Raw genomic sequence first — 70,426 nt, 5'->3', positions numbered from 1 at the left:
CCGTCACGGCGGTCGGCCTCTGCCTCAGCACCATGCCGGACATCCGCGCCGAAGAGGAGCGGGTAAGTGCAGGCCGGGGCAGCTGGCAGGGCACCCGGGCTGGACTGGGCAGGGCTGGGGGTGGCGGAGACGGAACCGGCCCGGGTGGTGGGGGTCAGCGGGGACCTAGGGCTGGACTCGAGTCGCGGCCTGGAGGCAGCCGGGCCAGGGGAGGGAGGGGCACCCACGGCCCGGTGGCCTTAGGCACCCCTGCCCCGTTGGTTGAAACCATGGGCCCTGGAACCACCGCACCAGCTCCGGTTCGGGGGAGAGAGCCGCTGGCACGCGGGGGCACCAGGCTGTCCACTGCTGGCAGAGGCTCCACATTCCTGCCAGTTCTGAGAACTCAGTGAGTCCGCAGGTCAGCAGCCTTCTCACCCATCCTGTCTGCCAGCCAGGCCCAGAAGCTTGGACAATTCGGAGCTAAAATGCCCGCTCTAGAGTGCTGTGCTGTAAACTCAAGTCCCGTCATCCTGGACCAGAAGAAGGGAACCTGGGAATTCTTCCAGGCGCCCAGCTCCCGCACTGGCTCTGAGCAGCTGGTGGACTTCCCGCCCCCTTGTTGACCTGAGAGGTACAGGTGGAAGTGTCCTCCACGGGTTGGGGATGGGTGTTTGTGTGCTGCACGCGCCCCGGAAGGTCTCAGATGCGTTCGGGGAGGCCGGAGTGGACGGCGTCGGGGCTGGGGTCAGGAGAGAGGAGCTGCTGCGTGTCTGACGATGTGACTGTGTTGCCCTGCAGCGTCACCTGCGTTTCCTCACGGAGTGGCGGGGGGTTCGCTGCCTGCCTGCTCTGCAGCTCCAGCTTCCAGGGGTGGGCATTGGACTTGAACACCCCCACCCCTGTCTAGGTGGAGCAGGTCAGGGCTCCCATAGCCCCTCCCCGAGAGCCCCTCCTTGTCCAGAGTCATGTCCAAGTTCAACCCGTGTGGTCAGCTCATTATTCAGAGATGCAGAGCCCGGTCCTCTGGTAACAGCTATGAGTGGGCTCCACTGGGAGCCTGGTGACCCTGACTGCAGATCAAATTTAAATGTAAATTTTAGGAAATTGGTTTCGCTTCCTTCATTGTTTGGGTGTCTGATTCCTGGGCTGTCATTTCCAGCTGTCTTAACTATACCCAGGTTTTGGATTCTGCTTCTAAAGACGTGTTTGGACTTTCTAAGTAGCAATAACTCACAATCCGAGGAGGAAACCATTTACACCAGAATCAGGGAACAGAAGTCAGGGCTGTGTCACCAGAGACTGAGCCGGCCTTGAGTCTCCTTGCCGGTCCCCACGTCAGCCACCATTCACATCCATCAGCCACCTCTTCGTCATTTCCAGAAACATCACTTCCTGCCACCCGACACTGTCTCACCAAATCAGTCCTCAGGTTAGGAAATAAGGACCCCAGTGTGGGTGAGCACGTGCTGAGTGTGTCCATGTGTTGGTGAATCCATGGACTTATACCTGTGTGCACTGCCAGATCCCGGCACACTGCACACAGTAGGTGCCAAGTCACAGTAGGTGGTGTCACTGCCACAGGAAGGAAAAGTGTTTATGTTTCATCAACACTGAGTGTGTGAGGCAAAATACACGTGAAATTCACCAGCTGAGCTGTTTTTATGCGCAGTTCAGTGGCGTTAACTACAGTCACAGGTGCACCATCCATTGCTAGAAATCGCTCGTCTTCCCAGACGGAAACTCTTCCCGCTAAACACTGACTCCGCAGCCCCCAGAACCCGCCTTGGACCTTCTGCCTCTGTGGATCTAACAACCTTAGGGACTCGTTTAAGAGGAATCATGCAGGCACCGTGTCCTCCAGGTTCACGGCGTCGTGGCAGATGTCAGACTCCTTCCTTCTTAGGGCCGAGTAGTGTCCCCTCTCCTTATGTACCCGTTATCCATCCGTGACACCTGGGTCGCTTCCCCCTCTTGCTGTTGTAACACGCGTTGCTGTGGACACGTGTGCCTGTGTCTGGTGAGTCCTGCCCTCAGGTCTGGGGCTTGTCCCAGCAGTGGGCCAGCTGGTATCTGTGATGATTCTGTGTTTATGTTTCCGGGGAGCTTCTGCTGTCTCCCCTGCTGCTGCAGCCTTGACTTACCAGGGAAGATTCCAGGCACAAAGCATTGGAGATGTAGGGCAGAGAAGAACGTGAAACCCTTCGTTATTTTCTTGATTGTTGGGTTTTTTCCCCAGTAGAATTTAGCCTGGCCTAAAATATTATCTATATGTGATCTCTGGTTTTAATTAAGTAGCTAAGTAATTGCTTTTAAAATTTCAAGTCTTCTCTTGAAGGCTCCAGAAAGCATCCTCTGAGGGGCTCAGCACCGACTGTCCCTTGAGCCTGAGTCTTCCACTAGCAAGGATGCTTCTGCGGGGCACCCACACTCTAGTGGGTGGTCCAGATCAATGCACCCAGCTTCCTCCTGGAGAAGGATCTTGGGGAGCGGGAAGTGTCCTCAGGAATCAGAGGTGGCTGGTGAGGCTCCCTTATCATCAGTCTGGGGTTGTCGCTCGTCATCTCTGGCAGCGTTAGTGTTTGATGATTATTTTTATGTGTTGGTGAAGAAAAGCATGGAGGGAGAGGAAAGATTATTATCTTCCATTATTCAGGGAATCAGAGGAAAACGGTTCCGTGGTTCCTGCTGCTGGCCCATGAGATGCCCCCTTGAGTGAGTGGGGCCCCCATGGCACTGAAGGAAGCCCCCAGTGCACAGAGACCCTGGCTTTGGGGCGGCCGGGGTGTGCCCTTTGGGCACAGGGACGTCTCACTCTGCCTTGGCCCCGGGCATGTCTCACTGTTGATGTCACGGAGTCTCTCGTGTTGCCTCGGGGCACCTTCCCCGCCCCAGGGAGGACTCTGCAGCCAGACTGCTCAGGCCGGCTGAGAGCAGTGGGCAGAGGCTGTGCGGGGCCTGTGTGCTTGTTGGGGGCTTCTGGGCAGTCTGCCCTGCTAGAGTCCAGGCTGTGGCCATCCCCGTGTCTCCTTGATGCCCGGGCAGCCCCTGTGGCCAGTGGTGGCTCTGTCAGGAATCTGCTCTCACACGTCGTAACTGAACGAGAGCTGGTCTCTGCTTTTCGTTGTTTATAGGCTGGATGATGGGAAAAGCATACTTGTGGGACGAACCTTGAAGACGCTGTGCTGAGGGAAACAAGCCAACTGTCAGGGCAGAGCCTGTGTGAGTCCACCCCCCTGAGGCGTTTGGAGTCAGCAGGCCCTTGGAGATGGAGGTGGACGGGCTGGGCGGGGGCCGGCGGGGCTCTGGGGGCCGGCGGGGCGCAGACCACCGGGGGGGGCAGCCAGGGTTCCACTGCATCGGGCGCCTCACAAGGTACCGAGGACCCTCGGCCCTCACGCTCAGCGAGAGAGCAGTGGGCCCCGGGCCAAATGGGGCCCCAGGCTTACGGGGGCGCCAGGCCGAGGGGGGCCCCAGGCCGAGGGGCATGCAGCCCCAGCCCTTGCTGCTTCCTGCCCCGCCCATTGAAATGCAGGGGGTGGGGGGTCCCCAGCTCTATGTTCCTTGCCTCGGGGTCCAGGTCAGAGCAGCTGAGGGCTGGGCTCAGCCTGGGTGCCCACCCTGCGCGACCCCCAGGCCCCTTCTCTGGCCCCCGCTGTCTGAAGCTGGCTCAGCGAGCACTGAGGCCTGCTTCTTGGGGACTCATTCAGGGTCAGGCCTTGATTCTGGCTCCGTCGTGGACCTGCGTGTGTCCCCGCTGCCACAAAACAAACCACCACCAATGGCCTCCTCAAACTGCCAGTCTCTGCCTCGTGGTCCTGCTGGGACCGGGCCTCCTGCAGGGCTGGTTCCTCCAGGGGACTCCCTCCCTTGTTCCGGGGCCCCTCAGCTGGCTCTCCTCTCCTGCCGCAGTCCCCTCCTGCCGCGGTCCCCTCCCTGCAGCCAGGAGGCTCCAGCTCCAGGGCTGACCCCTGACCTCCCTCCTGCATGTCACCATAGGAGCCCCAAGCTAGAGGGAGGCGAGCTCCCCATTCTGCTTTCTTGGGGTCTGCAGCGCCTCTGGCCTCACTCCTAGGGTGTTGGGGGCTCAGTGAAGGAGACAGAGCATGTTTCTAGCTGTTCCCCCAACACCTTGCTGTCAGGTAACACGCAGACCTCAGGTGTGCCCAGAGCACCCCATCCCTGCTGGATACTCGGTTCTGTGAGAGGTGTGTCCAGCGTGGTTAGGCGACCCCAGGAATGGGTGTGCACACTGGCGCCCACCCCGCTGGATGTCGCAGTGATCAGATGCTGAGGACAGGCCTTTGGAACCAGAGAGGCCTTTGTTCTGACAGTCGGCTCTCGGATTCCTCCCTGTGGGGCGTTGCCTGGAAACGGTGCTGGGCCTGCTGGTAGTGAGGCCCGGGTGCACACACCGGCCTGGGGAACAGCGCGTCCTCAGAGGCTGTGCTCAACCCATCACTTCCTTTTCACGGAGGCTGGTGTTTGGCTTGCAAGTCGATTTTTAACTCTAAGCTCATATGATTAAATCAAGACCCACATAATTAGTTATGGATTTCATGAGTGCAACTTCGAGCACCAAATTCACGAAGACACTTGGCAACAGCATCGGAAGCTGGCGACAGAGCTGCTGCTGCGTGTGGGCACAGACAAGCTCGTTGAGCTTAACAGCCTGAGCTGGGCTGAGGGCTTCATTGCTCCAAGCTGTCAGTCAGGGCTCCCCAGCGCACAAACAGAACCGATGCAGCGGGCTTGGAGCCTGTTCCGTGGGGCACGGGTTATGGCCCGCTGTGTTGTGAGAAAGCACGTCACTGTCTGCGCACAGGCTCAGGGGCTTTGCCTCTAATGACTCGACCTGGAGTCCCCCCAACCCCCGACTTGGACGACGTCAGGCCTTAGAGTTGATAGTGAAGTTTCTTAGACTTTGGGGGCTGCAGGATGGAATACAGGCGAGAAGGACATGAATTTTGGGTGCTGGGGGCAGAATGCTGCCATCTGAATGTCAAGTTCCCAGAATTCGCAGGCTGAATCCCAAGCCCAGTATGTCAGGATGGGGGCTTCTGGGGGTGACAGAGTCACAAAAGTTGAGCCTCGTGATTGGATTAGTCTCCTACAACAGTGACAACCCAGAGCTGCCCACCCGTTCCTCTGGAGCAGACACAGTGAGAAGGTGCTTCCGTAAACCAGGAGGCAGGGACCCACTAGACACCAGGCGTGTAGGTGCCCGGACCGCGGATGTCCAGCTCCAGGGCCGTGAGCGATGAGCTGCTCTTTCAGCGCCGACAGCAGCAGGGCTCGAGCCAGTGGCAAAGGAGCCCCTGAGCGCAGGGACCTGGGCTTTGGCCCAGCCCCTGATGGCTCGTTTCCTGTCCACGAGGGCTAAGAATGCTGTACTGGGGCCGCTGCAGCAGGGCAGGACCGTGGGGGCCTCCCACGTGCGTCAGCCGGACGCCAGGCCCCGCATCCAGGAGGCTCCAGTCCCACCCAGCAGGGGCCGTCTGTGTCCGGTTATCACACCATGCCAACGGGCTATGGTGCTCCCTGCTGCGGTCAGGCCCAAGAAGCTGAAAGGAGGAAGGGAGGATGGACCCCAGCCGGCTGCCGGCTCAGCCACCGACTCCAGAGAGGGCCCTGAGCCCCAGGACTGAGCTGGGGATAGAGGCTCCCAGGACCCTGGGCTGGACCATGGGTCTGGCCGGTTGGGTTTCTTATTTGCAAAGGTCTGATCCAGGAACCGACATGACCTGGTGGCAGATACTCCGCTGCAGGCGAAGCTGGGTCTGGGATAGGTCCAGCCCTGATCATTGTGCTCTTCTGTTAAATGAGGGGGGCCCCAGGGCTGCGAGGAAGGTGAAGCAGCAGCCCCCCCACGGGGAGTCTCGTCTGCAGCCCCCACTCTGCCCTGGCGCCCCCGCCAGCCCCTAGAACTGCAGGCCGAGCCCCAGCAGTCACCGGCCACCGCGTTGGAGGGAACACTGGCTGTTTTCATGGGGGACCCTCCTGCCAGACTCTGAAAGGCTCTGGAAACAGAGCCACATGTGCCAGGGGATAAACATGGAGCTTGGGGCATTTTCCTCCACTTTCCACGTAAATTTGGCAGAAAAAATAGGGGATTTCTGTTTTGGATTTGTGCTTTAGTCTGAGGGAAAAAAAGACTTGTGCTCAAATGCCTAGAATAGAAGCTACAAGATTTTTTTTTTTAAGACAAGTTTTTCAAGCAGTTTTAAATCCACAGCGAAATTGAGAGGAAGGTGCAGAGAGTTCCTGTGGGCCCCTGCCCCACCCTTACACAGCATCGCCCATCATCAGCCTCCCTGAGAGTGACGAATCTCCATTGGCAACTGCCCAAAGCCTATGGTTTACATTAGGGCTCCACCTCATTCTGTGGGTTTGGACACGAGTACAATGACCTGTATCCACTATAACGGTATCGCTCAGAACCATTTTCCTGCCCTGAAAACCCTCTGTGCCTCCCCGACCCCTCCCCTTCCCCAGGGCCTGGCATCGCTGATCCTTCCACTTTATCTGTAGTTTTGCCTTTTTCAGAATGTCCCATGGTTGAAATCCTTTGCAGATTAACCTCTTTCAGTTAGTAATATGCATTTAAGTTTTATCCATTTTTTCACGACTTGATAGCTTGTTTCTTTTTGGCCTTTAATAATACCCCATTGTTTGGATGTTCTGGAGTTGGTTTACCCACTGCTGACTGCAGGACCTCTTGGCTGCTTCCAGGTTTGACAGTTATGAACAGAGCTGCTATAAGCGCCTCTGTGCAGGTTTCATGTGAACATAAGTTCTTGATTCCTTTGGGTAAACACCAAGCAGTGTGGTTGCTGTGTCACTAGGTAAAATAGACTTGGTTTTTACGAAAGCACCAAACTGTCTCCCAGAGTGCCTGCCAGCGATGCTGACAGGCCCCGCTGCTCCCCTGCCACTAGCGTCTGGGCTGCTGGTACTCTGGACATGGGCCTTTCTGACAGGCGTGGTGTCTCCGTGTTGTTTTCCCTTGCATCTCCCTGACGACATGTGAGTGGGGCGTCTTTTCATGTGCTGCTTGCCATCTGCGTATCTTCTTTTCTCCCATATTTACTGAGAACCTTGGCGGGCTCTGGCAGCAAATTTCCCGGTAAATCTCAACAGGTACCCTGGAGCTTACAGCTCTCAGACTTATTCACACTGAGCCTCCAGCAATTGAAGCTCACAGTTCAGGCTTTCCTCCCAGCACTGCTTCCAGGCGGCTTTGAGTCTCGCCCCAGAAGCCTGGCTCCCTGGGTTCACCCATCTGTCACTCCAGTCTTGGGGGCAGTGGTTTGCTCTGTGCCCTCCCTTCTCTTACAGACCTGAGAAGTCTGTGTTTTTCAGTCTGTTCAGATTTTTAGTTGTTGTTTGCAGGGTGTGGCAGCTGCCAAGCCCCTGACGTGCAGAACTGGAGGCCGGTCCCAAGACTCCGCCATGATCTAGCCAAGGCTGTGGGTTCACCTTCTCTGTCACTCAAGAGGCAGACAGGTGCTGGTTAAGTTCTCAGACTTAAACGCAGACCAAGGCTCCCACCCCAGCCCCTATACAGACTGCTGAAGACCCCAAAACACGTGGTCTCCTTTCTGAGCCTGTTTTCTCATCTATAAAATGGGGCTACTTCAGAGTTGTTGAGATTAAATTGAATAATGCTTGTGAAACAGCTTTCGACAGTGCTTTGCACAGAGAATTAAGTGACAGCTTTTACCCTTTTGCACACAGGGTGCTGCAGCACACGTGGGCCGCGGGGCAGGTGGAGGCAAGGAGGCTGTGTCCAGGCACCGGCTTCTGTGGGGGACACAGTGGGTCTGCGGAGGGTAGGGGTCGGATGGGGGAAGCCAGTCCGCAGGCACAGCTGGAGAGGCAGCCGACCAGCGCTGCGTGGCTGTCCGCAGGCGCCTTGCCACACCCAGGATGCGAGCAGAGCCTGTGGCGAGGCCTCTGCCTCCCGGGTGGTGGAGGTGGCTGGCGGGGTGGCTGGGAGGCGGGGGCGGGGCAACCCCCTGGCTACCTCCCGCCCTCCCTCCTTTAGCCACAAGGAGTCCCCACGGGGTTCCCTGCACCCAAGTCTGCGCTGACCCCCTCTGGCCACTGCCCTCGGCTTCAAGAACCTTCCTGTCTCAGCTGCCTCGCTGGGGAGGCCAGGGTCCTGCTCTCCATACAACCGCCTAGATCAGGAGGGACGGTCACTTGCTCCAGATCCAGGAGGGTGGGCAGACGGGTGGACATGGCCTGAGGGGGAGGTGGTGGGGCCTGCAGGTCCCTGCAGCCCGTACCCACCTGGCCGGCCCCCAGGGCCCCCCAGGCCGCTGCGCCCACCCTCCTGGGCGGCCCTGCTGTGCAGTGACGAGGACGTGCTGGGCAGCTGGGGCTTGGGGGAGGGGGACAGGAGTCACCTTGTGTTGCAGGAGAGCTTGGGGTCCCCCTGCCCTGTGGCTGGCAGCGTGGGAGAGCTGTGAGAGCGCTGAACGTGGAGCCGATGTGGGTGGGGGTCCCGGGGCCTCTCAGGTGCCCCCGAGCCCTGACCTCCACTCTTCCCCCCTGAGGCCTGCAGCGTTTTCTTTAAAAGCCACACATTTAAGGCAGGGAGATTATCCGGCGCCGGGCAGTGGTAGGAACAGACCTGAGCATTCAGGTGACGCTAGGCTCCACCTGAAGGCAATGGCACCCCACTCCAGTGCTCTTGCCTGGAAAATCCCATGGACGGAGGAGCCTGGTGGGCTGTAGTCCATGGGGTCACTAAGAGTAGGACATGACTGAGCAACTTCACTTTCACTTTTCACTTTCATGCATTGGAGAAGGAAATGGCAACCCACTCCAGTGTTCTTGCCTGGAGAATCCCAGGGACGGGGGAGCCTGATGGGCTGCTGTCTCTGGGGTTGCACAGAGTCGGACACGACTGAAGCGACTTAGCGGCAGCAGCAGGCTCCACTGAAGCCCTAGATGGGGCTGCCCTGGTGACTCAGCTGGTAAAGAATCTGCCTGCAATGCTGGAGACCTGGGTTCAATCCCCAGGTCAGAAAGACCCCCTGGAGAAGGGAAAGGCTACCCACTCCAGTATTCTGGTCTGGAGAATCCCTTGGACAGAGGAGCCTGGCAGGCTTCAGTCCATGGGGGTCACAGACTCAGACGTGACCAAGTGACTTTTCAAGCCCTAGATATTAATTATAACATGAATGTACATTTTTAATGAGAAGACATTGCCTGCTGTAATTCATCAAATTGGCTGTTCCCAAACGAAGAGCTTGTGCTATTTATTTTACCACAAATACTAACTTATTGACACCCATGAGAAGTTTGGTGAGGGTCAGGGTCAGGGTGTCCTTGGGACACCCCTACGGTGGAAATTCCTGGGGAGGGGTGGCGCTCTGAGGAGCATGGTCAGGGGGTCCTGGAAGACTTGCTCTTCCTGATACAACCTAGAAATGAGCATCTGGAGAAGTAAACCTGGCGCGCCCGCGGGAACCAGCCACCAAAGCTCAGATCCTGCCTGGATGGTCAGCCAGGCCCCCCGCCTGCCTGGACGGCCTGTCCCTCTGCTCCCCCAGCGGCCCAAAGAACACGCCCCTCAGAGTGTCCTGGTTGTAAACACGATGCCTGCTCTTCATGGAGGCTGGGCAGGTACAAAGCTGTATGGAGAAGAAAGTGAAGATAAACTGCGAGGTGATTACCGAAGCCTGAGTGCATCTCACTACCTCTGCTCTGACCCTCTCGTGAGACTGGAGGAGAAGCGCGCAGGCGGCGTCTGCAGCCACTTGGTCCCCTAACGGTAGCAGCCAGGCAGTCCTGCCGTGTAGTTTCACATGTCCCGCCCTGCTCCCAGCCCCAGGCAGTCCTGCCCTGTAGTTTCACATGTCCTGTCCTGCTTCCAGCCCCAGGCAGTCCTGTCCTGTAGTTTCACGTGTCCCCTCCTGCTCCCAGCCCCTCCTGTCACGAGCCCTGCTGGGACGAACACTTGCTCACCCAGCTTCCACTACTCAGCCGCTCCCCTGATCAGGTCCTCAGCTGTGCCCATCTGGGGGGCTGTGCCCATCTGGGGCCTGCAAACCCATGCCCCAGGTGCTGCCCTGAGGAGGCCTTGCCATGCCTTTGTGAGCTCGAGTTCCCTGGACCCTGACCTACCAGTGCTGGGTGGCCTGGTAACAATTTGCCTGGTTCTTTAAAAAAAAAATTCACCTCCCGCTTTGTAAATTTCCATTCGATCACCCCTAGAAGCCGACATCTCACATCTTCACCTCCATTTGTACTTCCCACAGTTCCATCGCCTTCGTCCACCTGCCCTGTGTGGTCTGTTCTCAGTTCCCTATGAGCATCTCGGGATTTCTCAGTGGGAGACAAGCAGGCGGCCTCACGGGGCCCCTCACCACATCCGCCCTGTGCAGCCTTCCCTGCCCACCTGTCCCTCCATCCTTCACCCCCAGGATGTCCGTTCAGTGCTGGCCATGGCCCCGGTCCCACCCGTGAGGAGCTGTGCCCTGCCCACGTGTCTCTCATCTTGGCTGCAGGGTGGATGTGCAGACACAGTCGGCGGGGAGGGCCGTCTTCCTGGAAAATATCACCTCCCGATGAACCGAGTTAGCACTGGGCGCAGGAGCCAGGGCCCCTCCTGCCCGGGTTGTGGGAGCCGGGAATTGTCGCAGGACCAGCTGTCCAGCTTGGGAGTCTCTGCCCTTGTGGAGGAGCCATGTCTGAACCCAGGCAGCCAGGAAGGTGCGGTTAAGTCGGTGTTACCAGAGGTTCTCAGGGAAACTCATGCAGCTGTGAGATGGGGGCGCCTGCACGGACGGGTGGGGCTAAACCTAGCACAGAAGAGAGGAGAAAGCGCACCTGTGCCCTCGGCGAGAGCACAGCCACTGCTGTGGATGCACCCCAGGACCAGGGACTGAGATTGGGGAACAGATGAGGAGCAGGGGCTTCAGATTTTGTGTCCTTGTCTGTGACGCAGGAAGCATTCAGATTGGTGGTGGGGAACCGTTCTCCCCCGAGGTGGACGTCCCGCTTGCTGATCTGTGGGCGGCGCTGCTGTCACCAGCTTGCTGTCTGTGTCTGTCTCAGCTCATGCTGGTCACTTCCGCGGGGACGTTGGGGCCCTGGGCGTCTGCTCCTCAGGGCACCGAAGCGTGAGATGCTGGCGACCGCAGTTCTGTCTGATTCCTGAACCCTCGCTGGGTTCAGGCTGGTGCATCGCGCTCAGGAGGGACCATGGAGGTCGATAGGGCCAATTGGAAGACAGGCTCCTTCCAGCCAGGGCAGGCAGAGGGTGGAGGACTTCACAGCAAGGTATCTTCATTTCTCTCTGTGTTACCCCATAAAGCTAGTCCGCAGGCGGTGGACAGGAAGGTGAACTGACGGCTCTGCTTCAGTGCAGGTAATTTCAAGTGAGCGCATTCGTGACTTCTATGTAAATGACTGTTTGATCTTTTTATACAATTTGTTCTCCTAAGTGGATTTAATATTCCTTCTCCTGATTATCTATTTGCACTACGAGAGTCTTTTATTACAGATAATTGGAAAAAAATAAACCTCAACTAAGTTCAAAGGCAAGTTATTATGAATGTTAGTAAATTGAGTTAATAAATATTTTCCTTTAAGTGCTCATGGGAGGCAGAGAGGAAGTCTCACACAAAGCTGTTAATGAGCGGGTACATTAGCAAGGATGGAGCGTTCGCCCTTCTCAGCATCCTGCCACGCGCCGGTGTGTCCCCAGCTGCAGACAGTAGCTCAGACTGGCTCCTCTGCTGGACACAGGGTCCACGCTGGATCAACAGAGGGCTGTGAATCAGTGTCCAGAACACACTTGGGCAGCAAGGGGGCACATGTTTTCAGAGTCTGATTACCCTGGATAAACACAGGCAGAGTCTACCTGCCTTGGGGTCTGTGGTGAAGCGCTCCTGGCATCGGGGGCCTCATGCCGGGCAGCAGGCGTCGGCCAAGCTCGGCGCTGTCCTTGTGGTGAGCGGTCCACCCTGACCTGTCTGTCTCGTCACCCTCACACCTGGGTTTATCCTTGAGGAACAATGGCACTCAGGCTCCTTAGCAGAATGGATACCACAATTTTCGATGCTCTGAAAAGAGAACGAAGCTGGGATTGGGAGCGCGGCCAGGCCAGGCCTCTCCTGACCGCACCCAGGATGCTGGCTGCCCCACGGCCCAAGTTACTGAGGAAGCTAGTCAGGGTGCCTGCTTATTCTCCTAGAAAATTGAGGCAGCGATAGTGCCACGGGAGTGCCAGGCCATGGAGGCTGCAGTTTGGAAAACGGTTCAAAAACCACTTTGTTAGCTAGGACATGGAAGCAACCTAGACGTCCATCGGCAGATGAATGGATAAGAAAGCTGTGGTACATATACACAATGCAATATTACTCAGCTATTAAAAAGAATGCATTCGAATCAGTTCTAATGAGGTGGATGAAACTGGAGCCTATTATACAGAGTGAAGTAAGTCAGAAAGAAAAACACCAACACAGTATATTAACACATATATATGTAATTTAGGAAGATGGTAACGATGACCCTGTATGCGAGACAGCAAAAGAGACACAGATGTGAAGAACAGTCTGTTGGACTCTGTGGGAGAAAGTGAGGGTGGGATGATTTGAGAGAATAGCATTGAAACATGTATATTATCATATGTGAAATAGGTCACCAGTCCAGGTTTTCAGTGCATGAGAGGGCGCTCAGGGCCGGTGCACTGGCATGACCCTGAGGGATGGGATGGGGAGGGAGGTGGGAGGGGGGTTCAGAATGGGGGACACATGTACACCCGTGGCTGAGTCATGTCCATGTTTGGCAAAACCACTACAATATTGTAAAGTAATTAGCCTCCAATTAAAATAAAGTAATTAATTCAAAATAAAAAAGTGACTGTTTCCAGAAGGGCCTGTCCCCTGGGCTCCACCCCCACCCATGGTGGCACTTCTGGCCACCTGTCCTCCCCCGCAGGAGCCCCGAGCCTGGGAGTGGGTTTGGGGTGCAGCCACAGAAGGTGTGGGAGAAATGGCCGTGGGCTGAGCCGGCCCCAAAGCTTGAGCCAGCACCCGTGCACCCATGGGCACCTGCATGGGGAGACTGCCGCCTGCTGGTGAGGGGATCCCGCCAAGGCCCCGCCTGACCTTCTTACCTGCGAAGCCCAGAGGCTCGGCCACTGAGGGGGAGGCTCATCAGGGAAAGGCGAAGGCGGAGCCTGGAGGAGCCGGGGGCCCCAGGGCCCGCGGGGCAGGCCCATGCGTGCGCAGCTGGGTGGGTGCACCTCAGGCACTGCTCTGAGGGTGCTGGGAGACTGATGGAAACGTGGGGGAGGGAAGGACCTTGGGGGTGTAGGTTTACTGCTGACCCGATTTTGGCCAAATAGGCCAGATGTATGAAATTAGACAGGGATCAAGACCATCCCCATGGAAAAGAAATGCACAAAAGCAAAATGGCTGTCTGGGGAGGCCTTACAAATAGCTGTGAAAGAAGAGAGGTGAAAAGCAAAGGAGAAAAGGAAAGATATAAGCATCTCAATGCAGAGTTCCAAAGAATAGCAAGGAGAGATAAGAAAGCCTTCCTCAGCGATCAATGCAAAGAATTAGAGGAAAAGAACAGAATGGGAAAGACTAGAGATGTCTTCAAGAAAATTAGAGATACCAAGGGAACATTTCATGCAAAGATGGGCTCGATAAAGGACAGAAATGGTATGGACCTAACAGAAGCAGAAGATATTAAGAAGAGGTGGCAAGAATACACAGAAGAACTGTACAAAAAAGATCTTCACGACCCAGATAATTACGATGGTATGATCACTCACCTAGAGCCAGACATCCTGGAATGTGAAGTCAAGTGGGCCTTAGAAAGCATCACTACGAACAAAGCTAGTGGAGGTGATGGAATTCCAGTTGAGCTATTTCAAATCCTGAAAGATGATGCTGTGAAAGTGCTGCACTCAATATGCCAGCAAATTTGGAAAACTCAGCAGTGGCCACAGGACTGGAAAAGGTCAGTTTTAATGCCAATCCCAAAGAAAGGCAATGCCAAAGAATGCCCAAACTACCGAACAATTGCACTCATCTCACATGCTAATAAAGGAATGCTCAAAATTCCCCAAGCCAGGCTTCAGCAATACATGAGCCATGAAATTCCTGATGTCCAAGCTGGTTTTAGAAAAGGCAGAGGAACCAGAGATGAAATTGCCAACATCCGCTGGATCATGGAAAAGCAAGAGAGTTCCAGAAAACATCTATTTCTGCTTTCTTGACTATGCCAAAGCCTTTGACTGTGTGGATCACAATAAACTGTGGAAAATTCTGAGAGAGATGGGAATACCAGACCACCTGACCTGCCTCTTGAGAAATCTGTATGCAGGTCAGGAAGGAACAGTTAGAACTGGACATGGGACAACAGACTGGTTCCAAATAGGAAAAGGAGTACGTCAAGGCTGTATATTGTCACCTTGCTTATTTAACTTATATGCAGAGTACATCATGAGAAACGCTGGACTGGAAGAAACACAAGCTGGAATCAAGATTGCCGGGAGAAATATCAAGAACCTCAGATATGCAGATGACACCACCCTTATGGCAGAAAGTGAAGAGGAACTAAAAAGCCTCTTGATGAAAGTGAAAGAGGAGAGTGAAAAAGTTGGCTTAAAGCTCAACATTCAGAAAACGAAGATCATGGCATCTGGCCCCATCACTTCATGGGAAAGAGATGGGGAAACAGTGGAAACAGTGTCAGACTTTATTTTTCTGGGCTCCAAAATCACTGCAGATGGTGATTGCAGCTATGAAATTAAAAGACGCTTACTCCTTGGAAGAAAAGTTATGACTAACCTAGATAATATATTCAAAAGCAGAGACATTACTTTGCCAACTAAGGTCCATCTAGTCAAGGCTATGGTTTTCCTGTGGTCATGTATGGATGTGAGAGTTGGACTGTGAAGAAGGCTGAACACCAAAGAATTGATGCTTTTGAACTGTGGTGTTGGAGAAGACTCTTTGAGAGTCCCTTGGACTGCAAGGAGATCCAACCAGTCCATTCTGAAGGAGATCAACCCTGGGATTTCTTTGGAAGGAATGATGCTAAAGCTGAAGCTCCAGTACTTTGGCCACGTCATGAGAAGAGTTGACTCATTGGAAAAGACTCTGATGCTGGGAGGAATTGGGGGCAGGAGGAGAAGGGGATGACAGAGGATGAGATGGCTGGATGGCATCACGGACTCGATGGACGTGAGTATGAGTGAACTCCGGGAGTTGGTGATGGACAGGGAGGCCTGGCGTGCTGCGATTTATGGGGCCGCAAAGAGTTGGACACGACTGAGCAACTAAACTGAACTGAGGGTCATTTTCTAATAGTTCCCAAAATAGTTCCCTCCACTTATCCTCCTGAATGGTCCTTAAGAGAGTGGTCGGGCGCAGGGGTTCGCAGGCCACATCCACTGGATTGACCTGTCTCCGGGCAGGTTTGGGGACCAAGGGGGTTTGGGTTTGCCCACCCGAGGGGGTCCTCCGGCCTTCGTCCCTCCTCCTCCTGCACTCAGGACCACCACCCACCCAATGGGGGCTTGCGGCTGGACTTGGCCAAGAGATGATGGGGGGGCCAGGAGCCCAAGTTCAGCCCGGACGAGGGGACGTCGTGTGCGGGTGTTCCTGGGGTGTGGGTCATGGGACCCCCAAGCACCCGGTGGGCTGAGGTCATCAGACTCCAGGTGAGGATGGCGAGTCTCCCTTCCCGCTGCCTGGGCGTCTGCCCCGTCAGCCCCATGGCCCCTTCCCACCTAACTCCCGCCATGTCCCGAGGCCCGGGGCATCAGAGCTGCCCGGAGGAGCTTCGGCCTCTCAGAGCCTGGCCCCAGTGACGCCAGGTTGCCCAGAAGGGCTGAGGTGGAACGGGGCTGCGGGCCCACGGGGCCGCCGGGGTGGAAGTCTTTCATGTCATTTCATGTACTCATCTGTGGCTGTGCTGGGTCTTGGCTGCTGGGCTGGCTCTTCTCTGGTTGTGTGCTCGGGCTTCTCATCGCGGTGGCTGCTCTCGTGGAGCAGGGCTCCGGGCACCCAGGCTTTGATGGCCGTGGCGCGCTGGCTCTAGAGCGTGGGCTCAGCAGTTTGGCTCCGTTGCTTCGCCGCATGTGGGATCTTCCTGGACCAGGGATGGAACCCGTGCCTCCTGCGTTGCCAGGCAGATTCTAGATTCCCTGAGCCACGCGGGAAGCCCTAATTGTTATTTCTTAACAATAGTTCTGCTGCTACATGACTCACAGACTGCACAGTTTGCCCCTCTTGAGTGTACGATTCCGCCGTTTCTGGAGTGTGCACAAATTCTGGAGCCACCACTTCCGTCTGATTTTAGAGAATCTCCATCTCCCAGAAGACCCTGGTGGCTGGTTCACGCACTCCTCAGCCCCTCCCCACTCCTGCCAGCCCTGAGCTACCAAGGCTGTGTCTTGAATATGTCCTTGTTCTGGATCCTGAGAACAGAGCCACCCAGCATGTCTGGCGTGGCTGGGCCCTCTGCCCTGAGCTGGCTTCAGGGCTCATCCACGTTGTGGCAGCAGTCAGCGCTTCGTTTCCTCCAAGGCCCAACAGTGTCCCAGTGTGTGTGCCGCTTCCAGATTTTCAGTCCGTCCAGCAGCAGGACACCTGGGTTGTGTCCAGCTCTTGGCTGTTGCGACTCACTCGACCCTGAACATCCAAGTATAGGCTTCTGTGTTGACTTCTCCGGGCACACACCTAGGAGTGGGATGGTGGGGCTGTGTGGCCACTCCATGAGGAAGGTTTGGGGGCACATCCAGGCTCTTTTCAAGGTGGCTAGACTGCGGCACGCTCCCATCAGCAGTGCAGAGGCCTGGTTTCTCCAGCACGTGTTGTCGACTCTTACACTCTGGCTGTCCTGGTGGGGGTGAGCTAGGACCTTAGGGTGGGTTTGCCCAACATTTCCCCAGTGGTGAATGGTGCTGAGCCCCTTTTTATGTGCTTCTCAGTCACTTGTGTATCTGCTTTGGACAAAGGTCTATTCAGATCTCTTGCCTATGTTTTAAACTGGGTTGTCTTTTTTTTCCTATCATTGAATTGGAGGAATTCTGTGTTCTTGATACCAGTCCCTTATCACGTATGATGTGTACACATATTCTTCCATTCTGTGGCTTGGCTTATACTTCCCAGACACTCTGTGTTCTCCATTACTCTGCTCAGTTCAGTTCAGTCGCTCAGTCGTGTCCGACTCTTTGCGACCCCATGAACCGCGGCACGCCAGGCCTCCCTGTCCATCACCAACTCTCGGAGCCCCCCCCAAACCCATGTCCATTGAGTCGGTGATGCCATCCATCCATCTCCACCTCTATTGTCCCCTTCTCCTCCTGCCCTCAATCTTTCCCAGCATCAGGGTCTTTTCAAATGAGTTAGCTCTTCGCATCAGGTGGCCAAAGTGTTAGAGTTTCAGCTTTAACATCAGTCCCTCCAATGAACACCCAGGACTGATCTCCTTTAGGATGGAATGGTTGAATCTCCTTGCAATCCAAGGGATTCTCAAGAGGCTTCTTGAACACCACAGTTCAAAAGCATCAGTTCTTTGGTGCTCAGCCTTCTTTATAGTCCAGCTATCACATCCATACATGACTACTGGAAGACTATAGCCTTGACTAGAAAGACCTTTGTTAACAAAGTAATGTCTCTGCTTTTTAATATGCTATCTAGGTTGGTCATAACTTTCCTTCCAAGCAGTAAGCGTCTTTTAATTTCATAGCTGCAATCACCATCTGCAGTGATTTTGGAGCCCAGAAAAATAAAGTCTGACACTGTTTCCACTGTTTCCCCATCTCTTTCCCATGAAGTGATGGGACCAGACGCCATGATCTTCGTTTTCTGAATGTTGAGCTTTAAGCCAAATTTTTCACTCTCCTCTTTCATTTTCATCAAGAAACTCTTTAGTTCCTCTTCACTTTCTGCCATAAGGGTGGTGTCATCTGCATATCTGAGGTTCTTGATATTTCTCCCGGCAATCTTGATTCCAGCTTACGCTTTATCCAGCCCAGCGTTTCTCATGATGTACTCTGCATAGAAGTTAAATAAGCAAGGTGACAATATACAGCCTTGACATACTCCTTTTCGTATTTGGAACTAGTCTGTTGTTCCATGTCCAGTTCTAACTGTTCCTTCCTGACCTGCATACAGATTTCTCAAGAGGCAGGTCAGGTGGTCTGTATTCCCATCTCTCTCAGAATTTTCCACAGTTTATTGTGATCCACACAGTCAAAGCCTTTGGCATAATCAATTAACCAGAAATAGATGTTTTTCTGGAACTCTGTTGCTTTTTTGATGGTCCAGCAGATGTTGGCAATTTGATCTCTGGTTCCTCTGCCTTTGGTAAAACCAGCTTGAACATCTGGAGGTTCATGGTTCATGTATTGCTGAAGCCTGGCTTGGAGAATTTTGAGCATTACTTGACTAGCATGTGAGTGAAAGTGAAGTCACTCAGTTGTGTCCGACTCTTTGCAACCCTGTGGACTGTAGCCTACCAGGCTTCTCCATCCATGGGATTTTCTAGGCAAGAATACTGGAGTGGGTTACCATTTCCTTCTCCAGGGGATCTTCCCAACCCAAGGATTGAACCCAGGTCTCCCTCATTGGAGGCAGACGCTTTAAACCCTGAGCCACCAGGGAGCCACTAGCATGTGAGATGAGTGCAATTGTGTGGTAGTTTGAGAATTCTTTGGCATTGCCTTTCTTCGGGATTGGCATGAAAACTGACCTTTTCCAGTCCTGTGGCCACTGCTGAGTTTTCCAAATTTGCTGGCATATACTGAGTGCAGCACTTTCACAGCATTATCTTTCAGAATTTGAAACAGCTCAACTGGAATTCCATCACCTCCACTAGCTTTGTTTGTAGTGATGCTTTCTAAGGCCCACTTGACTTCACATTCCAGGATGTCTGGCTCTAGATTAGTGATCACATCATCATGATTATCTGGGTTGTGAAGATCTTTTTTGTACAGTTCTTCTGTGTATTCTTGCCACCTCTTCTTAATATCTTCTGCTTCTGTTAGGTCCATACCATTTCTGTCCTTTATTGAGCCCATCTTTGCATGAAATGTTCCCTTGGTATCTCTAATTTTCTTGAAGAGATCTCTAGTCTTTCCCATTCTGTTCTTTTCCTCTAATTCTTTGCATTGATCGCTGAGGAAGGCTTTCTTATCTCTCCTTGCTATTCTTTGGAACTCTGCATTCAGATGCTTATATCTTTCCTTTCTCCTTTGCTTTTCGCTTCCCTTCTTTTCACAGCTATTTGTAAGGCCTCCCCAGACAGACATTTTGCTTTTTTGCATTTCTTTTTCTTGGGGATTGTCTTGATCCCTGTCTCCTGTACAATGTCACAAACCTCCGTCCATATTTCATCAGGCACTCTTGTCTATCAGGTGTAGTCCCTTAAATCTATTTCTCACTTTCACTGTATAATCATAAGGGATTTGATTTAGGTCATACTGAATGGTCTAGTGGTTTCTCCCACTTTTATCAATTTAAGTCTGAATTTGGCAATAGGGAGTTCATGATCTGAGCCACAGTAAGCTCCCAGTCTTGTTTTTGCTGACTCTGTAGAGCTTCTCTGCCTTTGGCTGCAAAGAATATAATCAATCTGATTTCAGTGTTGACCATCTGGTGATGTCCATGTGTAGAGTCTTCTCTTGTGTTGTTGGAAGAGGGTGTTTGCTATGGCCAGTGCGTTCTCTTCGCAAAACTCTATTAGCCTTTTCTCTGCTTCATTCTGTACACCAAGGCCAAATTTGCCTATTTCTCCAGGTGTTTCTTGACTTCCTACTTTTGCATTCCAGTCCCCTATAATGAAAAGGACATCTTTTTGGAGTGTTAGTTCTAAAAGGTCTTGTAGGTCTTCATAGAACAGTTCAATTTCAGCTTCTTCAGCATTACTCCTCGGGGCATAGACTTGGATTACTGTGATATTGAATGGTTTGTCTTGGAAATGAACAGAGATCATTCTGTCATTTTTGAGACTGTATCCAAGTACTGCATTTTGGACTCTTGTTGACTATGATGGCTACTCCATTTTTCCAAGGGAATCCTGCCCACAGTAGTAGGTACAATGGTCATCTGAGTTCAATTTACCCATTCCAGTCTGTCTTAGTTTGCTGATTCCTAGAATGTCGATGTTCACTCTTGCCATCTCCTGTTTGACCACTTCCAATTTGCCTTGATTCATGGACCTAACATTCCAGTTTCTATGCAATATTGCTCTTTACAGCATTGTAGACCTTGCTTCTATCACCAGTCCCATCCACAGCTGGGTGTGGTTTTTGCTTTGGCTCCATCCCTTCATTCTTTCTGGAGTTATTTCTCCACTGATCTCCTGTAGCATATTGGGCACTTACCGGCCTGGGGAGTTCATCTTTCAGTGTCCTACCTTTTTGCCTTTTCATAGTGTTCATGGGGTTCTCAAGGCAAGAATACTGAAGTGGTCCTTCTCCAGTGGACCACATTCTGTCAGACCTCTCCACCATGACCCATCCGTCTTGGGTGACCCCACACTGCATGGCTTAGTTTCATTGAGTTAGACAAGCTATGGTCCGTGTGATCAGATTAGCTAGTTGTCTGTGATTGTGGTTTCAGTCTGTCTGCCCTCTGATGCCCTCTCTCAGCGCCTACCGTTTAACTTGGGTTTCTCTTACCTTGGACGTGGCGTATCTCTTCACGGCTGTAAGTGCAGCTGCTGCTCCTTACCTTGGCTGTGGGGTGGCTCCTCTCAGCTGCTAGTCTTCTAGGGCTGCTGTAACTAAATATCACAGAGGAACCAGAGATCAAATTGCCAACATCTGCTGGATCATGGAAAAAGCAAGATAGTTCCAGAAAAACATCTATTTCTGCTTTCTTGACTATGCCAAAGCCTTTGACTGTGTGGATCACAATAAACTGTGGAAAATTCTGAAAGTGATGGGAATACCAGACCACCTGACCTGCCTCTTGAGAAATCTGTATGCAGGTCAGGAAGCAACAGTTAGAACTGGACATGGAACAACAGACTGGTTCCAAATAGGAAAAGGAGTATGTCAAAGCTGTATATTGTCACCTTGCTTATTTAACTTATATGCAGAGTACATCATGAGAAATGCTGGGCTGGAAGAAGTGCAAGCTGGAATCAAGATTGCTGGGAGAAATATCAAGAACCTCAGATATGCAGATGACACCACCCTTATGGCAGAAAGTGAAGAGGAACTAAAAAGCCTCTTGATGAAAGTGAAAGAGGAGAGTGAAAAATTTGGCTTAAAGCTCAACATTCAGAAAACGAAGATCATGGCATCTGGCCCCATCACTTCATGGGAAAGAGATGGGGAAACAGTGGAAACAGTGTCAGACTCTATTTTCTGGGGCTCCAAAATAACTGCAGATGGTGATTGTAGCCATGAAATTAAAAGACACTTACTCCTTGGAAGAAAAGTTATGACCAACCTAGATGGCATATGGAAAAGCAGAGACATTATTTTGCCAGCAAAGGTCCATCTAGTCAAGGCTATGGTTTTTCCAGTGGTCACATATGGATGTGAGAGTTGGACTGTGAAGAAAGCTGAGCGCCGAAGAATTGATGCTTTTGAACTGTGGTGTTGGAGAAGACTCTTTGAGAGTCCCTTGGACTGCAAGGAGATCCAACCAGTCCATTCTGAAGATCAGCCCTGGGATTTCTTTGGAGGGAATAATGCTAAAGCTGAAACTCCAGTACTTTGGCCACCTCATGTGAAGAGTTGACACATTGGAAAAGACTCTGATGCTGGGAGGGATTAGGGGCAGGAGGAAAAGGGGACAACAGAGGATGAGATGGCTGGATGGCATCACTGACTCGATGGATGTGAGTCTGAGTGAAGTCCAGGAGTTGGTGATGGACAGGGAGGCCTGGTGTGCTGCAATTCATGGGGTCGCAAAGAGTCGGACATGACTGAGTGACTGAACTGAACTGAACTGAACTGACCATGTTACTGAACAGAAACCTGTTTTCTCACAATCAAGTCTGAGATCCCAGTGTTGACAGGTTGCTCTCTCCTGAGACCTCTCCCCTTGGCAAGTGGACAGCAGTCCTCTCCTGTGTCCTCACGTGGTCCTGCCTCTGTGTGTGTATGTCTCCTTACCTCCTCTATCAAAAGGACACCAGTCCTGTTGTTGGACCAGGGCCCACACACAACCTCATTGTAGCCTTGTTGTTCAATTGCTAAGTCATGTCCAACTGTTTGCACCCCATGGACTGCAGCACACCAGGCCAAAATATCGGAGCTTTAGCTTCAGCATCAGTCCTTCCAATGAATAATCAGGGTTGATTTCCTTTAGGATTGACTGGTTTGACTGGTTTGATCTCCTTGCTCTCCAAGGGTTCTCAAGAGTCTTCTCCAGCATCACAGTTCGAAAGCATCAATTCTTCAGTGCTCAGCCTTCTTTTTGGTCCAACTCTCACATAGGTACATGACTACTAGAAAAACCATAGCTTTGACTAGACAGACGTTTGTCGGCATGTTTAATCTATCTGTTTTATCTTGCTTGCTCCTGCTTTTGGTATTGAGAAGAGGCTGGGACCACTGGGTTTCAGCCTGAAGACCTTCCTTTAGAGTTCTATAAGGCAGTTCTCAGTGTCTGTTCTTCTGGGCTAGTCTTCATTTCGCCTTCATGCTTTGGTGACAGTGTTGCTGGATATAGGAGCCTCAGGTAGGCGGGTGTTTTCTGAGTTGTGTGAACACGGTTATCCACTGCTTCCTGCTGAGATGTTAGACTGGTGATCTCACCTGAGTGACCTCTCAGGTGACCCATCGCTGTCTCTGCTGTTCTCAAGATTCTCTCCTTATCTCCTTATCAGTATTTTTCCTGTGATGTCTCTTCCCTGGCAGAACTCAGCGAGCCTCCTGGGTGTGTGGGTCATTGCTTTTCAGCAGATCTGGGGGGTTTGCAGCCACTGTTTCTCAAACGCTCTCCTTGCTCTCCCCAAACCCGCTGGTACCTGATGCCACAGTGCTGGCCCAGCCCGTGTGTCCCAGGTTCTCGCTGGTCTCAACCTGCGTAATCGCCACCGGCAATCTCCTAGCTCTCTAACCCTTTCTTCTGGCAGTTTACTTCCACTGCTGAGCTCCTGTAGTTTTCTGAATTTTCTGTCATTGTATGCTTCAACTTCAAATTTTCCATTTGACTCTTTAAAAATTTTTCTTCACTGATATTCTCCATCTGATGCTATGAATCGGCAATCAACTTTTATTTAGTTCTGTGACCATATTTATAATGGCAGTTTTGAAGCTTTGAGTTAATCTGACATTTAGTCATTCTCATAGGCAGTTTCTGTTGCCTGATTTTTTTCTTTTTTCTGAAGTATGGGTCATACTTTACTGTTTCTTTGCCTGCCCTGTGATTTTTTTTTTTATTGAAAACTGGGCATTTTAGGTGATAAAATATCCAGGAACACTGGATATCGCCCTCCCCACTTCATGTTACTGTTCTCTGCTGTGTGTTTAATGATTGGTTGGATTATTTTAGTGAAGTCTATTTTATTTTCTTTTTGGTATCTCCCTGAGCAGCCTCCTCCATGATCTGGGACTTTTTTTTGGGGGGGGGGGTGGTCTTGGTTCAAATATCAAAGACTCTTTTTTAAATGAATTTCCATAGATTTTCTTGAACAAATGTTTCATTTGCTGTTGTCCATGGAACGGCTTCTGGAACTTTAGGTGGTTTTTTTTTTTTTTTTTGTAAACAAATTCCCCAGCTTTGCTGGGGAGCTGGTCACCTGAGCTCCGCTCACTCCCTCGCAGGAAGCCTACCTCCTAGTACTTCTTTTAAAACAACAACAACAACAAAAAAAAAAAACAACAGTAATTGGTTTTTTGTCCACAACCCTTGCCCTGCAGTGCAGTCATCTGGAGAAAGGGCAGCCCAGGAAGGATAGGCCTCCATGCCCCCAACACGAGTCCCCCTCTCCCTGCAGGGTGAGTGCTCCCCTAAGTGTCGCAGCCTGTTCGTGCTGGAGACGGTGTGCGTGGCCTGGTTCTCCTTCGAGTTCCTGCTGCGCTCGCTGCAGGCCGAGAGCAAGTGCGCCTTCCTGCGGACCCCGCTCAACATCATCGACATCCTGGCCATCCTGCCCTTCTACGTGTCGCTGCTCGTGGGCCTGGCGGCCCGGCCCGGCGTGGGAGGCAACAAGCTGCTGGAGCGTGCGGGGCTGGTGCTGCGGCTGCTGCGGGCGCTGCGCGTGCTCTACGTGATGCGCCTGGCGCGCCACTCGCTGGGGCTGCGCTCGCTCGGCCTGACCGTGCGCCGCTGCGCGCGCGAGTTTGGGCTGCTGCTGCTCTTCCTCTGCGTGGCCATGGCCCTCTTTGCGCCGCTCGTGCACCTGGCGGAGCGCGAGCTGGGTGCGCGCCGCGACTTCTCCAGCGTGCCGGCCAGCTACTGGTGGGCAGTCATCTCCATGACCACCGTGGGCTATGGCGACATGGTGCCGCGCAGCCTGCCCGGGCAGGTGGTGGCGCTGAGCAGCATCCTCAGCGGCATCCTGCTCATGGCCTTCCCAGTCACCTCCATCTTCCACACCTTCTCGCGCTCCTATTCGGAGCTCAAGGAGCAGCAGCAGCGTGCCGCCAGCCCCGAGCCCGCCCTGCGCGAGGACAGCACGCGCTCCGCCTCCGCCTCCGCCTCCGCCTCCGCCACCGCCACGGAGGACGACGGCTCGCAGAGCCCCGACGGCAACGGCTCGGCCGGGGCCTCTGCGGAGGGGCCGTGGGCACGGGCGGGGCCGACCTGACCTGCGGGGGCAGTCGGGGGCCTGGGGGCAGCACAGCGTCCTCACCCGCCTCCGCGCTCGGAGCGGCGGGACGGCTTTGGGGCCGGGCTCCTGTCGTCAGCCTGCATGTTGCTGACCCGCGCACACCAGAACTTGGCCCGGGCCTAACCCGGCCTGACTCCGGGGTCAAAGCCATCCTGTGCTTGGAGTAAAGAGTTTCACCCTAGGAGCACCACCAGCCTGTTCTGCGCTTTCCTTTTTTGTCTCCAGAGCTTTGACTCCATGGCCAACTAAAAATAAATTCCACAATCTCAGAAGTTCCAAGCCTGTAGCAAATGCCAGAAGGCCACACTTGTCCTTCAGCCTCACCCTGACCTTGCCCTGCTGATCACTGTGGGGCTCAGCGGGGTTGGGGGGCAGACTTAGGGAGCTGTGGGGAAAGGGCAGTGCCTTCCTGCTCCTGCCGTCACCCCTGGGGGCCATGCCCCTTCAGAGGGGGGCATTCCCGCCGCCTCTGTAGAGGCCACGTCCCGCCAAGTGACGGGGGCGCTTACAGCTCCAGTTCCTTTGAGGGGGGCGTTTGCCAGCCCTGACCTCTGACCTCCCTTCCATAGCCCTCACCTGCTCTCCCCTTGGAATGCCCAGCAACGCTGCAGGCCTGCATATCAGCCAGGGGCCCCACGGCCTCCCCGGGCGCCTGGCCCCCTTCCCGGGCGTGCAGCTGCTGGAAGCTGGTCGTGACCGAGCTGCTTCTTCTCCGGGGAGGGGAGGGTCTGTGCTGATGCGGCTCTTCCACCACACGCCTGCTCCTCTGGAGGAAACGACTTCCTCCTGGGCAGGGGGGCTCACCGACTGTCCCTCCAAGGGTTCGGTCAGTGGTGGGACAACCCCTGTTTGCTGCGGTGGCTCTGAGGGCCCCTAGGAGCCCTGTAGAACCAAAGCCACCGTGGGTCACAGGATAGGTGCCGTGGGCTGTGAGTGCCCTGGAGTGGCCCTGTGGATCTGAGTGGATCCCCAAGCCTCCAGGGGTTTGGAGAACCACGTGGGGACGGGGGCACACTGCTCCCCAGCACCCAGGCAGGCCACTCGCCCTGGCTTTCCTGCTCCTCCTCGCATCCCTGCTGCGACCCTCCCACACGGTCCCTCGGGCCGAGTGCTGGTGGGCCTCTGCTGGCCGTGGCAGGAACCTAGGCCACATAGGGTTGGGGCTGGGGGCAGGAACGGGCCTGGTCCCTGCCAGCCTGTGGCCCCACACTCACCCAGGAAGCCCACACCAAGACGCTCCTTGGGACGGTCTCTGTGAGTCCTGCAAGACATGATGCGCCACGGCTGCTTCCTGCCAGAGCTCTCTGGTTTGTCTGAACACGTCTGTACACGTTTAAAGAGGGTGGTCTGTGTCAGTGACACTCCAGGGACCTTCAGCAAGCAGCCCCCTACCCTCAGGGCTGCTCCTGCGCATGCTGTAGCCTCCCTGGGCCCGCACTGGCCCTCCACCGCCTCAGCTGACCCCTGGGGGCTCAGGGATCCACTCAGATCCAGAGGGCCATTCCAGGGCTGAACATACTCTACCGTCAGTGATGCGGGTCTGAAACCCCCATATCTGCTGCCAAAATAGGCCCAACTCCGGTGCCTCTTACTTCAGGGGAAAATGCCCGCCTCCCCCCCCCCGCCCCCCCACTGCCGCCAGTTTCCTCCCAGCCAGCTGGAGTCCAGGACTGGCAGCGAGTGGTGCGCGGGCTGTGGGCAGGCGGGCGGCTCTCCGAGCTGTTCACCTGCTCTCACTCTGAGTGATGCGGTCACTTGCCCAGGAGCCGGGGCAGCAGCACTGTCTCATTCCCATTTCCAAAGTGTCCCCCTTGTTGAGAAGAAGAGCTATGAAAGTGACCCTCATATATTTTTCTCACTGGGAGCCCCAAGTGAAGTTACTATTAAAAATACCTCCCTTGCCCTAGTGGACGGCTTGTCCAGGGCCTGGACACAGAGCCCTCTTGGCCCGTGCGGCACCAGGCCTGGGAAGCCGCCCGCTCTGCTCTGTCTTGGAAGGGCAGCTCCTCAGAGGAACACAGGAGCTGCTTCTGAGCTGGTTCTCTGCTCATCGGTCAAGTCACAGAGGAGGCTACAGGTAAGTTTTCAGGAACAAAGATGGGTTCCCCAAAGAGGCACCCCATATATTTTTTTGCCTTTTTAAAAAAGTATTTAAACTTTTACTGAATAATTTTTAATTAAAATAGTTATTCTGAATTAACACATTATCAGATGGGAAATAAACATCCATGCCAGAGCAGCACCCCTGCCTTGCACTACTCAGTACAGGGAATCCGGGGTCCACACTGAGACCCTGTGCTGCCCGGGGTGGCCGTGTCAACTGTCACCAGCTCAGGTCAGCTCCAACGGCCGACTTCACCCTCAGACGCTCCAGGGCTGGCGTGACTCATCGAAAAAACTTAATTCCCTTTCATATATCTTGACTGGGTGGATTTTGTTTGCCTTGCCCCCATTGTAAATGCTCTAAAACAAGCTGCTTAGTAGAAACAGATCCAACTCGATGTTCTATACAGAATTGTGCATTTTCCTTGAAATACCTCTTCTGGCCTTTATAGGAGACGCTCCCCAACCTCTTGAGACATTCCGTTGTCAAGGGAACTGTGTGAACTGATGGAGACCAGGGGGCTGCCTCCTTCAGCCTGGTCCTGCTGGCCCAGGGAGGTCACTGTCTGAGGGATCTGAGGGGCGACCCCGGTGTCACACGTCAGCACTTTCCCCCAGGGATCTGAGGGGCGGCCCCGGTGTCACAGGCCAGTCCTCTCCCCCAGGGCAGGGTGCTGGCCCAGCACTTCCCTGGGATCCCCTGAGGTGAAGGACAGATGGGCCCTTGACTCTGCCCTGGGCTGTGCTCCAACTCCACTCACGAGGCCACACTGGATCCACAGCAGTTTATTGAGCTAAAGTCACCCTGACAGGACCACGGGGCCCCCACAAGGGGCACGCACGGCACCGCCGCACCCGGTGACAGACGTCTCCTTTCATTTTAAAAAATAAACATTTTCAGAGCATTTTGCAGGCCAGAGAGCTGCACGGGATCCTCAAACATTCAGGAGCTTTTGAGGAAAATTCAGGAGGAGGAGACGGCTTCGCACGCCTTCCACCGACCACACAAACGTGGGTGCTTTGGTAGCAGCCCAGGGAACGTGGATGCCACAGGCCCTCCGCCCAGCAGGAGGGGAAGTGCCTGTGGGAAGCCTGCAGAAGTGTCTAGAACACTTGCCTGGGAGGCTGAGATGCCTGTGTAGACTGAAGAGGGCCCATGTCAGACACAGCAGACGCAGAGGGCTGCGCAGAAGGTGGGGGCAGCAGCGGGGCCTCTGCACAGCATTGAGAAGCCTGCCCCGCCGCCCCCTGCCCTGACCCACAGGTACCTCCAGGCCTGGAAGACGGACGCCTTGGGCTGTGTCTGCAAGGGCACAATTCCCAGAGGGAAGGGATGCCTGGGGCGGCCCAACCCCGGACCTGGGCCCCCAGCCTTCCTGGGTGCGCCTTGGGCCCACCAGCATCCAGGCCCTCCTCCCAACAGCCCGGGCCCACTCCAGCCACAGCCTGGCCAGACGCAATTGAGTCCACAGAAGCCTCACCAGAAGGGGCTGGTGGAGCAGCAAGGCCACCAGGGCCTGGAAAGGTGCCAACCTGGAGTGAGGAAGCCGGAGCCCTGCGTCCCACATGGCTGAGCCCGACGCTGCGGTGCATCACCCCAGCCAGCCTGAGACCGTGGGCCCCTCAGGCAGGGACCCAGGCTCCCCGGTGCTGTTTCTCACTCCCACCTCGTCTCGCCCCTCCTGAGACCCCCTGGCCTGGCTGCAAGCCCCCCCACCTGCCACATCAGGGCCCCGGGGCCCGAGACCTGGAGGTTCCCAGAGGTCCCGGGTCCCGCGGGGCACCCCAGGTTCCCCAGTTGTGTCCTGAGCTGAAGTGGAAGAGAGGCCTGCTTTCCGTTAGCTTGAGAGCGCGGCAGCCCCACCTGGGGAGACCTGCTTGTGGAGTCCTGGGCGGCAGAGCGCAGCGTTGGCCCTCAGGCCCCACCATACCCAAGAGCCAGAGGCCAGGCGAGTCCCCCACGGCCGGGCCTGTCTTGGGGCTGCGGTGCCCACTGCCCATGTGGGGCACAGGTGGCCGGGCCAGGAGCCCTGGCCCCGCGTCCTCATCCTCTGGCCACCTCAGAGGGCCTTGGCACTGGCGGGGTGGGCCGCGTGGGGGGCCGGCTTCAGAGGGTAGCGGGTGAACACGCAGGCCTGCGCTAGGATGGCCAGGTCCACCAGCACCTGCAGCAGCCCGCACACTGAGAACTGCAGGGGCGCCCCGTTCAGCAGGAAGTAGGCCGTCTTGAAGGTGTCGCCACTCGTCCACATGAGGACCATCTTGATGCTGCAGAGACACAGAAGCGGTCAGGGGTCACTGACTGGGGTCAGGGGTCATAGATCGGGGTCAGGGGACTTAACCCAGGGGTCAGTCCGGGGACATGCCAGACTCTGGCCCACCCTCCTGTCCTGGCTGTGAAGCCACCACATGCATGGCCGCAGGGACAGGAAGGCCCTCGAGCAGGAGAAGCCTCAGGTCTGTGGGGCAGAGAAGGGCGCCGCAGGGCCAAGCTCACGTGGGCTCACAGATGTCCCGTCCTGGCTGCAGGCACAGCAGGTGTGTGGCCCTCAGGTGACATGCGATGGCCTCAGGCAGGAGAGGCCCATCACACCATGTCCCACAAGGCAAGCTCGCAGCACGAGAACTGGCCTGGGGGGCAGCCCTCTGCCCCCCACACCTGCACCCAGGGCACTAAGCAGGAGACCAGGGGCCTCTTTTGGGAACTCCTGGCTCAGCCAGGCTCCTCGCTCCAAAGATAGCCTGACAGTAATCCCCTTCTGGTCATCGATGGCACGCCCAGAGTCTCAGACCAGTCCTTGGAGCAGAGAGGGGTCCCGTGTCACGGACCGCTCGTGTCTGCACACACCTCTCCACGTCTAACACCCGGCCGGCCAGGTAGCACGCGCCAGCACACTGTTTCCCTGCATAAAATGTTTAAATCAGACCCATTTCCACAGCAGGCGAACCTTATGTGGCTGATTAAGCCAGGCCACAGTTTGTGGGGGCAGCTGCCTCTCGGCTCTGAGGACCCCAGGGACAGGATGAAGGTCTGAGCCATCTATGCTGAGGGCAGGGCAGGCACTCCGTGCTCCTGAGGTGGCCCCATCCACCTGGGGCTGGGAGGCCTCTGACCCCAGGCTGGTTCTCACCAGTAAAGCCAGGCAAGGGGCCGTGACCCGTGTCCAGGGTAGTGATCCCCAAATCCCCAGCTCTGTCCACTGGAGCATCAGACGGACCACACAGAAGCAGGGCAGAAAGTGGACAGTTCCCCCAACCTGCACTCTCGAAAGCTGGAGCTTCCAGGACCCTTACTCAGGAGAATGGTTCAGGCTGAGGCTCCAAGCCCGGCCCCCATCCACCCTGCAGCCCGGCGTCTGCGTCCAAGCAGCCCTGCGACTCTTGCTGGCTTACCGTGTGGGCTCACACAGTGTTTAAAGACTTTGGTTCTTAGTTAGCTGATATAACTCTGCATTCAAACAGCAGGATCACTATACGTCACCAGTCCTTTTTCTCTGGCTGCTTTCACCATTTGAATTTGGTTTCACAGTCTGTGACAGAATGCACGTTTGGGACTTGCTGAGTATCTTAAAATCCGTACATGGATCTTGCACTAAATTTGGGAAGTTTTCAGACATCATTTCTTCAACTCTTTTGTGCCACTCTCGCCTCTCCTGGTCTCAGGTGACACAAACGTTAGACATCTTGCTGCTGTCCCTGAGTCTGTTCTTTTTTTTCCCCTATTATTTTTTTCCTGTTGTTCAGAATGGATGATTTGTATCAATCCTCAAGTTCATTAATTTGTGCTCTGTCATCTCCATTCTACTAATGAAGTATGTTTTCTGTTTAGCTACTGTATTTTTCAATTTAAAAATCTCTAGTTACTTTTCTCATAGCTTTTATTTCTCCCCTGTGATGGTCTATCTTTGCATTCATTTCAGGAGTATCTGCTATTGCTCTTTAGAGAATAGTTACACCAGTGCCTTTAAGATCTGGTAACTCCAGTCTCTGTGTCGATTCTTTGTTGTCTGTGGTCTTTTGAGAGTTGTTGAGATTTTCCTAATCTTCATGGTGAGTAATTTTGGTTAACATTCTGGAGATTTTTAACACTAAGTAAGGAGACTCTGTCTTACTGCAATCCTGTGGAGAATGTTTTTTTGTTGTTGTTCCAGCAGGAAACTGACATAGTTCAGTTCGAGCTGCACATTGTGGCTGTTATTTGGGGACTATGGCTGAATTCAGTTCAGTTTCCAAAACCACTCAGATCTGCACAGCATGGCCAGCAATCAGTGGCCAGCATGGGACTTGGGTGGCGGTCTGCCCCAAAGGTCCTGGGGGAACCCCTTTCCACGCCCTAGACAGAAAGCTTTCTGCCCTGTGCACCTTTCTGGGCTTGGGGCTGTGCAGGAGTCCAGAATGACAGATGTGGGAAAAAAAGATGCGTCCTGTCATTCATGTAATGCGTCCTCCCACAGTCCGCCCGCTCCTGTACCCAGGACTGCTCCACCCATCCGGCCCTGTCTGTAGGTGCACCCAAGGGAGACATGGGCCCGGCATGAAAAAACCCGAGGTTGGTAGTCTGGGGAGCATCCATCCTGAGTGTACTGGCCTCTGCTGACTGGTCCCTGAGGATGAGACCTACTGGACCCTGGACAGAGGCTGAGGACCGGGAGGGAGGGTGTCTTGTTGCTGTCCTCTCTTCTATGTGGCATCTTTCCCCACAAACTTGTGCCCCTCTCTCCATCTGAATTCTGTCCTTCTCTGGAGCACCAACTCAGAATTTGAGAGTGAAGTAGTAGTGTGCCAAGTGGCCTGCAGGTGACTCTACATCATGGACACGGAGGGGACTGGATGGGACCACCCACAGCGGTGTCTGGAAGGAACAGCAGGTGGGGGGGTGGGGTGGCGCACAGGGGCTGCCTGGCAGCGGCAGACCAGAGCGGCAGAGATGCTGGCCTGCCAGCGAGGCTACTCACAGCTCTCCAGCTCACAGCACTTCCATTTCAAAGGAAACCCACCCCCATAGAGCAAGCATTTCCAGGAGAAGCTCTGACAAGCAAGCCCAATTTCTGCAAACAGCTGTGAAGATGGGAAGAGAACTAACGTCGTAAATCAGTCTAGTTTCATTCTACAGTGCTAAGAGCCAAGGCACAGTCTCCCCTAGAGACACCAGAACTTAGCAGGAGACCCAAGGACCCTCCCTCCCAAAACAGACACCACGTGGTGGCCTGTGCAGTGCCCCGTTTAGAGGGGAGATGCTGAGGCACAGACAGGTTGGGTGACTCACCCAAGGACACACAGCAAATGCCTCGCAGGGTGGAAAGGCCGCAGAGGGGTGGCAGAAGGCACAGCTGAGCCCGTCCCAGCTGGTGTCTCTCTGGGCCTGAAAGCCCAGGTGCACCTTCGCCCTAGCAAGCGGAGACGTGTGGGCAACGCCAAGAGCTGGGCTCTGCCTGACATACACACACATTTTTAGGTGCCCAGATGCCTCTCCTGGCCCTGGCCCTCAGTTGGCTCTCGCCCCAGAAGCAGGAATCCGACAGCCTTTCAAGGCCCCACAACCAGCCCCGCGTGTTGAGGGCTCAGGGCAAATGTTTAATCAAACTGTTCCTCCCAGTCCAAGTACCACCCTGAGCCGCGGGAGCCCACGTGCCAGGAGTGGACACTTGACGTACAAGCTCATGTTCCGAACCCCCTGGTCACCCTGGACCCTGCCCCCTGTGGGCATGTGCACAGGCCCAGACCCCGTCTCCCCCATGGGGTCAGGTCACCTGTTACCCTCAACAGCTATCAGGTGGGCCAGCCGTGAGGCCCAATTACCACCGTCCAGCAGGCCAGGGACGTCCTAGTGTGTATCAAGGCCGGAGTGTGCCCACTGCACATGGCGGGGTCTCTAGGAAGACCCCTCCTCGACTGAGGGCTGCCAGCCCGGGGTTCGGACAGCACAGGGAGCCCAGGGCACGGAGGAGCTGTGGGAGCTGGTCTGCGCAGGTGGAGACTGTCCCCAGGCTGCATTCTTCGGCTGGGGGTGGGCAGGGTGGGTGGCTTGGGAGCCGACTCCTCTCCCGCGGCTCCTCCTCACCCTGGCCCCAGCTCCAGCGCCTGCGCCCTGTGCCTGATCCTCCCCACGAGTTTAATCCGGGATCCCGTTACTTCACTCTTGGCACCAGCTTTTTTCCTCCGAAACCGAGCAGCCCGACGACTATTCCTAAAATACTTCTCACCTCACCCTTGCCCCGGCCAGCCGTCCAGAACACCTCTCCCCAGCCAGCGCCCACGCAGCACGACCCTCACTCCTGCACTGGCCTCGCTGGCGCCCCCGTGCGTCCCTGCCGCTCCGCACTCCCACCGCCGAGCCCCGCCCACACCTCCCTCCTTCCCCGCATCCAATCGCTACCGCTACTGCTAAGTCACTTCAGTCGTGTCCGACTCTGTGCAACCCCATAGACGGAAGCCCACCAGGCTCCCCCGTCCCTGGGATTCTCCAGGCAAGAACACTGGAGTGGGTTGCCATTTCCTTTTCCAGTGCATGAAAGTGAAAAGTGAAAGTGAAGTCGCTCAGTCGTGTCCAACTCTTAGCGACCCTATGGACTGCAGCCCACCAGGCTCCTCCGTCCATGGGATTCTCCAGGCAAGAGTACTGGAGTGAGGGGCCATTGCCTTCTCCGTCCCACCCATCCAAAGCTCCCCCAAAATTCAAAGCCTACCCAGAACACAGGAGTAGGTCTCTGTGACCAAGGGTCACAAGGTTTCTTAGGTGTGACACCAAAGGCATAGCAATTAAAAAAAAAAAAATACACTTCATCAAAATTCAAATCTTTTGTGCTGCAGTGTAAAAAGATGGCCTGCAATGGAGAAGATGAATGCAAACCAATAAGAATATTTAAAGATCTCTACAAGTCAATAAGGAAAGCAATCAAATTTTTACATGGGCAAAAATCTGAAGAGACATTTCTCTAAAGAAGATACACAAACAGCCAATAATCACAGGGAAAGGTGTTTGATGTCATCAGTCATCAGGAAAATGCAAATCAAAGCCACAGGAGACCTGACTTCACACCCACACGGACGGCTATGATGAGAAGGTAACCAGTGCTGGTGAGGCTGTGCAAAGGCCAGAATCCTGCACCTCCAGCGGGAACATAAAACGGTGCGGCCGCGACTCACCAGCTCCACTCCTAAGTGTGTCCAAGACAGAGGAACACATGTCCGCGCAGAAACTGGCACACAGACAACACTGTTGTTCACAGCAACACTGCTCATGGTTGCCAAGAAGATGCCAAACCGCCCAGACGTCCACCAACTAAAGAGGAGATCAGCAGAGCTTGACCTGTGCGCACAGTGACTGTCACTCAGGAAGGATGGACACTGGCCGCTCACTGTGCATGGCCTTGGGAGCATGACGGAGAGTGAAAGCAGCAGAGAGGACCACGTGCCGTGTCATTCCATTTCTCTAACGCGTCCAGAACAGACAGAGCCGTGGAGACAGAAAGCAGATCAGTGGTTCTGAGGCCTGGCCGAGGTGGGGGCAGTGGAGAGTGATTGCCAGCGGGCACGAGACTGCTTTTCAGGTGACGAAACGCCCTAAAGTTAGACTGGCGATGGCTGCACAGCTCTGTGAATGCACTAAAATCCACTGGATGCGGAGCTTTAGATGGGTGATGGTGTGACAAGTTACTGCTCCATGAAGTTGTCTAAGTTCCAGGGCTTTGGCTGGACTCTAATTCCAGCCCTCCTCATCTCCTGACTGGCCCCTGGGTGTGCAAGTGTGGTGTGTGCTGTGGTGGAGGTGTACCTGCACACCCACATGTGCACTCTAGTGGGCATCGTGCACGGCACCTCCACTCACGATGGCAGGCTCACCACGTCAAGGACGACACAGAGGACAATGGGTGGGGGGCTGAGAGTGACGTACATGTGGCCCCAGGGAGATGCCACCCTGATTCCCAAGCAGCTGAGGCCCCAGGCTTGAGGGCAGGTCTGGAGCTGGACCAGGTGAGCACTTCCCTGATGCTGGACGCTGCTGTCAAAGCCCAGAGTGTCCTGGCTGGGACGAGTCAGCAGCCGGCCCGAACTGCTGCACCCGGAAGCGTCCCCGCCTCACAACACCACACATGTGACCTCCTCCTGGGGCCCCCGCGGCCAGGGCCAGCGTTGTCTCTGAACACCCCTCCATCCACCGGCCTCCTGCCTGCCCCTCCCTCTCCTCGGTCATAACTGGATCCACCACTGGTTTTCCCCACGTTGGCCCCCTTCACCCACCCCCAGGCTCTCCAGTAATTACTTGTTGGGGAACATCTTCTAATGCAGCAAAATGCGGAGGAAGGAGGAGGGAACCTGGCTACAAGTTGCCATTCAGGGCCGCAGTGCTAATTAGTGACCTTATTTCAAAGCTGCGTCAGTTTCTGTTACTGGTTCAGAAGCATCATTCCAACAATCGCTTAACATTCTGTAAAGGGAAATCATTCAAAAGTACCTCCTGCATTTCCTCCAAGGCAGAGGCAGCAAAAGCATGCATGTGAGTGTGTGTGAATGTGTGTGCACGTGTGTGAATGTGTGCATGAGTGTGCACACCTGTGTGTGTGAGCGCACACCCTCTGAGCAGGGCCCCTGGGAGATGGCTGAAGCTGGTCTTTGAGCAGGACCTCACAGTCCCTCCCCTCTCGCACCCCCTGATGGTCTGAGGCCGAGTGTCCCGCAGCAGACCTGAGCTGGCCTTGACCGCAGGGCTTCGAGAGTTCCGAGTCCCAGCAGGTCCAGGGCTGCTCCATCTTGGGGGTGAAACAGAAACCTCGCTGGGGGACACCTGAGGATGCTCAGATCAGCCCATGCGGTGCAGCTGCTGGGCAGTGGGAATGGGGGCCAGGGGCAGCCATGAGCCCAAGTCTGGAGTCCAGGCGTGGACACCGGAAAGGGTGGGAGGGCTCTGGTCCTGAGCTCTGGATGGGAGAAGCCAATCTCAGGGGGCTCCTGTGTCCTCGCCAGTGGGGCTGTCCACCGGCCAGAGTGTCGCGGGCTGGGGCAGGTTCTGGTTTCAGGCTGAACCGGGCCACCACGTGCACACCCGGCACACCACCTTCTCTCCTCCAGGCCGGGGTGTGGACAGGTGAGGGGCACTTCCCTCAAGACCCCACCGTCCTCACTTCCGCCTGGGAGCCAGCCATCTGCCCCCCAGGAATCCGGCTGCAACGTGTCGGGGTGGACGCTCAGGGAACTCCGGCCGCCACGGCTCAGGCAGAGGGCGCGGAACCTGGGGGCACAGGTCAGACCAGCCCCAGCTGCACAGGGACACCCGGCGCCTCCTGCCCAGGATCACGGAGTCGGGCTCACTGCCCTTCAACGGCCAAGCCATTCTGGGTGCTGGGGACACTGCAAGGAAAGAAGGCCCCTGCCCTGGGGACAGTGCCACAACCAGACTGATGAACTTTATCAGGGACAGAGCAGAGACTGGGCTGGGGCTGAGGGAAGACCCCTGAGAGGACATGCAGAGCCCAGGTGCCCGTGAGCTGGGCTGAGAAGCAGACGCTGGGGCGGCCTGTTTACACAGCGGATTCAGATTTAATCCACTGTCGCGTGAACATCCCATCATCTTACAGGTTCTCTTACACAGACTTCTGCGAAAAAGAACTAATGTTACAGGAAACAAAACTGCATGAGGCTCCACACCTGCACTTTCTCTCCAAGCACTCAGCTTGCTCACTAAGAAAGAGGGTTGCTGTTCAGTTGTCATTTCCAACTCTCTAGAGACCCCGTGGACTGTAGCCTGCCAGGCTCCTCAGTCCCCGGGTGCTGGGTCTTTAAAAGCACACAGAGCAAGGTCACCCTGCACAGACCCCAGCTCGATGCCCAGGAGCAAGGAGCACAGCCCTGCCCTGAGCCCGGGGCCCGGGGCCCCGTCACCACCCGTTGCTGGCACAGCCCCACGTCACCTGCACCATCAGCTGGCAGGGTGCGCGGGCAGCAGTGCAGGATGGCCCCAGGACCGGCCCTGCAGACCCCCCAGAGCCCGGCTGTCCTCGCAGAACCATCCATCCTCATCACGCTGCCCCAGAGCCCGCTCTTGGGCCAGCAGCTGCCTGTTATCAGGTCAGTCTCCTTAACGAGGACGAGCGCAGTCTGGAGAGGACCCTGCACAGGCAGCCAACTGGAGCAGCGACGCCGGCCTCCTTTGCAAGCTTGGGGCCTGCTCAGGACCCGCTGGTTGACGACCGGGCCTCCACCCCACGCAGGGCTAGCACTGTGGCACCTCCAGGCCTTCTCATACCCACTCAGCCAGAGTGCGGGCTCCCGCTGCCTGCAGCCCCAGGGGAACTCCTCTGCCTCTGTGCCCTCACACCCGCACCCCAACTCCTCACCCCAGCACCCTGACCCATCACCCCAGCACCCTGACCCCTCACCCCAGCACCCCGACCCCTCACCCCAGCAACCCTGACCCCTCACACCAGCACCTTGACCCCTCACCACAGCAACCCAACCCCTTACCCAAGCACCCTGACCCCTTCCCCATCACCCTAACCCACTACACCCACACCAACCCCTCACACCCCAGCACCTCGATCCCTCATACTAGCACCCTGACCCCTCACACCAGCACCCCGACCCCTCACACTGACCCCTTACACTCCACACCTCAACACCTCACATCCACACACCCCAACCCCTCACAACCCAGCATTCCGACCCCTCACACCCCAGCACCCTGATCCCTCACACCTGCACCTGACCCCTCACACCCCAGCATCCCAACCCCTCACACCAGTACCCTGACCCCTCACCCAAGCACCCTGACCCCTCACCCCAGCAACCCGACCCCTTACCCAAGCACCCTGACCCCTCACCCCATCACCCTGACCCATTACACTCACACCGACCCCTCACACCTGCATCCCGACCCCTCACCCCAGCACCCTGACACCTCATCCCAGCACCCCAACCCCTCACACCCCAGCACCCCGATCCCTCACACCCACACCCCGACCCCTCATATCCCACACCCCGACCCCTCACACCAGCACCCCGACCCCTCACACCGACCTCTTATGCCCCACACCCTGACACATCACACCCACACACCCTGACCCCTCACACCCCAGCACCCCGATCCCTCACACCTACACCCGACCCCTCACACCCCACACCCTGACCTCTCATGCCCCACACCCCAACCCCTCACACCCCAGCACCCCAACCCCTCACACCTGCACCCAACCCCTCACACCCCGACCCCACACCCATAAACCCCAACCCCTCACACCAGCACCCCGACCCCTCACACCAGCACCCCAACCCCTCACACCCCAGCACCCCACCCCTCACACCAGCACCCTGACCCCCTCATACCCCACACCCTGACCCCCTCACACCAGCACCTCAATCTCATCACAGCCTGTGCCCCAACCCCCTCACACCAGCACCCTCAGGAGGTGGGCAGGCGGAGTCAGGTGAGCGGGCACCAGGGGAGAGGGGCTTGCGGTCACAGAGCACAAGACCACGCTCATCCCTCATGTCCTAAAGTCAGGACCTCCTCAGACAGCACTGCCCACCCCCCCACAGCTCCCCAGGCTCCCCTCCAAGTGCCAGGAACTTCTGCTTGTCCTGTCACTGAGGACAAGAAGTAGTTGCCCCCCACCCCACTGAGGCCAGAAGTGGGATGGCCACGCCTGTGGCGGCACTTCTGCGGAGCAGCCCCAACCTCTGCAGTCCGGCCAGGCATCTTTCCAACATCACCTTAGCTGGATGAGTCACTGCAGCCCCACCAGGGACGTGGTACCCACCAGGGACGTGGTGCCCACCAGGGACGTGGTGCCCACTGGGGCCTTCTGCAATTTTCGCCACTGGGTACAAATTCTCTACGAATTAGCCCAATTGGCTAGGTACCCACAGTGGTAAATTTTCCATGTTCATAAACGCATCCCCAAGGGTTCTCCTATTTTCCAAAAGTGACTTAGAGAATCAACTATTTGAATCCTTCGTTAGTTCATTCAACAAATATTTACTGAACTGCTGTAATTTTCCAAACACTGTCAGATGTTGGGGAAAGAAGGGGATGGGATGCAGTCCATGTCCTCAAGGTCATCAGTCAAGCGGATGAGCTGGCAAGTGGAAACATGGTTGAGCTGTGGTTTTCCAGTAGTCGTGTACAGATGGGAGAGGTGGACCATACAGAAGACTGAGTGCCAAAGAACTGATGCGACTGTGGTGCTGGAGAAGACTCCTGAGAGTCCCTTGGACTGCAAGGAGATCCAACCAGTCCATCCTAAAGGAAATCAACCCTGAATATTCACTTAAAGGACTGATGCTGAAGCTGAAGTTCCAATACTTTGGACACCTGATGTGAAGAGCTGACTCACTGGAAAAGACCCTGATGCTGGGAAAGAGTGAAGGCAGGAGGAGAAGGGGACGACAGAGGATGAGATGGTTGGATGGCATCACTGACTCGATGGACATGAGTTTGAGCAAACTCCAGGAGACAATGAACAGGGAAGCCTGCCGTGCTGCAGTCCATGGGGTCGTAGAGTTGGACCTGACTTAATGACTGAACAACAATAGGGAAAAACAACAAAATGACAATGGCTTTCTCATCAGAAGCCATGGAGACCAGAAGGAAATGGCACATTTTTCAAGGTCTAAAAGAAAAGAACTATCAAACCAGATCCTACATCAGCAGAAACATCCTTCAGATGAAAGGGTATCGAGACATTCTCGGAAAAGTGAAAACCCTGCCACCACCTGACAGCCTTAGAGGGTTGTTGTTCAGTTGTCATTTCCGACTCTCTTGAGACCCCCGTGGACTGCAGCCTGCCAGAAATTTCTCAAAGCAAGGGGAAAAAAAAACCAACAAGAAAAGGAATATTGGCGTAGGAAGGAAGACAGAATATCATAAGCAAAAATAAACACAATAGACTTTCCCATTCCTCTTCAATTTTGTGCATTACACTGATTGAAGCAAAAATTTAAACATTATCTGATGTTCTAAATATGAATAGAGAAAATATTGAAGAAAATTATAAGCGGAGGTGAACACTTTATGTATATAATGCATAATGTATTAAATATATCATCAAAGGAGGTAAAGTTTCTACCCTGCATCCCAAGTGGTAAAATGATGACACAATTATGTGGTAAGTTATATGCATAATATATTACTTAGACAAGTCACTAAAAAATCTGTACAGAGAGACACTCACTCAAAAGCACTATAGGTAAGTAACCACTAAATAATAACTCCCCCTTCTCCCCTCCTCCAGGCCCTGGCAACCACCATGGTTCAGTTCAGTTCAGTTGCTCAGTCATGTCCGACTCTTTGTGACCCCACGAATTGCAACACGCCAGGCCTCCCTGTCCATCACCAATTCCCGGAGTTCACTCAAACTCACGTCCATCGAGTCAGTGATGCCATAGCCATCTCATCCTCGGTCGTCCCCTTCTCCTCCTGCCCCCAATCCCTCCCAGCATCAGAGTCTTTTCCAATGAGTCAACTCTTCCCATGAGGTGGCCAAAGTACTGGAGTTTCATCTTCAGCATCATTCCTTCCAAAGAACACCCAGGACTGATCTCCTTTAGAATGGACTGGTTGGATCTCCTTGCAGTCCAAGGGACTCTCAAGAGTCTTCTCCAACACTACAGTTCAAAAGCATCAATTCTTCGGCGCTCAGCTTTCTTCACAGTCCAACTCTCACATCTATACATGACTACTGGAAAACCATAGCCTTAACTAGACGGATGTTTGTTGGCAAAATAATGTCTCTGCTGTTGAATATGCCATCTAGGTTGGTTATAACTTTCCTTCCAAGGAGTAAGCGTCTTTTAATTTCATGGCTGCAGTCACCATCTGCAGTGATTTTGGAGCCCAGAAAAATAAAGTCTGACACTGTTTCCACTGTTTCCCCATCTATTTCCCATGAAATGATGGGACCAGATGCCATGATCTTAGTTTTCTGAATGTTGAGCTTTAAGCCAACTTTTTCACTCTCCATTTTCACTTTCATCAAGAGGCCTTTTAGTTCCTCTTCACTTTCTGCCATAATACCTCCTATGAATTTGACAACTCTAAGCTCATATAAGTGGAATCACATAGTATTTGTCCTTTGTGATTGGCTTATTCCACTGAGCATCGTGTCCTCAAATTTCCCTACTGAAACCTGTGTAAGAATTTCCTTCCTGTTAAGACTGATTAATTTTCCACTGTATGGACGGACCACGTTTTGCTTATCCATTCAACCACTGATGGACACTTGGGTTGTCGCTCTGTTATGAACATGGGCTTATAGTATCTGTTCAAGACCATGCTTTCAATTCTCTTGGTTATACACCCAGAAGCAGAATTGCTGGGTCACATGCAGGAGACATAAGAAACTCCAGTTCAATTCCTGGGTCGGGAAGATCCCCTGGTGGAGGGCATGGCAACCCACTCCAGTATTCTTGCCTTTCAGAATCCCATGGACAGAGGAGCCTGGTGGGCTACTGTCCCTGGGGTCACAAAGAGTCAGGCATGACTGAAACGACTTAGCATATAGTAGTTCTATTTTCAATATTTTGAGGAAATGCCACACTGTTTTCCACAGAAGCTGTACCATTTTGCTTCCCATGAACAGAACAGAAGAATTCCAATTTTTGCACGTCCTCACTAACTCCTGCTGTTCTTCCAACAGTCACCGTTTGAACGCGTGAGAGGCAGTGTCTCTGCAGTTTTCACTGTATGGGTCTTTCTCCTCCTTGGTTAAGTTAATTCCTAAGCACTTTACACTTTCTGATGTTATTGCAAATAAACTATTTTTGCTTCACTGGGGAGTGCCTGGACCTGTTCCTGGTGGTGCCAAAGTGGAAGAGGCTGCTGTGTTATCTCCTGCATTAAAGGGCTTGAACCTTCTGCCTTCCGGAGACATCCGTGGACCCCCACCCCATCCACGGCTCACAGTGAGCTGCCTCACAGGAGGCTCTTGGCCTCCCCTCACCTGCTGAACAAAAACTCACCTGCTTGCACACCAAGAGATCAGGAGAGCAACGAGCAAACCGAAACTGCTCATGCACTGGCAGTTTTCCCAGCAGAGCTGACGACCAAGCAGCCACAGCTGCACATCTGATGTCTGCCCCTACCTCATGCCCTCCGTGGACTGGTGGCGGTGGTTGCGGTAGAGCTGCGGCACACCCAGCATGGCCTCGGTCAGCACGGCCAGGAAGCCCAGGGTCTCCACAAAGAGGGCCGAGTCAATGGACAGGTAGGTGATGTAGCCCGCCACGCCAGTGAAGGCCAGGACGCACTGCATGTAGTCTGCAAAGCTGCTCCAGTGCCAGAAGTGGTGGGGGTCGAAGTCTAGGGCAAAAGAAACAGACGTGAACTGGGGGCGGGGTCGAGGGCGAGCTCAGTGTGAGGAGGACGCGGGTGAGGAGGGCGAGGTCAGCGTGAGGAGGGCAAGGTCAGCGTGAGGAGGACGTGAGCGAGGAGGGAGAGGTCAGCGTGAGGAGGGCGAGGTCAGCGTGAGGAGGACGCGGGGTGAGGAGGACGCGGGGTGAGGAGGGCGAGGTCAGCGTGAGGAGGACGCGGGTGAGGAGGGCGAGGTCAGCGTGAGGAGGACGCGGGTGAGGAGGGCGAGGTCAGCGTGAGGAGGGCAAGGTCAGCGTGAGGAGGACGCGGGTGAGGAGGGCGAGGTCAGCGTGAGGAGGACTCGGGTGAGGAGGGCGAGGTCAGCGTGAGGAGGACTCGGGTGAGGAGGGCGAGGTCAGCGTGAGGAGGACTCGGGTGAGGAGGGCAAGGTCAGCGTGAGGAGGACGTGAGCGAGGAGGGAGAGGTCAGCGTGAGGAGGGCAAGGTCAGCGTGAGGAGGACGTGAGCGAGGAGGGCGAGGTCAGTGTCAGGAGGACGCAAGTGAGGAGGGAGAGGTCAGCGTGAGGAGGACGGGAGCGAGGAGGGTGAGGTCAGCGTGAGGAGGACTCGGGTGAGGAGGGCGAGGTCAGCATGAGGAGGACGCGGGTGAGGAGGGCGAGGTCAGCATGAGGAGGACAGGAGCGAGGAGGGTGAGGTCAGTGTGAGGAGGGCGAGGTCAGCATGAGGAGGACGCGGGTGAGGAGGGCGAGGTCAGCGTGAGGAGGACTCGGGTGAGGAGGGCGAGGTCAGCGTGAGGAGGACTCGGGTGAGGAGGGCGAGGTCAGCGTGAGGAGGACAGGAGCGAGGAGGGTGAGGTCAGTGTGAGAAGGCGAGGTCAGCATGAGGAAGACTCGGGTGAGGAAGGCGAGGTCAGCGCAGGAGGACGCGGGTGAGGAGGGGCGAGGTCAGCGTGAGGAGGACTCAGGTGAGGAGGGCGAGGTCAGCGTGAGGAGGACGCGGGTGAGGAGGGCGAGGTCAGCGTGAGGAGGACTCGGGTGAGGAGGGCGAGGTCAGCGTGAGGAGGACTCGGGTGAGGAGGGCGAGGTCAGCGTGAGGAGGACTCGGGTGAGGAGGGCGAGGTCAGCGTGAGGAGGACTCGGGTGAGGAGGGCGAGGTCAGCGTGAGGAGGACTCGGGTGAGGAGGGCGAGGTCAGCATGAGGAGGACGGGAGCGAGGAGGGTGAGGTCAGTGTGAGAAGGGCGAGGTCAGCATGAGGAAGACTCGGGTGAGGAAGGCGAGGTCAGCGTGAGGAGGACACGGGTGAGGAGGGCGAGGTCAGTGTGAGGAGGGCGACGTCAGCGTGAGGAGGACGTGACTGAGAGTACTCAGGTACTTGAACAAATATCCGCCCCCAGTCCAGGATGTCGGCACAAGCCTGGAGGGGAATGGTGCCCAGAGAAGAGCCTCGCGTCACCCATGTCCGCCCACCCTCCAGGGAGGGCCCCGGGGCTTCACCCTGGCTCCCCAGGCTGCAGCGCCCATGTGACCACCTCCCCTCTCTTGCTCGCTCCCTTCAGGCCATCACTGTCTCCAGTCTGCTGGCCCCTGTCCCACCATGTCACAGGCAGGTTCAGCAAAGCTGTTTTAGCCAAAAACATTCATCCACACAAATGCCAGAAATGAGGCCCAGCGAAGGTCAAAGGTCACCCCGTGGTGCTCAGCGGCACCAGCGCCCTGTCGAGCCCCTCCCCTCAATGAACACCGAGGACAGGACCCCTCCCTGAGTCCACCGTGACAGACATGCAGGGGAACACAGAAACCAAATAGTGGGGTTAAGACGTGGGGAGAGGGTGTCCCTGGGAGCGCGAGGTGCCCAGACCTTGGCCGCCACCCGCCAAAGAGCTCAGTTACATGGCTGCCATTTGCCAAGTCTGCAAAAAGATCTATGTTTACACAAAGAAGATACAAAATTGTGTTTTATGTAACTAAACTCATTTGTGACAAAAAACACAGCCTCAGATAAATTTAAAGAATTCCTTTTGAAACATATAGTCAGATGAGCCCTCACCCACTTTCTGCCCCCAGCACAACAGACAGAGCAGCAGCCTCCCCATCAGCCTGGCACCCGCGAGGGCCCTGAGCGGGCAAGCCAGGCCACGCAGGAGGAACCTAGCGCTGGCAAGGTACACTGCACGTGCCAGCTCCCAGGACTCAACGCTTAGGGACCTGCCTTCTCCGAAAGATTAGAGCCAAATAATTCACTTCAAGAGGGGCAACCCCAGTGGCTCAGTGGTAAAGAAGCTGCCTACAATGCAGGAGACTCGTTCGATGGGAAGATCCCCTGGAGAAGGGCATGGCAACCCATTCTTGCCTGGAGAATCCCATGGACAGAGGAGCCTGGTGGGCTACAGTCCATGTGGTGGCAAAGAGTCAGACATGAGTCAACAGGCACATACAATGCAAGAACCTCAGCGACAAGAACATGGATCTACTAACGGGGAGTAATTGGGATGAGTTGCAGTAATGAGCCTAATTCCTGCTGTTCAGGTTTACAGACCTTCAACCATGTGGGTCAGACTCCACACTCCAGACAATACTCAGGCATCACAGCTCTCAGATTACCACCCGACAGTCCCACCACCTGAGCACCCACTGCTGCAGCTGTGACAACAGTGTGGTCACCGCAACCACCAGCATTGCTGGGACAACCCCCGGCAGTAAACCCGACTCCAGCGTGGAACCATCATTCGCCTTCTGAAGCTGAAGCACAGGCCTGCTGGAGGACCACACCCAGGAACCAGCTGGCAGCCCAGGCGAGAGGGCAGGCGGAGCAGGGGGGGGCAGGAGGGGCCAGGAGGGGACATGGGTGCGGTCCCACAGCATCACCAGGCCCCGCCTCTGAGTGAGGGCAGGGGGCCTAGAAACAGTTATGCAACTTGCCTACAGTTCTATGGTTAGGTGCCAAGGGACCAAATAGACATGGTTTGAATAAATAACTCAAGGGTGTTTTCTCAAAGGGTCCTAATGATTGCAGTGAGACATCATCATCAATGAGCATGAATTCCAGTAAAGGAGTAAACCTGCCCAATTCAATACTCATTTGACAAACAGCACTCAAAGAACAAGATTCAGGAGGCCGGTTTGTGCCTCCAAGGCCAGCATTACTTGGTGACCGCTGCGTGCCCTCCAGGGGTGCAGACAAAGTTCCCTGAGGACAGGAAAGGGCATGAGGAGGCAGGATCAGAGTTGGTCAGGGGGAAAGAGGACAAATCACAATCAACTCCCACTTTCCGAAGCCTATCCCTGCCATATCTCAGGCAGAGAAACATCTCTTTCAGGAACTCCCCTGTGGACCACTGTTTCTGACGTTCCAGAAAAACATACCAGTACCTGGGAGCGGCTGGCCCCTTCCAAGAGGACACATCAGAGAAACATGGAAGGAAGGAGAAAGAACCTTCACATGCATTTTAACAATATTTATCACATATCCGAGACAAGACAGGATGGCAGAGTGTGATGAGATCAAGAAGACCAAAAGCCCCACAGAGGACCAGCTGCATTTCCCAGAACTAATCTCAGAACGTCTAAAGCCCACAAAAATATTCAGTACACTAAATTCACACTGTCTGATATATCTGATCAAAACTGACCATTGGAAAGGGTAACTAAGTGGGTGAATGCATATGACTTTTTTCTTATCATTTAAATCTTATTAATAGATAAGGCTCCCCTGGTGGCTCAGAGGGTAAAGAATCATCCTGCAATGCAGGAGACCTGGGTTTGATCCCTGCATAGAGAAGATCCCCCGCATAAAGAAGGGAATGGCACCCCACTCCAGTACTCTGGCCTGGGAAATCCCACGGACAGAGGGGCCTGGTGGGCTACAGTCCATGGGGTTGCAAAGAGTCAGACATGACTGAGCAACTAACGCATACACACATACACACACACACACGACCAGGGACTACTCAAACAAAGAAGGACAATGTAGCAGGGGGTTTTAGCACATGGAAAGCTAACCATATAACAATTACACTAAGGTGGGCTGGCTATAAATAGACATATGTGTTTCCACTAAGATCAGGACCAAATCAAGCAAGTTCGCTCTCATCACTTCTAATCAACACTGTGCTAGAGGCGCTATCCAGAGCAATCAGGCAAGAAAAGGGGGGAGAGGAAGAAGTAAAACGATCTGTATTCACAGATGACACGATCTTCTTATCAAATATATAAGGGACCCATTAAAGCCCACGAGAACGAACAAATGAGCTCGGCAAGATTGCAGGCTATCAGAGCAACTTATAAAAGTTAACTGCATTTCTACATACTAGCAGTGAACAATCAGAAACTAAGTTTAAAAAGCAATACCTTACACGATACCATAAAAGATATGAAATACTTAGGGACAGATCTGACAACGTGCAAGACGGGTACACTGAAAACTACAAAACACTGTTGAGGGCGACCAAAGAAGACACAGGTAGGAGGACAGCCTATGGAGCTCCTATGCTGGAAGTCTCAACGCTGTCGTGTCAGAGCCTCCAAGGCCAGCCCCGGGCATGGTGCTCTTCAGGGGGACTCACCCAGCGTGCCAGCGTAGTCCCAGCTGTGACACACGGCCACAGGACTCACAGCCGAGTCAACGAAGGGAAAGGCAGGTGGGCAGCGCCCAGAGGACTCCAGCTGTGGCTTCCAGGAGCCTCTCCCTCGGATGAGCTTGATCCTCCAGCAACAGACAGCGATCAGGGGAGCTCACCAAGGCCTCAGTGCCCAGAGTTTTTACCAGGGGCTGGCCACGTGACACCCTCCGCTTAACACACAGTGAAACTGCAGACGTCCAGAAGGACAGCAGGTGTCCAGACAACTGAAGCACAGAGAGCACCTCTTGCCAATTCTGGGAACAATGGGAAGTCTCCCAAAATCAGAGTTCCCAGACATCACTCAGGGGCCTGCTGGGGAGGCAGGCCTCTCTAAGGACAGCAGCCCCAGCGTGGCTGTGGTAACGCCCTCTGCACAATCATAATGATTAGTCTCCCCAGATTATAGATTCAAGATAACCCGAACCAAAGTCCTAGCATGCTTAATGTAGAAAGTGACAAACTGACCCTAAAATCCACATGGAAAGGCAAAGCACACAGAACAGAGAACAAAGCCGGAGGACTAACACTACCTGATCCAAGCCTCAGTACCAAGCCAGTAATTAGGACAGCGTGGTGCTGGCACAGGAACCGAGAAATAAATCAATTCATCAGAACAGAGTCCAGAAACGGACCCACACAGAGAGAGCTGACTTCTGACAGAGATGCATAGGTGATTTAGCGGGGAAAAAAGACAGTCTTTGGACATCCATACACAAAAGCAGTAAAGCTGAATCCATACCTCACACCAGAAACAAAAAGTAACTCACAGTTAATTAGATCACAGATCTAAATGTAAAACCTAAAACTACCAGGAAGAAAAACGGAGAAACCTTTGTGGCCTTGAGTTTGACAAAGATGCCTCAGATCTGACACCAAAAGCACAATCAGCAACAGAACAAACTAATAAGCTGGGCTCCATAAAAAATTAAAAACTTCCGCTCGTCAGAAGAAATTACTGAAAGAATGAAAAGACAAAGCACAGACAGGGACAAGAACCTGCAAGCCATGTATCCAATGAAAGGACCTGTATCCAAAGCATTAAACACTCACAACTCAATAAGAACAACTTTTAAAGGGACAGAAGACCTGGATACTTCACCAATGAAGATTATAAGGATGACAAAGAAGCACACGAAAAGACATGACGTCATCAGTGAAATGCAAAGACAGACAACAATGAAATGCCACCACACACCTACCTGAATGGAAAAAAAAAATTTTTTAAGGTCCATACAAAGTATTGATGAGGATGCAAAGCAACTGGAATTCACACACTGCTGGTGGGAATGCAAAATGGTATAGCACTTTGGAAGACAGTGCAACAATTTCTTTAAAAATTAAACATACACTTACCATATGATCCAGCCAGTCCACTGCTAGGTATATACCCAAGAGAAAAGAAAGCACATGTTCATATAAGACCTGAACGCGAGAGTTCATTCACAGTTTCATTTGTAACAATCAAAAACTGGAAATGATCCAAATATCCGTCAACCAGTTAATAAACAGAAAACTTGTAATATAACCATATAACTCAACAATAAAAAGGAACCAACTGTTGATACACTCTACACCCTGGACAAATTTCAAAACAATTATGCTCAGTGAAAGAAACCAGACAAAACAGTATGTACTGGATGGTTCCAAATTCTGGTGAAATTCCAGTAAATGTGTCAAATTCTAGTAAATGCAAATGAATGGTGAAGGAAAGCAGATTAGTACTCGGGGGAGGTGGGGGGTCACAAAGAGGAAAACTGTGGGGTGACCAGCATGTTCACTGTCTTGGTCTGGGCAAAGGCTGTACCCAGGCCCAAGCTGACCAGAGCTCCACACTTTGATGCGCTCATTGCATGCTGATCAGACCTCAGTAAAGCTGCTAAAAGGAAACAGAGCTGCTTGAGTGGACAGGGAGCTCCAGAGGGGCCTGAAGAGCAAGGGCAGGGGGGACAGGCCCTCCGTCTCGGGAAGCCCACCCTCATGGCTGAGTCTCAGCGCTGCACGTGGGCTGGATGAGACCTGGCGCGGCTTTATCTGCCAGTTCTCTGGGGCAAAGAAGGGGCCAGCTTCCTGGTTAAGGCCCTCCCGGGTCTCCCTGACCATCTCTGCCACTCGGGCTCCCTCAGGTGCAAGGACGGGCCCCGTATCCTCACACGAGGGAACTGCCAGCATCCCAACCCTGCTCCGTCACAACCTGGGGCAGTGGCCGCCACCAGCATCCTTGAGGGCCTCCACACCCCGCGACAGAGCCCCCGGCTGCCCCCGGACGGGCTTCCTCCAGGTCATAGAGCCGGGAGGGAACACTGCTGGAGCCCGTCCACCTCTCTGCCTCCTGGACTTGCAGGTAGGTAAGGACACCCCCAAGGGACATGCTCTCAACACATCCTCAGTGCACGGGCCAAGGACCAGGCAACCCTGGGGGGCCATACCCAAGGTCTCCTGAGTACCTGAGTCATCCAACCACGGCCGCTACAGAGAGGCTGGGGGAGGAAGCATGAGTGCTGCCGCAAGGAAGACACACATGCCCCGGTCCCTCAGAGAGGACAGGACCAAGAGAGGCTCTGCAGGACACCAAAGCCTGACAGTCTACAAAACAAGCACCACTTACAACTCCCGGGAGAGAAGAAGTAAACATTCCTTTTGAATATATATGATTTACAACAATAAGACAAACAACCCAATTAAAAAATGATAAGGACCCAAATAAACATTCCTCTAAAGACACACAAATAGCCAACAAGCACATGAAAAGATGCTCAACATCACGAACTGTAAGGAACTCAAGCCAAAACCATAATGAGATATCACTCCACAGTTACTATGATGGCAAAAGTGAAAAGGACAATAGGAAGTCTTGATGAGGATGTGGAGAAACTGGGAACTACATACACAGCTGATAGGAATGTAAAATGGTGCCGCCACTTTAAAATGCAGTCCAGCAGCTCCTCAAATGGTGAAACGTGGAGCCACCACACAGCCCAGCAACTCTATTCCTATGTAAACGCCCCCAAAGAGCTGAAAACCTTGTTCACGTGAAAACTTCCCATGACTATCCACAGCTGGACTATTCACAACAAGCCAAAAGGTAGAAACAACCCAAATGTCCATCACTGGACACATGGATAAACAAAGTGTGGCCCAGCCACACAGCGGAATATTACTCAGCCTTGAAAAGGAATGAAGTACTAACACAGGCTACAAGCGGGGTGAATCCTGAAAACACCTGCTCAGTTAAAGAATTCAGACACAACAGTCTGTATTATTCCCTCACATGACGTGACCAGAATAAGCAAAACAGAGACAGAAAACAGATCAGTGGTTACCAGGGCTTGGGGTAAGGCAACTGGGTGGTGTGGGGTCTGTTTTGGGCTGATGGAAATGTTCTGTAATGAGATGGTGGTGGTCACTGCACAACGCTGTGAATGTACGAAAAACCAATGAACGGTACACTTTCAAGTTGTATACAGACACACATATTCACTTTAGAGAATATATTCTCTCACACTGAAGATAAAAATAGTTCTTTCAAACTTTAAGTTTGAGGTGCTGTCATTTGAATCCTGGACAATTTAAAATACATTTAATGACCCTTCTACCCATTAACTGTAACTGATGTGTTGTGGTGAGTTAAAACAAGCAGCAGGGAGAAAAAGGCAGGCAATTACATAAAGAAAAACGTCAGCTGAGGATAACCCTGCGTAGATATGGAAAGCATGAAGTGACGCTTGCAGAGCTCAGTCAGAAAAAGTTAGAAGAGCACAGAAGACGCTTAGTAAAATGCACAGATCACTGATCTGTAATCAGAAGAATCAAGCATTTCTTATACTTCTTTAGGGATTCCTACGTCAAAGATTGTTTTATTAATAATTTTTAAAATAAGCTAAGAAAGAAGAATGGTCTGCACTCCCTCTCAAAACTGATTCTAGACCAGGCACGGGGGCGGGCTGGCACCCTACTCCTGAAATAGAGCCACTCAGGTGACACCTTCCTCCTGGGCCGCTGGGTCCCACTCTGTGCATAAGCAGATGGTGCTCGGAGAACAGGGACTCAGGCAGAACGCTGACAGGAGGATGCCGGCGAGAGCTGAGGTGTTAACAGAAATCACCTCCCCTCCTCACTCCCCTGGCAAGCCCCCAGCTCAAGCGGGATGTGCTTTCTTCCCGGATGTGTTTTCCAGTCAGTGGGCCCAAAGGGCAAGTCTGGATGGCAAGGCACTCAGAGCTGAAAGAAGGTCCCAGGTGTGGGGGCCAGTCAATCAGCACAGGGCCTCCAATACACCCAGCTCGCCTGCCCCTGAGCTGCTGCTAAAGATGCCTGGTGGTGACCAGCACATCCCTGAAGCTTCGCAATTATGTAAACGTGGAGAAATCCCCACCTGGCTGACAGAAGGTCTGAGGCTCCCTGGATCCACAAAGCCATTCCTTCCCTGCTCAGTCCAATCACTTCTGAGTTAAGAAGCCATTTGCTATCTGAAGAATCTGCACCAGGAGTTTGCGTCCTAGCGGCAAGAAGGACTTGATTTCCTATCGAATTGTATTTTTATGCTCCAAATGACTATGTAAGAGATTTGGTCTCAAAGGGTATAGACCGGCCACCGTTGATGCCGGAGCAAGCAGCGGCCTGGAGAGAGGGTGGCCGCCCTTCCTGCCCTGGATCAGAGCGATTCCAGCAGCAGCTCTAGCCACGCGGCCACCTGGGGATGCTGCAGTCGGCCTGCCGCTTTCCTCCCCAGAGAAAACCAGGACCACGAATGAGCGGGCACCCCGGGTCAGCGACGGTGACCTGCCCCAGGCCCAGGATCCACTGAGGACGCGCGCGGCTGGTCTGGGCCCCTGTTCCCCCAGGGATGGTCCGGAGGGCTCCCCTACGTGGGCTCTGCTGCAGGAAAGCGCAGCTCCGCGGAGCCGACTTTAAAAAATCACAACACCCTGGCCAGTCTCAGTGGACAGCTTCAGGCTCTCAGATCGTGAGGGCACATCGCAAAGAGAAAGGCTCTGGGGTCGGCGTGGGCCGGACCTCTGACCGGGGCGCCTGGCCCGGCCGGCGGCGGGGTGGACGCGGAGGCCTGGTTGCTGCCGCGGGGCAGGCTGTGCGTCAGACCCGCACGCCTCCCGTCTCGGGCGGGGTACGGCCGCCCCCGGGCCGCAGCCGCCCCCATCCTCGCGCCCGCCCCGCCCATCAGGCCGAGACCCAGTTACCTGCGGACACCCGGCTCCGCGCGGGGGACCCTCGATCCAGGCCGCGTGGCCCGCGCGCCCCCGTGCGGCCAGCCCGCCCCGCCGCTCCCGGGAACGCGCGCCAACAAACGCAGACACAGTGGCGCGAGCCCGGGGCCAGGAACCCCAGCAGCGGGCGCGGGGTGGGCCCCCACGTGCCTGAGGCTGTTGTCAAATCAACAGAGCGAGCAGCTACTGGTCAGAGTGTCAGACCCCACCACTCCCCAGAAGCTTAACAGGGGGACAAAGGAGAGTCAAGGTCAGCTCCTGGCACCCTTAGGCCAGGTCACTAAACACAGAGACAAGCAAACAAGCCCCCAAGCACAGTGGGGTCGGTGTCTGGAGTTGCTACAGTATTTTACCTAAAATAGCCAGTTTTCAACAAAGTATGGCAAGTGGCCCATACAGAGAAGAAAAAAAAGGAAACTACTTTTTAAGAGACAGAAGAACCATTAGACTTGGCAGAAAAGACTTCAAAGCAGTCCGTAAACGTTCCATTAAAAAAACATTAAAGGAAACCACACATAAAGAATAGAAGGAAAGGCTTCCCTGGTGGTTCAGTGGATAAGAACTGGCCTGCCAATGCATAGGACACAGGTTCGATCCCTGATCAGGGAAGATCCCACATGCCACAAAGCAACTAAGCTGGCACACCACAACTACTGAGTCTGCGCTTCACAACTAGACAAGCCACCGCAGTGTGAAGCCTGCACACAGCAGCGAAAAACCTGTGCAGCCACAAATAAATGAATGTTCATAAAACAGAATTAAAGGAAGTACACTGACAATGTCTTACCAAATAGAGAATATCAATAGAGAGGCAGAAATGACTGAAAAGAACCAAATGAAAATTCTGGAATTGCAAAGTCCAGAAACTGAAGTCAAAAGGCACAATCTTGGTGCACAACAGCAGAGCTGAGCTGGCAGAAGAACCAGCCAACTTGAGGGTAGGTTGATAAAGATCATGCAGTGAGAATGAGAAGACAGAATTCCGAAAACTGAACAAGACCTCAGAGACACAAGGGACAGGAGTCAGTGCACAAGTATGTGACGTGTACCTGGGAGGAGAGGAGGGGAGAAAGGAGAGGAAAACAGCCAGAGGCATGATGACTGAAAACGCCCAGATATGATGAAAACATCAGTCTACACACCCAAGCAGCTTAACAAATTCCAAAAAGGATAACACGAAGGGATCCACACCCTCACATATCACAGTCAACCTGCTGAATGTCAAAGGAGAAACCCTTGAAATCAGCAAGAGAAGGACGTCCCTGGCAGTCCAGTGGTAGACTCCACACTCTCACTGCCGAGGGCTCAGGTTCACTCCCTGATCGGGGAACCAGGATCCCGTAAGTCATATGGCATGGCTGAAAAAGCAATTAGCAAGAGAAAATGAAAAACACACTCGAGATGCAGCAAAAACAAACAAACCAACCAACCCTGTCAACCAAAATTCTTACATTCAGCAAAACACTTTTTTTGCTGGCCATACAGCTTATGGGATCTTAGTTCCTTGATTAAGGACTGAACCCAGGCTCCAGGCCCTAGGCCGTGAGAGCAGAGTCCTAACCACTGGACCACCAGGGAATTCCGCAAAACATTTTTTAAAAAGGGCAAAACAAAGACATTTCCAGATAAAAAAGATCTGGGAGAATTTCTTGTTAGCAGACCCATCTTATAGGGAATACTAAAAATAAATTATTCATTCTGAAAGAAAGGACCTCAGGCAGTAATTATAAACCACTTGAGAAACACAGAAAGTATAGGTAATAGTGATCATGTAGGTAAAAGGCAGTAAAAGTGCATATTTCTTCTCTTTTAATTGATTAAAAAATCAAGTTAGTATAAATTTAAAGTAGATTTCGGTAAGATGCACATCATAAGCTTTGGTGTTCGAGTCAAACACGAAGCAAATAACATAACGTGATACAATGTAGTATACTATTATATATATATATATATATTTGAGGCTTACTAAAGGAATTAAAATATTACACTCAAAGTGTTCACTTAATACAAAAGAAAGTAACAAAGAAGGAACTGGTGGAGGTTAGGATAGATGGGAGGACACAAAGCAGAAAGTGAAATGACGAGTGTAAATTCAAACACAGTGACGTGAAATGTGAGTGAAGTAAAGAATCTAATCAAAGGCCAGAACAGCCAGAATGAATTTTTTAAAATATCCATTATATGCTTTCTATGGAGAAGGCAATGGCAACCCACTCCAGTGTTCTTGCCTGGAGAATCCCAGGGACGGGGGAGCCTGGTGGGCTGCCGTCTATGAGGTCGCAGAGAGTCGGACACGACTGAAGCGACTTAGCAGCAGCAGCAGCGTATACTTTCTACAGGAGACATACTTTAGATTCAAAGATATAAAAAATAAGTCAAAAGCACAATGGAAAAAGATATACCATACAAACAGCAATCACAGGAGATCTACAGTGGCTATACTATCAGAAAAAAACAGACTTTAAAACAAAACGATCACTGGAAATAAAGGAAAATTTTATAATGATAAAAGGGCCAATCTATCATTAAGATAAAACTATACACATACACACCTAACAACAGTGCCCCAAAATATAAAAAGCAAAAACTGACAGAGGTGAAAAGAGAAACAAATAAGGTAGTTGGAGATTTCAATACACATTTCTAGTAAGTGACGTCACAACTAGACAGAGGACTAAGGAAAGAGGAGAGCTGACACTACGAAACCTAACCAGACACTCCTCCACCCAACCTGATGAGTAGAACATACATCATTCACAAGCGCACAGGGAACGCTCTCCAGGAGAGACCATTGGCCAAGCCATCAAACAAGCCTCAATTTAAAATGACTGGAATGATAACAAAATATTTTCTCCAACTACAATGGTTTAAATCAGAAATCAATGCACGTATGCTGTGTATGCAGGCTAAGTCGTTTCAGTGGTGTCCAGCTCTTTGCAACTCTATGAACTATAGCCCGCCAGGCTCCTCTGTCCATGGGATTCTCCAGGCAAGAATACTGCAGTGGGTTGCCACGCTCTTCTCCAGGGGATCTTCCCAACCCAGGGACCAAACTGGCATCTCTTAGGTCTCCTTCATTGGCAGGTATGTTCTTTATCACTAGTGCCACCTGGGAAACTCCTAGAAATCAATAATAGAAGGAAATTTGGGGGATTCATTAATATATGTGGAAATTAACACACTCGTAAGTAACAAATGAGTTAAAGAAGAAATCCTGAAGGAAATGTAAAAACATTTTAAGGCCAATGAAAACATACCAAAACTTACAGGATGCAGTGAATGCATTACTTACAAAGAAATTATGATCATAAAAGTTATATTAAAAAAGAAGATCAACTATATGTCAATAAAAAAAGAAGGAATATCTCAAATCCATAAATTAACCTTACAGCTTAACAAACTAAAAAAAAAAAAAAAAAAACTAAACCCAAAACAAGCAGAAGGAAAGAGATAATAAACACTAAAGTGGAAATAAACTAGGGACTAGAAAACAATAGAGAAATATCAACAAAACCAAAGGTTGGCTCTTTGAAAAAAATCAATTAAATGCACGAACGTTTAGCTGCAAGAAACAAAACAAGATGGAGAGAGAGAGGAGACTCGAGTTACCAATGTCAAGAGTTAAAGAGAGATCATTACCACTAACTTTACAGAAATAAAAAAGATCATAAAAACAATATATGCCAACAAATAACAGATTAATTGGACAAATTCCAAGAAAGAATTTCTCTTGAAACTAACTCAGGAAGAAACAGAAAGTAAGAACAGATTTACAAGTAAAGACTGAATTAGTCCTTTTAAACTTCCCACAGAAAGCGTAAGCCCAGATTGGTTTCACTGTCTGATCCCACCAAACACGCAAAAGAACTGACAGACGTGAAGCAACTGCTGAAGAAGCCCCCGGGTCTGCTGCACTGTACAGCGCGTACAGTCGTGCCCAGCAGGCTTGCCAGGAGACTCAAAGTGGTCATCCAACCAGCAGACTTGCCAGGAGATGAAAAGTGACTGTCCAACCATTAAAAAACATGGTAAAGATGTAATGTGATAGAGGTATTCACTACCACTACTTGGCTATTACATCACAGTATGTAAATGTGTCAACATGTACCTTTAATTTACCTGTCAAACATATTTCAATTAAAACACTTTAAATTAATAAATAATTAATAGCAATTATTCACAAATTCTTTTAAAAAATAGAAGAGGAAGAACGCTTCCCATTTCCAACTTATTTCATAAGACCAGTTCTGTCCTGATACTAAAACCAATTGTCATATGAAGAAGGGGGAAAAACAGGAACCCAAGCAACCTCATACTAGCAAACAAAATCTAGTAACTTATAAAAATGATTATAAATCATGATCAGATGAGATTCATCCCAAGAATGCAAGGTTGGTTCAACATACAAAACTCCATCAACATAATGTACTGTAATTAGTAGAATAAATGACCAAAACCACATGATCACCTCAACAGACACAAAAGGCATTTGACAAACTCAAATATCTTCTCACGATGAAAACAAACTCAGAATAGAAGGGCACTTGCTTAACCTAATATAGGGCTTCTTTATAAAATCCGTAGCCAACACCATACTCAATATCGAGAAGGAAATGCTCTCTCACTATGACCAGTAACCAGACAAGCACATCTACTCTCCTACTTCTGGGCACAGTAATTAGGCAAGAAAAGAAATAAAAAGCTTCCAGATTGGAGAAGAAGGAGTAAAACTCTCTATCTGTGGATGACATAATCTTGCATATAGAAAAGCCTCAACTATCCATTAAAAAGCTATTAGAATGAATGAGTTCAGCAAAGCTGCAGGTCCCAAGATCAATATGTGAGAATCAATTCCATTTCTACAAAGTAACAATGAACAATCCAAAGTGAAAATTAAGAAAACAACACCATTTACCATAAAATCAAAAATAAGATACTTTGGAATAAGCTTAACACACGGAATTCCAAAACTTGTGTTCAGATCACGTCTTTCTTTTTACCTCTCTGCATCCTCCCCCCATTAACACACACAGAAAATGGGTAGGTTTCTAGTGGTTACTTCATGCTTGAAAACAGCAGGCTGTGTTAGTTAGCTGGCTGGAGACGCAGCCACGCGGGGTGGGTGATGCCCATGCAAGGAGAGGATGCGGCACGGGTGGGAGTGGAGACAGAGACAGACAGAGCTAGAGCAGGGAGCGGCCCCGGCGCTCCAGGGGTGGCGCATGCTGCGTGGTACATACCCAGAAAGGACTGCCCGGGGGGGACTCTGACTTCTCCATCTTTATTATCTGCAGCTACATTTAAAAAGAGAAAGAGAGAGAAAACAGAAAGGAAGAAGAGACAAAAACAGACCGGTTTTAACACTGGTAAGTCCTTGTTGCATTTCTTTAAAAAAAAAAAAAAAAAATGGAACAGAAGACAAGCTTTTGGTTTCTGTGCATTAGGAAATCCACTTTGTGAACTATTTTTCTCCAAACCTGTTCTCTTTCAAAATAAGTCCCCGGGACAGAGGGGAAAATGACACGTCACCAAATCTCACTTAATTTCTAGGGTCGGAGGTGCTGACGAGACACAGCAGACCCTACTTCCCCTTTCCCCCAGAAACTCATCTGGACACAAACCCTGGCTGCAAGACAGCTGTCCCAGGGTCCAGACTCTTCAGAGCAAAGCTGTTTCCCGAGGGCACTTAACACAACACCCACTGTGAGCAGACATCTAGTTCAGCATGTGAACCTGCTCGCTTGGACATCACATCAAGTCAGGGAACAGGGCTGGCAGCTGCCCCCAGCGGTGGCCCAGGAAGGACCACTGCCAGCCACCTTGCCTTCCCACCCACTCCCGCCCCACCTGAGACTTCCCTAGACTGGGCCACCCCAGGACAACAGACTGACCAGAGGCCCTGAAGACCACCAGAGCTCCTCCAGGGGGTTTCCACCTGCAAGTGGAGCTGAGGATGGCGGTCAGGCACCAAGGTCAGAAGCAAAGGCAGGAGCAAAGGTCATGGGTCTGCACTAGGCAATGGAAACTACCCCAAACTGGAAATTTTTCAAGTAATCAGCTAAAAGCAAATACCAGCCTTTCTGCCTAGACCCGGGGACAGCTGATACTGCTCAGGGAAGAGCTGGGGGGATGGAGGGGGTGGTTCATAAACCAACAGGAACTACTGTCTCCTCTCCTTACCCCTCCTCCCTTCCAAACCCCTTTCTGCACCTTCTGGGTTCTGAGTCCCCAGAGTTGGTCCGATTCTCCCAGATTTTTGCTTCTGTCTTTGATTTAGACCAAGTTCACCATTAATGGGCACCTCCTCTAAAGATCAAAATACCAAAAGAGGGAAGGGGGGTAGGCTACAGGACAGGGCGTTCCACTCAGCCACTTATGGGCTTGGGCGCAAAGCTGCCCTTCTCTCTCCCGGCTTGATCCTGCTGAGCTGACAAGCAGAGCTTCACAGCTGCCCAGCAGAACCATCGGGCGTGGCCAGGTGGAGGGCTTGGGGTCAGCCAGACACACACCCTGGTCAGGGCAGCCAGCAGCAAGCTGGGTGGGAAGGTCACATCCTGTGCACAGCGTCAAGCGACCTGAGGTTTTTCGGCTGGAAAGCAACATGATCAGATCTATGTTTTAGAAAAACACCTTCATGTAGGACAGATGGAGGAAAGGGCGCTCTGAAGCCGAGAGACACTGGCAATGTTTTGTGATCACGTGCCCCCAAGATCTGTACTGAAGACACACCAGGCACCAAGCTTCAGAAATGACTGCAACGCTTCCAGACCACATTGCCCTCAGAGCCTGCGCTCCCCACTAGGAGGAGGGCCCCTGCCCCCTTGACTCAGGGTGGGCCTGAGGTGCAGGTCGGCAGAAGCAACGCTGTGTGATTTCCAAGACCAGATCTTTAAAAAGATGCAGTGTCCACCCGGTTCTTCCCAGACACTCCCGATGAAACATGACTCCACAGTGTGAGGAAGGCCAGTTCTCATGAGAAGCCCACGTGGGAGCGTTCCAGCAGAGCACAGCTGAGGTCCAGCTGACAGCCAGCACCATGTAGACACACGAGTGAGGAGCTAAGAGAGAAACAGAGAGAGAGGGAGAGAGGGTGGGAGAGGCAAAGAGAGAGAGAGATCCAGAACCAGAGGAAGACACGGGGAGGACAGACAGAGGCAAGAAACAGTGAGAGAGCAAACGGCCCAAACTGCAGAGTCTGGGGTGAAAATGTCCTTTCCTGTCCCCAAATTTGGGGCCCACCTGTCGAGCAGCCACAGAGACAGGAGCCAGAGACGACAAAGCAGAAGTTTCAGCAGGGCTGAGACAGGATAGTCAGCTCTGGGGCGGCCAGAGGACAGGACGGTGCTTGACAGACAAGAGGCAGCTCTGCAAATGCCCCGGGGCACTCTGGTCCTCAACACAGTTTGAGACTCACTGCTGGGGGCGCCTTGGAGAGACGACGTGGGGGCTACGTGTGGGAGGGGGCGGAGGTGGACAATGGCTGCAGCGGAGAGGTAGGGGGCCCAGGGCCCAGGAGGAGGTGTGTTCATGGTGGTCCAGCAACACAAGAACAGAAGACCCTAGGTCAGCACCGGGCAGTGGGCTGGACCGAAGCAGGATTGTACCCTGAGGTCCAAGAACACAAAGGAGCCCCTGAAAATGCAGAAGAGTCTGTGGATAAGCATCCTCCTGGGAAGGGGGATCCTCAGCTTTCATTCTCGGGATGGTACGCGATTCTCCCCACCCAACATTTTCTTCCAGCTGGACTAAGCTATAACTACATACCATAAAAAATTCACACTTCGAGTGTGTTTAGAACATTCTCAGAGTCCTGCCACCACCACTACTACAGAACTCTAGGGCTTTCATCAGCTCACAAGGAACCCAGTCCTCTTCCGCAGTCAGCCCACCCCCTCTACCTCCCAGCCAGTTCCACCAGAGTGCTGAGACTTGGGGCAAATCTCAACTGAATTCACTCAGGTATCTGGCTGGTGGCCCACTCACTGGGAGGCACTCGCTGTTTCTAGTGACTGCAGGACACAGGCATCTGGCAGGAGGGACGTGTGACCCTGAGGACCCTATTTAAACAACTCAGCAGCCTCGCTGTTGGCACGACCTCAAGATGGCACCCGCCGGGAGCTGAGAGGCAAGCAAGCTGAGAACGGCACTCTGCCTCCTGGAAACTTCCCTGCCCCACCCACTGGGGCCCCGAAGAACCCCAATCCAACAGCCGTCCCAGGGGCCCGGACTGGGGCCTCCAAGGCCAGGTCTGGGGCAGGAAACTGGACAGCGAGCTCAGAGCATCTTGTCACAGCAAGAGGACCTCCATGCCAGGGGCAACAGCCAGCAGCAGAGGGTCTGAGGCGGGCAGCTGACCACAGGGGCAGGGGACTTCTGCCACGTGGATCATGGGGTGAAGTAAAACAAACACACTCACCACTGCAAAGCGCTGGGAACTGATTTTGAAAAGTAAATATAAAGAAATATGGAAATCACCCCTGAATTGGAAGGACTGATGCTGAACCTCCAATACTTGGCCACCTGATGTGAAGAGCCGATTTGTTAGAAAAGACCCTGATGCTGAGAAAGACTGAGGGCAGGAGAAGGGGACGACGGAGGATGAGATGGTTGGACGGCATCACCGACTCAATGGACGTGACTTTGAGCAAACTCTGGGAGGTAGTGAAGGACAGGAGGGCCTGTCATGCTACAGTCCATGGGGTCGCAGAGTCGGACCTGACTTAGTGACTGAACAACAAGTGAACATTCACCTGCCTCTCCTTTGTAAATCAAACTGTTGAAAGGCTGAGCAGCACCCACGGGGAAGTACCTCTAGAGGCACAGGGACAGTAGAGTGGGGTGCTGGGCGGCCGGGACAGACTGTCGGGTCTGGGCCCTGGGCCCCCGTGGCCACCCTCCAGAGAGGCCAGCTGCCAGGGGTGCCTCCTGGAGGAAGAGCACAACAGTCCTGCAGAATCAAAAGGGTGGACCTGGATCAAATCACCTTGCAGAATGTTCTTCACAGGGCAGCCCACACAGCCCTGGTTCAGCAGCCTGATTCTGTGCAGATTCTGCAGCCCTGACCCTCCAAGTGCTGCTGCCGGTCCGCTGACCCGTGCTGGGCACGAAGTGTACAATGTAGAACAAACAACAGACAGGTTCCAAGGACAAAGGGGATTTAGGGAGAACTATAGATTAAAAGGGCTTCCCAGGTGGCACTAGTGGTAAAGAACCCACCTGCCGATGCAGGAGATATAAGAGACAGGGGTTCGATCCCTAGGTCGGGAAGATCCCCTGGAGGAGGGCATGGCAACCCACTCCAGTATCCTGGCCTGGAGAATCCCATGGACAGAGGAGCCTGGCGGGCTACCGTCCATGAGGTCACAGAGTCAGTCATGACTGAAGGGACTGAGCATGCACCCCCATATAGATTAAGAAGACAAATTACAACAACAAGAAGACACCGACCAATCACAGTGTATGGCCCATAACCAGATCTTGATCTAAGGAAACACCCTGGCCAAACACTTAGGAAACACAAGAGACGGTTGGAAACTCACACAGACGGTGGTTTGATAATAAGGAAGAGCTGACGTCTCATGGAATGATGATATTGTGTCATGCTTTCTTAAAGTCTTATCTTTTAGAGACACGCTACAGACCATCTACAAATGGCCTGTATCGAGGATTTGCTTCAGAAACGGCAGGAAGAGGATGTGCACGGGCTCTGGAAAATGGTCGGAGGCTGTCACGGCCCCACACAGAGCACCATATGCTGCTCTCCCACTTCTGCATGTTTGAAATTCTCCACAATAAACAGTGAAAAAGGAAAACACAGCACTGTCAAGACAGACGCCACCCTCCACTCCCGGTTCACATTAAACAGCAGGTTTATATTAGCATCTCCAGCCGATTTCTCCCTGAAACACGTGGTCTCCGTGCATGCCGCCCCTATCTTGGACATCCTGAAAGGGGAACCCACCCCCCTGGGTCCTGCCTCCACTGCACACAAGGGCACTGAAAAGCTTCTGTGAATGAGAGGTTTTAAAACATTTGATCCTAATTTTGAAACTGATCCCAATCTTGTGATGTTGGAGACTGAAGAAGAAAAACTTGGGGAAAAACACCACAATGTTCCAAACAGTGGCCTCTGGGCAGTGGGATGGAGACTTTCGTGCTGTGTCCTGTCTCCCCCAAAATGTCTACTGAGCAGGTGTCACTCATCAGATAACAAATTAGATATTTTTCTAAGTAACCTGCTTTTTCTCCTTAATACCACTAATGTTTCTTTAATTGTAACTTTCAAGTTGAATGGGTGACCCTCAGAACTGAAAACTTTTATAAAAGATGGCTGGAAAACATTCAAGCTTTTTTGCAGGCTGCCTGACCATCCTATAGCTGAAGTTGGGCTCCTCAGACTCTCCTCCTGAGTTATTTTAACGTGCATGGTCAGTTCCCCTGGAAGTCTGCCTCCTGGGGCCGGAGGCACCCTCACAGCCCTAGCTGACACATTCCGGAAGCGGAAGCTGGCCACCTGCCAGATGGAGGGGGCCAAAGGGGTGGGGAAAGCACAGGACAGAGGCCCATGGGCTGCAGAGCTTCCCGACCCAAACCACTTGGCGTTTTCACAGCCTGCTTCTGGCAGATGAGACGAAATAAACCCACACACTCATTAAAGGCTTCCCTAGGAGGACGCAGAGACTTAAGTATCTCTTAAACAGTGCACACAAAAATATGTAAATCACCCTAGATTCGAGTACTGAATTCTCAAACTCTTGGCTGGTGTGGGCAAAGGTGAGGAGACGGCCCTCCCTGAGGCTGCGCTGGGCCCAGGGGTCAGGAGCCACAGCCCTCCCCTCCCCCAGAGCCGAGGGCGCCCGTTAGCACACCGGCCAACGCCCGTGAGTTGTTAAATTCTGAGTTCACTGCGCGACGCGGGGGCCCCGCGCCTGCTGTCATCATGGCCCACATGGCTTCTAACAAGGTCACTGCTGCGGAACCCGAGGCTCAGGGCGCTGAGCCTCCAGGGCACCAACGTCTCCCCAGGCCTTCCCCTACCCGGTGAGGACAGACGCGCTGACCACGCACATGGCCCACTCCGCGGTTGGCCATGAGATCCTGCACCCCTTATAGGCGAGGTTCAAGGGGCACATATCACAGATGCCCTTGTCTCAGAGGAAACTAAGCTGCAGCTCCTCCCTAGTGAGGGATCCGCGATACAGGAGCCCTGCTTCCTGGGCACCAGCAGCAGCACGGTCAGCACCACCTCGGGTGAGCGTTCCCAAGTCACAGCGAGGAGTGACTGATGGGGAGAAGCAGCAGAAACAGGCAGTGCTGATCACCTTCACAGCCTAAGCGACACTCAGCGGTCCAGGCTACTCACTGGAGCTGGAGGCCGACCCATTTTCTACACAGACTCACACTAAAAGCAGAAGCTATACAAGAGGAAATGATTCACTCAAAGTGAAAGAAAATAACCATCAGGAAAAAGAAAACGAGTAGGGCAGGAGCACAGTCCACAGGAGTCCCAGAACTAAACAAACTCCAGAGAATACTCTTCCCTAAGCAGCAACTAAGACTGTGCACACACAGCCTCGGACGAACTCAAAGCGAGAACTGTCTTAGAGTCAGTCATTAGACAAAGAAGTGCAGCACTGAACCCCCTGCAGAGAGAAGCCCACCAGCCCACTTGGTCAAACACAGAACATCTGCTTGGAATGATCACTGTCAAAGGAAAAGGCAAAATCAGGAGCAGTATCTTCCATTTTCTAAGCTGCCAAAAAATGCACGTGGGTTGAGCATGGGATTCGCCAACCTGAACTCATGGACCCTGTGTACCCATCCAAAGCCCACAGAGCATGACGCCAGGTGAATGTTTAACAAGGTACATAACTGATCCCAGTTGACTCAGGAGGAAGACAAAAACGGAGAGGCTGTGTTAAGAGCACAAGCCACACACAAGTTCAGAGATAAACCGCCTCCGCAGGGAAGGTCTGCCTCCGGCCTGGTCAAGCCAGAAACAGACCAGCAGTACCACCTCCTGCCCGATGAGGGTCCAGTGTGACCACGGCCACAGCCAAGGGCACGTTAAGGAGAGCTGATCACTTGCCCAAGTCCCAGCTCCATGGACATGTTGTCGAGTCAGTCACTGATGGAGAACACGGCTGCCGTGACAGACGCCAGCGCCACTTGGTGAGACCGCGACTGCCTGGGCAGCCCAGTCTCTCCCCGGGAGCTCCGGCTGAGTGCCACTCCTGGAGTCACTGGGCTTTCTCCCCGAAGCTGCCGGTTGGTTACCCACCTGAAAAGACCCGGCGTTTCAGGTTCAGCTCATTGGCCACGCGGACCTCGGTGCAGAGCTTCAGCATGAGCAGCATGGTCAGGATCATGACGACGCTCTGCCAGAGCAGTGGTGACTCGAAGCGCCTCCCGAACCTGTGGGGGACATGCCGTGGCATCAGGGAGGCACCAGGCAGAGCGCCGTGTGCTGGTCAGACAGCGCCGGGGTGGGAGGGCCTGGACCAGTCCTGGACAGCCATACCCGGGTCTCCACAAACACCTGGGATCATGTGCAGGAGTGAGACATGCCGCATACCCCTCCCCAGGAATCGCTGGGGCCTTCCCAAGGCCTCGGACTGACTGTGAGCGGGCCTCCTGCCACTGCCCACCCCCCAAAAGCCCAGCCAGGCATCCATCACCCTCCTGCAGAGACGCTGCTGCCGCCAGTGAGACGCCCAGGCTCCAGATCACCTACCTCCCCAGGAAGGTGCATCCTAGGGTTGGGACCAAGAGCAGCCCCGCCCCCTGCCTGAAGAGAGGGGCCAGTCAGGCCAGCACAGTCGGAAGTGTGAGCAGAGCAGGGCACCAGGCCCCTACCCTTCACAAGGGAAGAGGTGAAGTCAGCGAGGGCATGGGTGCAGGCCTGGCAGACCCCCACTGAAGCCCCATGTCCCCCTCTTCTCCCAGCCCCAGCCTGCCCAGCTATAGGACCCCAGGCCTTCCTGCTGACTTTTGTGTTGAGCATTTTACCACCTTGGCCAAAAATTCCTGAAGGCCAGAGCCACAGTCCAGTGACCAGCACCAGTGGGCCCATTAGAAGACCCCAGTCCCCAAGGGGTGATCACAGCACTGCCCTCCCCATATCAGCTGGGGGTCTCAAACATGGCCACCAGAACCAGGGGGCTGGGACATTCGATCCAGCCCACTGCAAGCCTACAAACCTGTCACCCCAAGGTGAGGCCTGGGCACAGCGCCCTGCAAGCCCAGGCCCCAGTCTTACTTGGCTGTTCTGGGGCAGAGTCCACTGGGAGCAGTTTCCCAAACCTGAGCTGGTACCAACTGTCAGAGTCGGGAGGCCCTGGATGGCCCTCCACCTGACCCTGAAACCAGGTGACAGGCAGACAGTGGCCCACCTCCCCGGCCCCTCCCTCACACCCATCCCTTCAAGGAGGCGGTCACCGAGAGCTGCCGCTGCTGCGGCCACCCACGTGCTTCTGCACAGGCTGCTCCGGCCACCACGCTGCCCTGGCCCTCGTGCTGTGACCCGCCAACCTCTGGGCTTCGTCTCTTCTGTGAAGTGCAGACCCTCAAGCCCTATGGCCGTTTGAGGACATTTCTAGCCAATTCTAGGAACTAGCCCCCACTGGTTACCTAGCTGACCCCAGGGGCTGACAGACCCATAGATAATCCAGAAGAGGAGACACAGAAGCGTCTGTATCGGGCTGGGGGCACTGGAGCAGGTGGGCATCACAGTAAACACTTCTATTTAGTTACAAGACTGAAGACATGGGATTTGGGCCATTGTATAATAAATGCCACTTCCATTTTCTTTAATTGTTCAACAGAAACAATGAGTGACTAGAAGAACTGGGGAAAAGATGAAGGTTTGTGCTTCACCTTATACCACACACCAAAACATCAAATCTAGGTGAATTCAATATTTACAGTAAAGAGAGAGATTTCTAGTGAAGTAAGTGTGGTGGCAGAGATGAATATTTAACTGCTTTTAGGGTGAAGACAAGCTAAACAAGACACAAAATCTCAAAAAGCTCAACTTCCCACAAAAGATATACAAGTGACAAAACAAATAAAATTCAACATCATTAGTAATTTTTAAAAGCTCATTAAAATAGACCCTATGTTGTACTCATCAGGTGGGTTAAACTTCTCCATTTAACCCTTACAGTCTGTGCTGGCACGTTGTCAGAGAGCCCTTTCTCCCCTCCTGCCTTGACACTGAAGTTGGCACAGCCTCTCATGCAGATGATGGGAGAGCCCGGCTCAGGGGAGCTGGTCCATGCACATCCCCCCAGGGTGCAGCACACACCTGTCATTCCCAGGGAGACACACACTGCAGAAAACGTGCAAAGTTTCACAGGGCTTGAGAAAAGTTTCCACCAGGAACACCTCTGATGCGCCTTCAAAGCCCCAGAGAAAAGCTCAAGTGGAAGAGGAGCTGGGTATCTATTTCCTGCTCCCACCAGGACCGCCTGCTGCCTAAGTAGCAGCTTGCCACTACCCCTCTGATACAGTGCCCAGGAGTCTCGGATACAATTTTACTACATCTCCAATACAATGTCACCACACCTCTGGTACAGTGTTACAATCTCTCTGATCAGACAGGGGTGTGGCTGGAGAACTAGCTCCCAGATAAATCAGGCCCTGGGTCAGAGGCCCTGCAGCACCATCCCTGTGCCCCGGGTCTCTCCCTCCCTTCTCTGCAAATATCACTCAGTCCTCCTGGCTTCTGACAACACAAATGCCAAGTCCTGTCCATTAGCACTGTGCATGATCTGCTGAATGCTGGTTCTGCAAAAGGATGGAAAGAATCATAAGAATGAAAGCATTAGAGTCTCGTGACTTTCAGAAACCTGGGGTTTATGTAGCTTGGTCAGCCTCCAACAGGCCTGCAGAGCCACTCACATGCCGCATGCTAGAAATTTCCCAGGGGCTTCCCAGGCAGATAAGAGTTTCTAGGACTGCCTTCCCGGCAAGCTCTAGGGAACTACACTCTTTACTTCCTCTATGTCCACCACTGTTCTTACACTGACCCAGCTCCGTCCCACCCGGAGCCCCTGGCCTGAGCTCTGTCCCTCGGCACCACCCAGAACCCATGTATGTGTGTCTGTATGTTCCACACAGCGTTGCTGCTAAAGTTTTAACTCTACAGCATCCACCCAGGGTCTGGCTCATGGGAAACCCTCAGAAACCTGTTAAATGAAATGGGCTGCTAACCTATGAAGCCTGGAGGGGACTCTGTTAATCTATGAAGCCTAGAGAGGACCCAGGAGTAGGTGCTTTGGAGGCTCCAGAGAAAGGAAGGAAACAGGTGACAGGCAAGGTCCCTCAGAGCAGAGGGACCTTAGGACCAGGTGGGCAGAGACGCACACACTCATTACAAGTTGTAGGCGAAGCCTAGCCTGTCTGCTGAGCTTAACCACACGAACTACAATGTACTGCCAGGTGCGAAGTACAGGGAAAGCACATTCCCAGGTGAAAGGGACGCTGGAGCAGAGACCAGTGCCCCTTGCCAGCCGTCCCTTCTTCCCATAGGATCTCACAGACTTCTGGGATCCTGGCTGAAGGCAATCCTGTGTGTTCACAGGGCAGCCATTGAACCCCTGAAGCGACACAGGCCAGTTGAGGCAGCTCAATCCTCCTCTGTTTGAAGGAGACCTGCCCCTGCCTAAAGGAAGTGCGGCTCCCAAGCTGGGGGACCTTGGCTGGGCTGAGCCTGGGCTGGAGCGTCAGCATGACAGCGGTCCGGGGCCCTGCTTCTGTGTCCCTCAGACCCAGCGGCAAGCAGCCGAGAGAGGGAAAGGGGGGAGTCTTGCTGCAGTGAGAGAGTGCTGCCCTCAGCCAAGCAGAAAGGAAGAGTCTTCAAAATGCAGTTTTTCAACAGATGCCAAACAAGTTAAAAGATAAGTGACCTCTGACGCCTCCTTCAGAAGTAGATGGCCCAAAGGCAGGGCTCATGGTCTGAAAAATTCTCCTGGAAGAAGGGGTCACTCACCATCTCACATTTTAAAACCCCACACTGAGCAAAAACACAGTGAGTGCCCAAGGGCTGCCTGGGGCCAGGCGGTCCAGAGGGCGAAGGAGCTGAGAATTTCTGTACTCCGGGGACTCACTCCCTGATGACCGACCAAAACTCATCAAACTACACATGCGAGATTGCGCTTTTCTTTCATGTAAATCCTACCTCAGTAAGGCTGACTTAAAATTAATCAGAAGGAAAGCTTGATTTCTCCAACAGTGACCCGAAAGTCAACAGGAGCCAGAAGCAGCACTCGGACGCCAGGTTAGTACTACACGCCCTTACCGCCTGCGCTGACAGAGGGCCTGGGACTCTCCCGCAGGAAGGACAATCCCGGGTTTTCCCCAAATCAGGAGGCTGGGAGACCTCTTCTCATTTCCTCTGAAAATGTACCTTCCCAGTTACATCTGGCTTCAACAGCTGTTAAAATAACACCCTACTCCTTACCAGAACGCAAATGCCAGTAAGAGCAACCTGACTGGGAGGAGCAAGAAGAGACACTCCCTTAAGTACTAGCCAGAAAGTTGACTTACTATTAAAAAAAACCAACATAAAACCCCACACACAACAGAGAAGGCAGGAAAGGCGGCCCTTCAAGGCAGACGCCGGGAGCACTGCTTCCTGTCCAGCTCAGACGCCCCTCCTGACAGCTTTCACTGGGCCAGTGCCTTGTTCTTCCTGCAGCCCGCCCTCGGTCACTGGTGTTCATGAACTCCCTTCCTTTTCTCTCCACTGCCCCCAGATGGCACGCAAATGCCTGAAGGCAGGGACCCAGTCCTAGACGCAGCCCCACAGAGAAGGCCCTGGGTGTCTTGTGACGGTGGGAGCCACACGAAATGAAAACGCAGGTCTGAGACTATGCGATTCTCTCCATTCCTACCATTTTCCCTGGGAAACAGTCTCATCGTTTCACAGCTGCTTCCCAGGAAGTAGACACTTCCACCCACTGGCCTCACGCAGACAAGAGAAGGCCATCTGCGCGGGGCACCCCACCTACCAGAAGAGTATCCGTAAGATATTGGCCACCAGGAGCACCAGACACACGTAGGTGGAGAAGCCCTCGGCGTTCTGAGTCCGCCGGATGTCCCGGTACTGCGGGATGTATGGCACCACGCCTCCGAAGACCATGGCACCAGCTGCGCCCCAGGAAACCAGCTGGTGCAGCGGGACCAGAAGCCAGCCCAAGCCTTCCGCTTCCATGCCGCTCGCCCGGCGGCCCGCCGGCTGACTGACGTCCACCCGGCCCGCGCGCCCTCCGCGCTCCCGGGCTCGCGGCGCGCGCTGTCACCCCCACGTGCGGCCGCCGCCCGGGACCATCCTCCGCCGCGGGCCTGGAGAGAGGAAAAGAAGTAAGGACTCAGCCGGGCCGCCTCGCCCAGAGGAGCCGCGCCCCGCGCACGGCCCGAGGCCCAGGACGCGCCCAGGGCGCACCGCCGGCTCGCGCGCGCGGCGCGACCCCTCCTCGGGCGCGCACCCCGGGCTCCGCGGGAGAGCCGAGGCGCCGGCCGCCAGCCTGCGGCCGGCGGGGGGACCTGCCGCCGGGGTGCGGGCTCGGGTCCCGGGGCGGGAGTCGCACAGCCTGGGGCTCAGAGGGCCAGGAGAGGGCGGCCCGGCCCAGGCGCACGCGCCGCCGGGGCCGCCCCGCACCCCGGCCGCAGGCCGGGCAGCCTCGGCGCGGCAGCCGCGCCCACGTGCTCCGCGGACCCCTGCCGGCTCACCCCTGCGGCCGGATCCCCGCAGTCTGTCCTCTGTCAGTCTGTCCGTCCGCGCAGCGGGCCCCGCCTCTGAGTGACGTCACAATGCGTAGCCCCGCCCATACCAGGCGGCGGGGCCGTCTCCGCGGGGTCCTAGTGCGAGCCGGAAAGCCGGCCAGGTGGGGCGGGACCCGGGCGAAGTCAGGGGTCGGCCAGGTCAGGAAACAGTTGCCTGGCAGACACTTCTGGGCCACGGGCTCACGCGGCCCGGCTCCGCCTGTTCTGTAGCGAGTGGCCGCGTAGACCGGGTCCTGTCGCCGCCCCAAGGGTCAGCGCGAGGCCTGGGGGAGAAATCAAAGTGTGTTTTGAGCAGGCAAAAGAAAGAATCTTTCAAAAATCTATCTTGTTTCAACTTCTAAACAACCGGCAGTAGGACATTGAGCTTGGTCCAAGTTTGAGAAGATGAAGACCCTTTCTACCTGTGGGAGGCTTGAGCCACTTCCCCTTTTCTGTTTTCTTAAGTCTCTTCATTCTGCAGATTTGACCACTTGTTCGCACAAAAAAACCCCTGGAAGGCTTTTTTTTTTTTTTCTTTCAGGTTGCTGACAGTTATTACAGGGCTGAGTCTAGGCAGCCTCCTGGCGTGGCTCTTTTGTACAGCCAGCTCTGAGAACCACTGTTTCAAAATTCACAACGTACACAGGAAGTCTT

At 53.5% G+C, this 70,426-nt stretch overlaps 2 protein-coding genes across 4 annotated transcripts in view; one reads left to right on the top strand and one right to left on the bottom strand.

Annotated features, from left to right (window-relative positions):
- Window positions 1–25,031, top strand: part of KCNG2 (potassium voltage-gated channel modifier subfamily G member 2) — a 25,602-nt gene extending 571 nt beyond the window's left edge. Inside the window, exons 1-2 of the mRNA XM_027960692.2 lie at window positions 1–62; window positions 23,923–25,031. The exon at window positions 1–62 is cut by the window's left edge and continues 571 nt beyond it. Of these exons, the coding sequence (XP_027816493.2) occupies window positions 1–62; window positions 23,923–24,735 (875 nt within the window). The 3' untranslated portion in view covers window positions 24,736–25,031. The remainder of the gene's footprint in view (window positions 63–23,922) is intronic.
- A 2,601-nt stretch (window positions 25,032–27,632) lies between these two features.
- SLC66A2 (solute carrier family 66 member 2) lies at window positions 27,633–69,811 on the bottom strand. 3 transcript variants are annotated; one of them, XM_027960677.2, is made up of 6 exons: window positions 69,740–69,811; window positions 69,019–69,352; window positions 64,287–64,420; window positions 57,247–57,300; window positions 41,938–42,154; window positions 27,633–29,130 (listed from the first exon to the last, which is right to left on the bottom strand). In XM_027960677.2, the coding sequence occupies exons 2-6, from the start codon at window positions 69,219–69,221 to the stop codon at window positions 28,923–28,925; spliced, it is 816 nt and encodes a 271-aa protein (XP_027816478.2). In that variant the 5' UTR covers window positions 69,222–69,352; window positions 69,740–69,811; the 3' UTR covers window positions 27,633–28,922.
- Window positions 69,812–70,426: the final 615 nt, after the last annotated feature.

The sequence above is a fragment of the Ovis aries genome, chromosome 23 (assembly GCF_016772045.2).
Source record: "Ovis aries strain OAR_USU_Benz2616 breed Rambouillet chromosome 23, ARS-UI_Ramb_v3.0, whole genome shotgun sequence".
Lineage (NCBI taxonomy): Eukaryota > Metazoa > Chordata > Mammalia > Artiodactyla > Bovidae > Ovis > Ovis aries.
The sequence above is the reverse complement of the archived record's forward strand: the minus strand, read 5'-3'. Positions and strand labels throughout refer to the sequence as shown.

Coding starts and splice junctions, on each gene's coding strand:
- SLC66A2 (XM_027960677.2), bottom strand. CDS start 69,221: ATGGAAGCGGAAGGCTTGGGCTGGCTTCTGGTCCCGCTGCACCAGCTG. Junction 64,421..69,018: donor ATCTTACGGATACTCTTCTG/GTAGGTGGGGTG, acceptor TGTCCCCCACAG/GTTCGGGAGGCGCTTCGAGT. Junction 42,155..57,246: donor CCCCGGGCAGTCCTTTCTGG/GTATGTACCACG, acceptor CTTTTGCCCTAG/ACTTCGACCCCCACCACTTC.